Consider the following 72089-nt stretch of genomic DNA (forward strand, 5'->3'; position numbering starts at 1 on the left):
TACCAGTTCTGAAAAATTCTGTCATTGTGTTCATACCTGTTGTTTATGCATGCATCTCAATGGCAAGCATTAGTGGCAACAGAGCATTCAATCTTTGGATACTTTTAGCTCAAAGAAGCCGCAATGCTAAAACTAGTGCTTCAGAATGGTAGCTCATAGTGATGTGTCGGTTGCGAACGAAACGGCTCTTAGAGCCGGATCTTTGACGTGAACGATGCGAGTTTTTTTTTTTTCTTTTTTCTTTCTCTCACCCTCTCTTGCACTTTTTTCCGCTTCACTCCGCACAGGACTTGTGCTTTGAGCTGGGAAGAGGGGGATGGGCGATAGTTACACTCTCAGTAGCACAGGAACAGAGCGGGAGGGAAAGAGAGCCAGAGACAACAACGTCACATTAGAAAAGTATAGTAATCATCCACAACTATTTTCAGTTGCGGATGATTCAGGATTCAGAAAAGTTTATTCATGCAGGCCTATATAACAGAGAATGTGCATCTTCTTTTTGTTTTCATATTTTAATTTATATTTAATTGTGTTGTGATTTGCAGTGTTTTGTGTTGTTTCACTTTAAATTTGTTTAAAAGGAAAAAGCTGAAAATTTTAATAGTTAAAAGTTGAAATGGAAATAGTTGGTTTCTGTATTATATGATTTATTTATTATATTTTATGTGGAGTGAATAAATAAATGTATATTTGAAGTATATTTAAAGTATATTTACAGCACGTACAAACTCCGAAGCACGTACAAAACCAAACAGAAGTGCTCCAGGATGGTAGGCATAGTGTTGAGCTTTTGCTACCTTACCTAGTGGCTGCACAAGCCAGGAAGCACCAACAACCGGATTTGGTGTGAGGAAGTAACAGGTAAATGAACTTTTCTTTTTTTAATTATCTGAATATATATGAGTGCTTGTGTATAAATACGCAAACAATACACACATGCTTTCAATTGTGTAATTTAAGTGATCTAGGTAGCTCTGTTTTGGAAGTTCAGTTCATGCTAGAAATGTGTTTTGGAGTTTGTACGTGCTTTTTGGAGTTTGTACGTGCTTTGTCTCTAGGGGCCACCGTATATATTTATATATAAACATATATAAATAAATTAGTAATTCCTTTTGTGCATAATTTTGTATTGTTGTTAATAATAAATTAATTAAAGCAACAAAACAACCTGGAGAGCTGGTTGAGAGCCGAAAGAGCCAGCTCTTTTTAGTGAGCCGAGCCGAAAGAGCCGGTTCTCTAAAAAGAGCCGGAAATCCCACCACTAGTAGCTCATAAATCAGCCCACAAATCAGCAACTGATATTAACTCTTAGATCCACGAGTGACTGGACTCTACATTCTTAAGTAAGTCAAACATTGCTGTTTTTTTTTTGTTTTTGTTTTTTTTTTTTTTGTGTCCCGTTTGGATCTATAGCCATCAGAATTGTTGTCTTGAGGCCAAGAAAGATGCCAAGCGGATTTATTTTACCAAGTGGATCATCATGGCCTTGCCATATTGGTCCATTTGATTGACTTTTATTATAATTATGAATTTATTTTATTTACAGTTGCAAACGGGACAGACATAACTGTGGGATAGGACAGGGGGAAAGAATGAAAGAAAGAGGGGGAGAGAAAGAAAGAAAACCAAAGGGGAGAAGAGACGGTGAGGAGGGGGGGAAGAGAGAAAAAAAAACAAACAACAAAAAAAAAAAACTCCTGGGTCACCTGTATGGAGAAAAAAACAAACAAACAGAGGAGACAGCAAACAACAAAGAGCAACATAATAATAGAAAAAAAAAGCACCATCACAATAAACTAGCTAGTCATAGATATCAATAGTTACTAAATAATAAACGATATTGTGCAGCACGCAAGATAGACAGCGCACAGTGTGCTTTGAGGTAGCAGCCAAGAAAGCTGTAGTCCGCGTCTGTGAATACCCATGTGTACACCTGTGTGGATCAGCATGCTTGCATTCCAAAGGTTTCTCCATGTAATGATCTGCTAGGGAGTGTGGGGGGGCCACAGCCCTGTCCTTTATGGTATCAAGCAGGTATGGAGGAGATCAAAACTCCAGACATCCAGAGGCCCCCAGAACACAAGAGACCAAGGAAGACCCACAGAGGGGCAGCTGCGCCACTGTCCCAGTTAGAGCTAAGGAGAGTCCCAGATGAGGGCTCATTCAGCAGCCGCGGAGCAGAAGCCAGGGGGAGTTGCAGTGACGCGCCCGTGAGCTCCGCCGGCAGCCAGCTGTGCCTGAGTGACCGAGCCCCAGGCCGAGAGGCCGGGGGCACCCCACCTCCGAAATGGCCCGAGCGAGCCCCAATAAGCGGCCGCCAAGGAGTGAGCCGGTGTGTACCCGGACGCCCACCCCCAGATACAAAGAACCACCAACGCACCGACACCTGAGGGAGTCCGCCACCGGCAGGGGAAGTGGTGGTGGGTGGAGACATTGCTGTTTTCTTGCCTTATCTGCTCGCTGTATTCAATTGTGACAAACTACCTGTTTCGAGCTACAATCGATACACACATACTGTTGACTTTACTTTACAACTTTACGACCTTTGTTTCTAGGAAACTTATGATACCTATCGGAGCGTCATTTTTGAGCCACTTATTAAAGTTTCTGGTATTAATACAAAAACGGCAGTTTTGTAAAATGTATAAAAGGTAATTAAAAAACGTAAATGGCATGTATCAATAACATGTTTGTTTGTTTGTTTTGGGGTTTTTTTTTTGGGGGGGGGGGGGGTATAACTGCAATAAAAAATAATAACTTTACATTATGAAGATATTGAAAGAAAACAACCTCACCAGATCATTTTTGACCCACTTACACATTTAAGGGTTAAGGTGGCTGCTCGCATCTTGTAAAAAAGATAAATTGGTGTAAGGGAGATCAAAAACAAGTAATGGATATCAAACCAGCATTTATATGCATTAAAACAGATAATACTGTTAATATGTGATTGCATTACTTGCACAGGCAACTTCTTGGGTTGTTTTATAGTTTGGTGTACTTTCCCCGAAATAAAATCGATGCATTTAGTAAGCAGGTCAGTTGCATTAATCAAATCAATAGCATGCCATGATAACTGTTGATGAGCAAACACATTTCGATGTGTTTCCCGCAGCAGCTGCCATCAAACAAAACAAGCACGCCTACCAAAATCTTCAGGAAGTGAGAGATCAGCGTCTGTTTTTCTGTTAGTTGGTGTTGACACAGGATGCAGCTAACACCATTCTGCCTGATGCTGAGTGAGTACAAAATTCAACATTTAAGGATATTTTGAACAATTTGGACAATTTTTTTCTTATAATCCATCATTATCCCTGCTTACACTTTAATTTCTTAAACACTACTTTTATTCGGTCCTTAATATATTATTTTCGTTGTTTTTTTTTGTTGTTGTTTTTTTGTTTGTTTTTTTAATTTTCACCCTTTTCTCGTCTCTTTCTCTCTCCCTTCCTTCCTACAGCCTGTCTTCAGGTCAGCCCTGACAGGTCTCAGTTCTTCAGGTATGACAACATCTCTTTGAGCTGTGGCGAACAGTTGAACAACACTGGTTGGAAAGTGAAGAGGAAAACGCTCGCAGGGGGGACCAGACCCTGCTCCTCTGGCTGGGGCTATGCCTCCTCGGGTTCGACTTGCATCATCGGACAAACCTACCCACCAGACAGCGGTGTGTACTGGTGTGAGTCTGTCAGTGGGGAGCAGAGCAATGTGGTCAACATTACCATTACTGGTATGAATAACACTACGTTAAGTTCTGCTATGCAACATTTAAACTTAAAGTCACACTTATTAAGGCAGATCATTTAGAAACGAAGCAAAGAAAACCTATAAAAATGACAAATCTTGATTTTCTGCATTTTCCAAAGATCAGCCTGTGATTCTGGAGAGTCCTGCCCTTCCTGTGTCCGAGGGTGCCACTGTAACACTGCATTGTACACCTGAGACAAAGTCCTTCAACCAGTTTTTTGATTTCTATAAAGATGGCCACTGCATCAAAAGGAACTCCACAGGAGAAATCACCATTAAAAGGGTTTCTAAATCTGATGAAGGACTCTATAAATGCAGCATTTCAGGAGGTGAAGAATCACTAGGCAGCTGGCTGGCGGTTGATGGTGAGCAACAAAAATCCCATCACATACACAATGTTGAGCAATTTAAAATTTTTAAGCATTTTAAGAAAAAAGAAATTTAAAAAAATGGCTGTTAGAGGAATTATATCTAAAAACTCCAAAATTTGCATATTTGTCTGTGTTTTGTACAGCTGCAAATGATGAAGAGAGAAAAACATTCTACCCCTAAAAAAGACACAATTAAAGAAAACATGTATTTAATAAAGCATTTAAATGTATAATTTCCATGTTCATCTCTTTACAGCTTCATCTCAGGAGTTTCCTTCATCTACATCTGCAGCTGAACCGGCCGCTCCCTGCTCTTTTTCTGTCTTAAGACTAGTATTTCACCTGTTGGTGGGAACGCCTTACCTGGTGTCCACTGTTCTACTGGGGCTTATATACCGAGACAGGAGGAGAGGTAAAGTAAACCCTGCAAGTGTGTAAGAGGTATTTCTTATCAGATTGGGTTATAACAACAACAACATGTGCTATCAGCTAGTAAACTATTTTCTGGAGGCTTTTGTTTGTTGTCAGTGACAATTTCTGTCAATCAAAACTGTTGTCTGAAAATAGAATGTTACATAAAATAGATATGTCATCTATAGTTGATTATTTTGTTGTCTTCATTTTTTTTGCATATTTGGCACAGTGACATGCATCAAATCATTAAGAAAATAATAGTCCAATGTATCCAAACCTGTTCATTTTAAGAATTTCCTTAAACAGAACCTTTGTGACAAAGTGAATCAGCCTAAAGATTACAAAAAGCAACAGATCATGCCACAATCTACAGGAACACCGCAAGCGAGGTCACAAAACACCATCTAAAGAACTGCAGCCTTCACTTGGTTCAGTAAAAGTCAGAATTCATGATTCAACAATAAGAGAATGGATACGAATTGTATTCATGGGAGAGTTCTAAGTAAATCACTGCTGACCAAAAAGAAAGGCTCATCTCACAGTGTCAAAAACATCTCCATGATCCCCAAAGCTTTTGGCAAAATAATGTCTGGATTCACAAGACAAAAGTTTTTGGAAGGTTTCCTCATCTCACCTTTTCTCAGCATAAGAAGATCATCATGCCATCAGTCAAACAAGGTGGTGGTAGTGTGATAGTCTGGGACAACTTTGCTGCTCCAAGACCCGGACATCTTACCATAATTGATGGAACCATGAATTCTCCTCTCTACCAGAAGCCCCAGCCATCAGATCAAGCTATATATATATGTGTGTATGCACACAAAATTTCTCCACAGCAATGTCACAGGCTCACTGCCAAATGTTTGATTCCGCCCTTACGCCAAGTAACTATTAGCTCTGAAACATTTAAGTGTGACAAATATTAATAAAAGAAAGAAAAACATTGAAAATGGAATTTAAATCCTTTTTTTTTCACTGTACTGTACGTATAATTTGGCCACTAATTCAAATTCAATTCATAAAAGTCTTCATAAAAGTGGCTGCAGCGGTAGAGCTGGTCATCTACTGATTGGAAGGTTCGTGGTTCGATTCTTGGCTTCCCCCAAGTCTGCATGCCAAATATCCTTGAGCAAGATGCTAACCCCATGTTGCTCTCCGATGCATCCATCGAGTGTGACTGTGTATGAATGTTAGATAGGCTAACAGCTTGGAAAAAGTGATTGGGTGAATGAATTAGTTGTATAAAGCACTTTGAGTGCTCAATTAGACTAGAAAAGCATTATATAAGAACCAGTCCGTTTACGTTAATGCACAATTTTAGAATTCATAAAAGGGAGGCTTTTGGAAACTGTTTGGTTTCAGCGCTTACATCAAATAATCAAATCATCCATGCCTAACTGTGTAATGTCATCCTCCTTTTGTTGATATGATGGCAATGGATAATACTCCTTAAAATCTAATGCCGTATTTGTAGTTCACTCTACGATATATTGACTATATGTGTGTGTGTGTGGGTGTTGGTGTGTGTGAGGTTGGAAATAGAGATAAAGGAAAGTAGATATGTTCGTTTTCTTATGTCAAATATAACATTTGTATGTTCGTTTTCACATTACACATATTTTAATGGTTGCCAGAGGGCTTTAACTTTTAAATTTAAAATTTTAAAATTTTATTTCCTGTCTGGCTTTATCATTTTACAGTATTAACTGAAGGTGGACGGCCTCCACAACATAATTTTTGGTTATACAAACTAATAATCTGGTTTCAAATGGTGCTACAAAAGTGTGAATTTGAGCTTTCATAATGAGACTTTATAAATCATCGGTTGATCTCACGGTGGTCATGTCCATTTTTTTATACTGTGCTCATGACCAATAGATGTTATTGGTAGAAAAAAGTCTGTTCTTTAGGTGCCACGTTATTATAAAGCAGCCATGTTTTTTCTGGTGAACTGTGTTTTGACACCAGCTGCTGAGGTTATTGAGGTTTGCAGGTAAATTCCAAAGTTACAATGTGGTATTGCAGGTGACCTTTGACAAACAAGTTACTTCTAGAAAAATGAGGCACTCTTGATCTGATTAAAAACCTTTTACTGCTGTTTGCTGACGACTGTTAAGACAAAAGCTGCAAGAATTCATGTTGCTGTTCTGTTTGTTTTTTCTTCACAGCAGCTCAGAATGCTGCAAAGAGAATGAGCACGGATCATGTCATCATGGAAATGGTTGTTTAACCAAACAAGCTGATGAACATGTACCACGGGGTGTCCTGAACGTGGGTATTCATTTTTCACCAGCTTTCAGTTGACATTTTCCAGCATTTATCTGTGCAGGGCCAACGGGGACTGTAGTGTCATTCAAAAAAAAAAAAAGAGCTGAGGCCTGCGTAAGTGGTCTGTTTGTAACACTTCTACAAACTGAGTCTTCTAATAACTAATGTTATTGTCTTGCTGTATTCTGCCACAGTATTTCATGTTTTGCATTGTTATTGTGTGTGTGCAAGCCCATCACTATGTTGTTTACTTTGTTTATCAGGAAAACAGTAGTTACTATCTGAATATCAGGATAATGTTATAATACGACTTCATGTTCACTAACACTCGAGTATAAACCTTGGTTTTTATCTCAAAGGGGTTTTCCTGTCCTGCTGCCACTGCGTGTGCCTGCTGCGCAATCTTTTTTCATATCTCATCACTTATAGCCCATTTTGCTGAGGCGATGGTTCACCTGCTTCGATGTATGACACCCGGTCATTGGGGACTATTGATGAGTTAGGCTCAGAGAGAAAGGTTTGAATTCAGTTAACATCCACTCATTTGAATGGAATTTTTATCTGTTTGGAAAACCAAAATTGAATAACCGGAGTGCAAAACGATGCATACTTGATTTGCTTTTTTAGCATCTAGCTAAAACAAACCATGGGTTAATAACCCTAGATGGGTCACCAGAGACCTGTTGAATGTTAGGAGATTAAAAACAGAAAGAGCAAGTGTGTGTGTGTGTTTAGAGGAGACCACATGGTGGTGTCAAAGATGTGTCTTAGTTTTTATTCCCGTAATGAGATTTTTTTTAATCTAATTTTTGTTTTTGGTTTATTTTAAAACAGTGGTAAGATTTTGAATTAATATTTGATATGTTAGGTTCTTGTCAATAGTTTTTCACCTATTATGATCTTTTTGTACAGATTTAACCGATTTTTAAAAAATTGTTTTAGTTGAATTCTTAATTTCATAGCAAGAATAAATATATTTTAAAAATCTTTTGTTTTTTGTGGACTCACTATTAAGGTTTTCATGACCAGTTTCTCCGATCACATTATCAACCCTGCCGAGTGACTTTTCTTAAAATCACAGAAATCTTAGGACAGTAGGAGAGCAGAAATATGAAGAGAAACATAAGAGCAAAACTGGCCAGTTCTTTTATTGGCCACAGGTGGCTTTAGTCAAGTTTCTACTCAGTCATAAATCAGTAATAAGCAGTGAGGTGTAAAGCATGCTGTGACATTTCTGTTGACATGGAGCCCATAGTAAAAGTCCCAGACATGTCTGCTATCTGCTATTTTTGACGTGTGACGCTTTTGACCTTTTGTGACAATTTTCCTCTGTTTTCATAAGAGCAAGAATGTTTGTTGAAAAATATCAAACTGTTAGATTACAGAGGATGTGAAATGCATAATCGCTGTGTGTGAAAAGGAAGTGTAGGGGCCTTCAGTGCTCGGCGAAGTGTTTGTGGTTTTATTTTCATCAGCTTTTGTACGGCTGTCTCTTGTTGTTTTTGTCCACACTTTCATCTCCGTTCAGCATGGGGTTAAAACTTTACTCAAAATTAATAATATTTCTTTAAATTGCAAACAGGGAAATGCAATGATTACTGCTCCATCAGCTCTTTTAGCCAATATGGGTCAGCTGTGGTTAAATTGAGTGTATTCAATCTAGCGGAGTGTAATTTCTGAGAAGACACAGGACACTGTGCCAGTTTAAAAACCCACAACACAAACAGCTCAGCAGTTATATTGAAAGCATGTGCAGTTTAAAATGGCAAAAACGATTTAAAAAGTGGACCAAAAAAATCGAAACGAGTATAAGTGCTTGTTTTGACAGGTAAACTTGTTTGACCTATATTTAGTTTTCTGCTGTGTGGCTGGAAAATCCTGTGGTTTGGTTTCTGAGTAAAGCTGCTCTCTGTTGTGTTCTGTGGTGGGAACAATAGGACCTATCTCAAACACTGAACCAGAGGTTTCTGACCCTGAATAAGTACTGATGTCACTATCATAGAGTGCACTGCTGTGTAAATCATAGTGAATCGTTACAAAGTCTTCACATTACAAATCATTTAAATATTCTCCAACATTTTGTACATAAGAAGGGAAAGAGGAGGGGGAATTGACGATGAATGAAGTAAAGACAGAAAAATAGAGGTAATTTAGTTCTTTTTTTTTGTTATTTTATATAACAATATGTCTTGGTCAACACAATCACAGCTGCATTGTGCCGAATACAAATGTAAACCACGGGCAAGTCTGTCTGACTGAAACCACTTCCTGTGGAAAAATTTGGCCAGATTTGCAAAAACGCTAATATGAAACACTCTTAGGTTTCTGTTGTGTGATACACTTTTAATCTACATTCTCATATTCTTATAAAAGACTCACTAAATCGCACTCATTCTCAGAACAAATCAAATGTCAAACTTGCTCCAGCAAAGAATGTGAATTACAGCTTTGCCAGAGGTAACCAATAGAATTAGCACCATCTGCTGGTTTTCTCTTAATACAAGCAATCCAAATGATTTAATAGTACAGACATTTAATGTTAAACATAGAAATGAATAAAATACACACACAAACACACACTGGCACAGTGGGGTTTGGGTTACCACCTATAAGCAAAGTCTATCTATCTATCTATCTATCTAGAGATGTATTGGAACGTAACTGGATGCAGTGGCAAAAAGCACACTGCCAATGGATTCTAGAGCTGTTTCCATTTTAAGTTTCCAACCTTGTCAGAACAGTTTGGCTATGGCCACTTCCTGTTCCAACATGACTTGCACCAGAGCACAAACCAAGGTCCATAAATACATGGATGAGTCCTGACATCAGCCTCTTAGAAAACACCTTTGGTATGAATTAGAATTAAGTGAACCAGGCCTTCTTATCAAACATCAGTTTTTGATCTCACAAATCCACTTCTGGAATAATGATCAACAACTCTTACATTCCTAAACTTTGTGGAAAGCCTTCCCAGAAGAGTTGAAGCCCTATGTAGAATGGGATGTCACTGTAGTTTGTATGGATGTGAAGGCAGATGAGCAAACCCCTATAGTTTGTATGCACTCAAAAATAAACTAAAGTGACAAACATTCAAAAACTATTTACATTTTAAGAGAAAGATAATGGCTGTTTTGTGTTTGTCTATATGATGAGATTATGGTCATATTAGGTTTATTGTTATCACCAGCACTGATTTCCACCTCACGGGGTTAAAAGATGTGTTTGTCTGCCCTACCAGCCCTGACTTTCCTTCACCATCCAGATCACAAAACGTAAACAATAAACAATAAAGTGCTTTTAGTGCTCAGTTGTAGCAGAAAGGTGCATTATAAGAACTTTTCTTTTTTTCTTTTCAGGCTTCAAACCTCAGTGCCTTACTTCCAACCATTTTCTCTGTACATATTAAACCTGCCTCATTTGTATGTTTACATTTAAGTCTGTAAGATGTTAAAGGATGAAATACACACATCTAAAAGCTGCTCTCTGTATCTTTTATTTACAACTCTGTACATGTATGTCATGCCATCATTCCACCACCAGATAGAGCCAAAGACTAATATCAGTACACTGGAGATTGACACGATGGTGCGATTCTTCATCAGTAAACAATATGCATCTATATTATATAGTATATACATCTGTAGAAATGTGACTTATTTACTGAGAAAAAAAATGTGCAGTAACAACGTTTGTGATATCCTTTTCCCAAAATCTGATTCTCTAGATTTTATAGTCAGTTTTGTTTTTCCTTTATCTCTTTCTTCATCCATTAGACTACTTTATCTGTAAAAATAAAGAAAAATACTGTTGAACGACTGACTTTACACTGTTGTTTTTAAGCCAAAATAAAAGTTAAAGTTAAGAAACAGGAAAACTTTTGACTCACAGAACGCGTGTGGACTTCCTCTCACCACCCAGACCACAATGCCAACGATCGCTGCAACACCTACAGCCCCACACACAGCACCAGCAATTTTGCCAGCACGACTGCTGTCATCACCTGCATGTATGCAAGGCAGAAGGAGAATAGCTGAAGTAATCAAGTACATTGTATTCATTCATTTTATACCCTGGCTGCACATTTTCAACCCATTAAAAGTATTCATAGTTACCTGATGCTTTGGACTCATCTGCCACCATAGTTGATATGCTCAGTGTTTCTGTTTCGGTTACTGTTAAAAACAAACATATTGACATGGTGGGAAAATGGCCACATTCAGATTCATTCCAGTCCTGCACCACCACCAAGGAGAAAAACATGCATTATTTTGCAGCTACAACTAGTGATGGCTGAATGGCTCTGTCTTGTTGAGCACAACAAACATCTTTGTTTTGATCACTCCTAGTAGAATTACACAAAAAAATGCATTTGATAACTGAACGCCACTAATGGTAATAACAGGTTACAATAACCAGATGTCAGTGATGCAGGACTTTGACACAATATTAATGCTCTCTGTGTTTGACGCACCAGTAGTCGTGCTCGCTGGAGTAGTTGAAGGCAGAACGGTTGTTGGCATAGATGTTGTGATGACTGGTTCTGAAAACATGATAATAAACATGTAAAAATAATTGATCGTGAAAAGCAATGAAGGGAAAAACATAATGTGAGTGTGCTCACCTGTGCGATAGCTCACAATCACACATCGTAGCTCAGACTGATATTTGGCTGCACTGATGAACAATTGAAATAGTACAAAAACATCAATTTAAAATATTCCAGTCCTCGTGTATTTACTGTATGATGTGCTTTTCACTTATTATTATTAATGGATCCAAATCCCACACTGACCCTTTCTCTGCCTGGACTAAGAAGCAGACGGGATGATCTTCTCCATCTTGATTCTCAGATGGCGTCCAAGTCAGGATAAATTCTCCATGTGATTCATTGTGTTTTACAACATTGTGCGGTCCACTGAACAAAAGCTTTAAAACCCTTAAAAACACACACAAAGGAGAGATTGATGCTGAAAAGTATCAGATATAGAAATAAAAAGACAAAGATAAACCCTAAATACCAATAACCCAAAAACAACAATATAAGGTAGTACTATATTTATTCTGCCTCAAATGAAGGGAGTATTTAATTGTTTCAGTTTGTTTGTCTGTTTGTTAGAATTCTAGCATCCACAGTTTTGAAGATATAATTTTCCAATTTTGTGTGATGGTAGATACCGAAAACGGCTGATTTAATTTGGGTCAAAACTGGGTCAAGGTCACACTAAATTTGAAAATCTGTAAAAACAAACAAACAAACTTTATATTAGCCACAATTTTGTAATGTAATGTTAATTTATTTTCTTCGAACTTCACAACACTATGACCTTGACCTTCAATTTCAGCACTCAAGGTCAAAGGTCAAATTTCAAGAAACCATATCTTTTCATTTTTTTCAATTGAATGTTGCAATGACTCAATAACAGGGTGACATCATCATATTGCAATAAAAACATCATAAAGCGTTAAAGTGTTAGTACAGCCCTTCAGTTTTGGGGAAGTTAGACTCTCTGAGAGCACTTGTTGCTTGTTTAATTGATTCTTGGGATTTAACTTCGTGGGCGCTCCACCTTTGTATTAAGTGGAGGGATCTAACCACTAAACCTTTAAAAAACACACGTGTAATGGTGCAAAAATTTTATTTCTTTGTAAGGTAAACATGGTACTCAAATATGTTCTGTGTTTACTCACATGGTGTTTTTCACCTCTGCCATAATGGTAATGTTCACTGTGTCATTAGTGTACATGCGAGCCCCATTGGCTGGGGTTGGAGGTAGAAACCTGGGCAGGTAGACTCCCTCTGAGCATGATGGTGCAGGAGAGTCCACTGGAAAAAGATTTTTAGGTCATTACAATAGATAGCTAGCAAAGTAGTGTAGCAAGCAATTTAACCTTGATATGAAGTTTATCAAATTTTGGTTGCTCAATTAAGACACTGGTTTGATATGTAAGGTTCCAAAACTGACAGAAAGTCAGAGTTGATTTGCACATGTGCAGAGGAGGGATAGCGGACATATTGGGCAATAGATGTTGAATACAGAGCTGTCAGGCAGGAGAAGAAGAGAGGGACCGCAGAGAAGATTGATGGATGTGGTGAAGGAGGACATGCAGAGGGTTGGTGTGACAGAGGAGAATGCTGGTATAGGGTGAGATGCAGGAAGATGATCTGCTGTGGCATAAAGGGAGCAGCCGTGAGTGAGTTCATCTTTTCTTGCAGCACTATGGAGTATAACATCCCTGTGCTGATTTTACTTTGAATAAACAGGATCCTCAAATGGTAAAAAGCTTTGAAAAAGAAAAAAAAACCTACCCATCAGAGCAAATCTGATTGGTATTTTGCTGAGAGCCTCGCTGGGAGTGATGTTTGTCTGAAAACCATAATCACTGATGATGATAGTCTTTTTTGGGAAGTCCTCCATTTCCAGCTGTACTGCATATGAACCTTCATCTTGCCTGCTGACAGGATTAAATGACAATGTGCAAGCCTGCACAAGTTTGGTGAAGACTTGTTAAAAGTGGGCATTGTGTTTGAGTTTGAGGGGTAGAAATGTTTGTGAATTGTGGAGAGACAAACGGATGGATGGAAGAAAGACATTTTATCAGCGCTTACCATCAGCAGTCCTTCAGCTAGAAGAGCTAAGAATTAATAATTTACAACATTTCTCTGTTTCTGTGACTAGTTTTTACTGTAGTATCATGCTGTAAGTGTATGTGAAACTCACTTGTGAGATGGTCAGAACAGACGGTGGTGTACAAGGATTACACTCATCTGCGTCTATGTCTCCAAATCTGCATTTAACCTTGTCTCCATCAGGGTCAAAGGCCGACAGGGTGAAGACTCTTTGACAGTTTGAAGGGACTCTGGCACATAGGAATCACATGCAGTACAGTAAATACAAAACTCACCCAAAAATCAGCACTGTAACTTTGGTTTTTAACAACTGCAGTTTCAACAAGGCTTCCTCCAAGGAAAACAAAAATAAAATACATGTAAGGACTGTCAAGAATCACCCATTTAACCCTGTTAACATTCACCATGTCACTGGATATTCTTTAAGGGTTATAGATCGGGATAGAGCTCTGATATCTCCACATATTTTAAAAATATTGGAAAATGGAAAATCCTGTAACAGCAAAGCTGTAATGCCAAAACGTGTGAGGCACTGGTTGAAAGGTGAAAAGTGCCTTTAAAATTAGGTAGCCATAATGTTTTGCTGGTGCCCCACTGTCTGCTACTGACTTGGTTTTATGTGAAAAAAAATAATATGCAAGTCATATTTTATTTTATACTCCTTGTGCCTGTGCAGGTTCTCTTCCTCCCACAGTCCAAAGACATGCAGGTTAGGTTAAATGTCATTTATTAATTAGCCATTTGTGTGAATGTGAATGCAAACGTTTGCCTGTCTCTCTGTGTTCACTCGGTGATGGAATGACAACCTTTCCAGAGAGTCCTTGTGACCCAGCATTTTGAGTTTCTTTGTTTTGGTGATATTTTGTATTATGGTTTATGTTCCTGTTCATTAGTAGTCTTAGCTTGTTTCGAGTTTCTCATGTTCCTTGTTTAAGTCTTTGATGATTAGGCTCTCTGTTGTGTCTTTGTCCTGTAGGTCTTTCTTCGTGTCCATGTTTATCCATGTTTCCCCAGCCCGTCATGTATCCTCTCGCCCCCTCTCCTCCACTCCTCTGTCAAGCTCATGTGTCAGTCTGGTGTTCCTTTGTTTTCTGTTTTATTGTGAAAGTCTTGCATTCCTTATTCAGTGTGTTTAGTTTTGTTTTCCCAGTCTCATTGTGTATAATTCGTCTCAGCTGTGTTCCCCATGTGTTTTCTGTTGCCTCATGATTTTACTGTGTATTTAAGCCCTCTGTTTCCCTCTGTCCAGTGTTGCATTCTCCCTCATCTGTCGTGGCTGTGTGCTTCTCCGTGTGTTTCTTTGTTAGTTCAGTATTCCTGAAATTTCCCTGTTTAGTTTTGTATCATTTATTCCACTCAGCAAATAAAACTGTGTTTTTGTGTTAACGTCCTGCCTATGAGTCTGCATTTGGTCCTTTCCTGCCTTCATTACAGTAAGTTTATGACAATTAAAACAATAAAGAAGCTTACCGCAGGGCTGGCAGGATGGTGGTCTGAGGTGACTTGTTTGGCTGATTAGTGTCGAGACGAGTCCTCAGGTCCACGTTAGTCAGAGCTCTCCATTTCTTCACCTTGTTTTTGGTTTGAATCCAGTCACCGCCATCCAATCTTTGGGGTTTCAAAGAAGGTAATTTGGTTATTTTCTATACACAACTTATGCTAAGAACTTGTGCAACATATACTAATTAGTATTCATTCATACAAGAAATGATGGGGTATTGTTATCAACCTGCCGGGCGGGTGGGTGGGAACCTGATGGACACTCAATGTTGCAAAGGTGCACCTAATAATAATCTGGGATATATTTAAATTTTAATGGCTTTGATCTCAATGTCAAGGTTAAAGTACAAGTTTTCTGAAAACCTTGTCTGTGTGATAATTTTATAACGAGGTCATCTAGGCGTCTCAAATGATTGCAATTATCAACTCAAGGTCAAGGTCAGAGGTCAAAATCAATCAATTTTCTCGTAGACTCCTGGTGGAGCATAGGCCTTCTAGGTCAGAGGTCAAGTTTACTGAAAATCTTGTAAATACAAATTGATGTATGTAAATAGATCTTTGTGAAATAGCAGGCAATGAAGTATAATCAGGTTTTGATGATGTTTTAGGTGAGACAAGTCAGGTAAGACTACACTGTGAATGAAAAAGGGCTCATATATATATTAAGGTGTGATGCATGACATTTGATGCATTGTTAATTGTTGTTTTTGGTTTTTAATGTTTGTTAACTAGAATTCTTACGCTGATTGGGAAGACTAGAGAGAACATAGAAATCCCTTTTGTGTTGTGTCTGGCAGGACATCTGGCATTAAATCAAAATCAAATATGCAGTGCTACCTGTAATAGTGTGGCAGCCCATTGCAAATGCGGGAGGAGATGAAAGTAGCTCTGTTACATAATCTGATTGCCTCAAATTAGGATTAGGGGCTGGTTTGGAGTTATCATTTATGATAATTTAGACCTCAGAGGATTAAACCTTTCTTTTTTTATCTGACGTGTTACTGACCGTAGCTGAAACACAGCATTGCTGGAAACCTCCCGAGACATGACTCCTTCCCTCTGACACCACTCTTTGTCCTCCTCATCCACAATGCTCAGCTCCACACTTTCTGTACCACAGTCACCGCTGACACAGCTCCACGTGTCTTGATCGGTGCATGAGCGAAAGCTCAGCTTGTAGTGAAAGGCCACCTGTAATATTGTAACAATAACACCTGTTGTGTTATTATAAAGAGTCCATGCACTGTTCAAATAAAGTCAGTGCTTTTAGGAGCCTTTTGGAATGTCAGTGAATTTGCCTTTACTTCAATCCTCCTTAAGTAATAAGTAAAACTCTGAGCCCCTATTTCAGACTAAACTAAAGAGTCCTGGCATTAATGGTATAGGTACACCTACCGTGACAGAGCCATTATGCGTCTTGTCTTTGGGGGTAAAAGTCATCACTGTCCCAAAGAAATGGTTAGCCTGAGAACCAAAGAGCAGCAGCAATAGAAAGAGGAGCAGCATGTTTATATCCATAGTTGTGATCAGTGAAACTGCGTAGCCCTAAAATAAAGTTTAAAATAGAGTAAAATAAAGTCCTTGACCCAGTTATGTATGGCTCTGAAATGAAACAAACAACGTGTTTTTCTCCCAGTACTCCTCCTACTTTTGTCTCCTCCCTTTACAACTATAACTATGACACAGTTATGTTGTAAACTGAGAGCAGACAAACGGAGGCTGTCTGTTCAGTCAAGGCTTCATCGTACAAGCACGACTTTTCTCTTGATCCTGTTTACTTAGAGTTAACTAACTTTTTGCTCTAATCAATCTGATTGTATTGAGGAGCCCCACCTTTAAAGTTCACATCTCTTTCTCTCTCACTCTCTTGTTTTTGACAGAGTAGCAGTGGAAACATGATATGTGGCTTCTGCCATTCCTGAATGTGAGAAGGAAGCAGAAGGGTGTGCCAGCTGCTACCACAATCCAAACATTCTGGCACTGCAGGAAGCTGACTCACCAACTGTTACAAGCTTTAATTATTCCCACAATAGTGCTGTGATTATGTGCAGATTTACTCTTAAATCATGCAGTCTGATGCAGTGTGCACTACTATGTTAAACAGCAACTACACATTACTTATAGGTCCTAAAGTACTTTCTTTTTTATCTTTATGTAGGACATTCCATTTCATTTCTATACAGATAATGGCTTCTGGATTTTCAGGCCATTTTCATTTCCATAGGTCTAAAATGATGCAGTTTTGTCTCAGCCACTGCTCTGCCACAGTTAGGCTCTCCTTTGGCAGTGGTGCAACCCAGTGGGAACCTCTGGGATTGAAAAATAAAGTCATCACTAAAGTGCCAATAATGGCTCAGCAGCACATCGGACTACAATTAAATGTAGGTGACAAAGATTGAGTGTGTAGTGTTTTCCATTGTCAGGTGATTGTACAGGTGATCTGGTGGAAGAAAACCTGTCTCCAAGCACAGACTCCCATGATAAATGTCACACTTGACACCAGAAAAAAAAGGAGCCAGGAGGCATCATTTTCCCAAAGATGGTGCAAAACAAAACAAAACTAATATGACCTCAACATCCAGCTGCAGGTTCAACAGATGTCTGCAGGATCTTCAGGAAAATTGAAAAGCAGCAGGGAATTCACTTAACTTTGCTATTTACAATATAAATAGCACAGTTGTCAGAGTTGGCCTAATGTTTTTCTAATGTTTAAGTTGGGGGAAACAAGCTTTTTCCTTTTGCAAAAACAGCTGCAACATTTTAGCACCAAGGAAATGCTGGACACCAAACTGGAGCCACAGATGTCAGTGGCTATTGGAAGACCTGGCACAAGAATTTCAGCAGTGACTCACACATGCCCACATATTGTGGTTGCCATGATCTCTTTCCTATTTAAATTTCTCCAACATCTGGAAGTCATGCTTTGTCATATTTAGCTCTGGAATTTGTTAAAATGTGGGTTGGTCTTCAAAAGGCACCAGAACAGAATTGGCTTCACGTTGTATGAAAAGAGGACCGATGGAAATAACTTTAGCTCTCTAGTCATCACTTTGAAAGTCACCTACATTGAAACATAGTATGATGAGCTTAGACTACTTTACTTAGGATACTTTTTAGCCTTTTAACTGCAGACCTCTGAGGGGGGAGGGGGGAATGGAAATTGACAGACAAAACTATCCACTTGTATGTTAACTAGAAAACGTTTGCTCTTCTCCAAAGAGCTCCAAGAATAATAAATGCTGCTCTATCTGCAGAACAATCCCTCATATATTTGATACTCATGGTACAACTTGCTGGTAGCACTCCTGCATGTTTGGCTTTGATATAAATGCTAGAACCTTTAGCTGTTGGCATAGGTGTGTCTTTATTTATCATACTTACAGTGTCTCCATTGTGAGCAGACACACACAGACATGTCCATGTATGATCATGTACAAACTTGCTCTCATGTTGACAGGCAGTGAAAATAACCAGTTGCTGACAATCTTGTCTGATCGGTACATGCTGACCTCAGTACTGAGGTAGTTTTTAGTTGAAAAACCCAAATATTAACATTGTCAGTATATAATCTACCACAGATGTGTCAAACTCAGTGTCACTAAAGGCAACACTATGAAATGAGAATCAGAGAGTGAGTTAAAATGTGCACAGAAATTCCCTCTCTGGTGGAAAAAGTTTGTTGCACTGAACACTGAATAAATAAGGAAACCAATAACATAGGTTCAAAGGTCATTGTCATAAAATGCAGTCAAGGAGTTGCTAAATGAAAAGCTCCTGTTGATAACAGTTCAACAGGGACTACTGTGAGTTTTAGGATACTGACAGACATCAATGTTGCCATAACATGTAAATGTGTTAATCAGCTGAGAATCAATGACAGCTGCACAAAAGTATCCAAAGAATACATCAGTGAGCAAAATGTTTCTTGAGCTATAGGAAATGAGGCTCTTAAACCAAAGTAATCATTTCAACGTATCCATTTAATTTTTTTGAGCATATATATGACTTGACTTGTAAAGAGTCTGGACTGCCCAGAAAGTTAATGATAGACAATTTGTCAGGGAGAATTAATGATGTCAGTGAATTAAATAATTCCAAAATTATCTGTGTATTTTTTTAAAGAGATACAGAAAACAAATCCAAAAAATGACAAAGAAGTTCACACAGGAAATAGAAAGATCTTGTTAAGGCCAACATGAAATGGTTCATTTCCTCATTTCAAACATCTAATATGATCTGGTATTCTGTTCAGTTCAATTCATTTTTATTTATATAGCATCACAAGAACAGGTGCCTCAAGGTGTGTAAGGTAGAGACCCTACAATAATACAGAGAAACCCCAACAATCAGATGACCCCTTATGAGCAAGCACTTGGTGAAAGTGGAAAGAAAAACATGTTTTTAACAGGAAGAAACCTCCAGCAGATCCAGGCTCTGGGAGGGCTGCCCATTGCTGCAATCAATTAGGGGTGAGTGGAGGGAGAGCTGGTATCTTCTATCGTAAATAAAATAATTTTTTTATTGTTTATTTTTTTTAACAACTGTGAGCCAATTTGGGATTAGGATTATGGTTTAGAATGTCCAACGTAAAAATGTCCTCAGTGAAGATCGACTAATGAAAAAACCACAGTGGTGAGAAATACCCGCCCTCTTACAACACTACATTTTGTACTATGTTGGTTGAAAATTTTCATATTTTTTGAGGTTTTTAGCTCTCACGCATGACATTTTACTTTCACATGTTGTCTCTGTAGATATTTCCTTTTGCCAGTATTTAAATTTTTCTCTGATAAAACAGAGTCACCTGCATCTGGGGGAGTCTGCCTGTAGCTTTAATGAACAAGCTTGTACATTAATGCCATCATTTCACCAACAGATGGAGTCAAAGACTCAAAACAGTTCATTGACCATTTATGTGAGGCTTTGACAGTAAAATGCAGACCTGCATTATATAACATTTACATTTGTAGAAATTGGAATGGGACGCAAGAAGCGAGCAGCTGAAAGTAGCTAGAAGACCAGTGATTTCCAGATTCTACAGGTTTGTTCTCCCCATCTTCATCCAAAGCTCCAACTTTTTTCTGTAAAATTCAAAAACAAACCAAAAAGACAGGTGAACCACAGCCTTAAATAATGTGTATCATCAGAAAATCCTTTTAAAAATTCTGGAAAAGTAGCAAATGTTGTGACTCACAGAGCACAGGAGAACTTCGATTTAAAGCCCACAAGGCAATGCCAACAATGGCTGCGACGGCTCCAACACCAAATACAATGCCAACAACTTTGCCAGCACCCATGCTGTCGTCACCTGCATGTAGAAGAAGGATAAACATAAAAGCTGACAATCTTTAAGCTGCTTTTAAGCTCAAACAATATTTCCATGACAGCCATTCACTTTCAAGCTATGAAAAATAATCATATTTACCTGATCCTGTGGACTCATATAGCACCTTCTTCTGATCTTCTGTTTCATTTACTATTAAATAACAGAGAAATGTAGTGAAAGATGTGGTAAATCCAAACATCAAACATAAGATTTTACTTCAACACATCAAATATCTAAATGAAGCTCATATATTCTGTTGCAAAAAAAAGCAATATGACAGGAAGTACAATTGTTAACTGTCTTTTTGCCACTGGTTATAATAAATAACTAATAATGAGAGTTTGAACTGCCATCATGATACAGGCCTTTGGCAAAATTCATGATCTGCATCAGCTCCTCTATATTTCACGTACTGAACAGAAGAGTGGTTGTATGTTCTGGGGTGGTTGAAGGCAGAACAGTTGTTGGCAGAGGAGTGGTGATTGGTCCTGAAAATATAATAAACAAATATGTAAAAATAAACAGTTACAGTAATCAATGAAGGAAATGCACAATTTTGGAGTTTACTCACTAATTTGAATGCTCACAATCACACAGCGTAGCTCAGAGTGATACTTGGCCGTACTGAGAAAAGAAATCCAAAACATAGTAATTAAAAAAATGAAACAGTACAACATATGTCCATAAAAATGGTGGTGCAAAAATGTTTAAACCATCTGACTTTAACTCTGCCTGGACTACGAAGCAGATGGGATGGTTTTCTTCATCTTCACTGTCAGATGGTGTCCAGGTCAGGATGAATTCTCCATGTGATACAACATGTTTCACAACGCTGTGTGGTCCACTGAACAAAAGCTTCGAAACCCTTACAAAAATACACAAGATAGAGATTTGGCATATACGGGTAAATCAGAGTGCAAACATCAGAATTTATTGCAGACTGTTTCATCACCGTTCTTTTTATTGTATCTTTTTACAAAAAGAAATACATCTTAAACAATATGTTTAAAGAGGAAACGAGCAAGCAAAGACAGCTCTCTATCAATGCCTCTGCTAAATAATTTTCCCAGTCCTGCATCTGATGTTTTCAAACACATCTATTTATTTATTTTTGACCTGCAATTCAAAACATTCTACATTGCAAACAAAAATCAAATAAAAATGTCTTGCACTGTCAAGGCCATCATGTAGGACATCTATGTAGCAATGCAACATAGGTGACATTGCATGGGTAGTGTAGGGTGATCCAGATCAAGTTATATTCCAACTTGGTTACTTGCCCTTTCTTGGGTAAATTAAATGTATATTTGGTAACCTAGATGGACATCAAAATTGGCCTTCCCATGACTCACTGTGAGGTTGTAGAACCACTTGGATTTTGTCCCAGCTAATCAGCAAAGATCAGGTTATGTGGCTGATACTGACATTATTGCATGTGGCCAACCAATAATGACCTAAAGTTTGTCAGAGTTTAGTGTCCCTCCAGAATTTGGGAAATTGGGTTTTTCACCCCAACCTACTCCCACTCTTGTTGTCATAACATCAAAACTAAGAGTAGTAATTTGATTAAACTCATGTATTATATGGTTTAATAATTATTCTGCATGTTGACATTAATGTTGTTTGTTCTGGATTTCTAAAACGTTTTTATGCCACATAATGGTCACACCATATTTGAATTCATGCCCTGTTCACCTCAAACTATTACAAGTGATGGATTGGATGTTACCACTACTTCATGTATGACTTTACAGTGATCCAGTGAGAAATGTAATTTTTTCGTTTTTTGGTTTGTTTGTTTGTTTGTTTTTTAACTATAATTCTTATTAGTATTAAAATGTATTTAATAATTTAATGTCTGCAATTTATTTATCTATCTTCAGTAGATCTAGACATCAATTTTACTATTTTTCTTCAAATGTGACTAGACAGGGATGTACTTCAACATGTGCATTATATTTACTAAAAGTGTAGTGTGAATCAAGACAAATGTTCATGAATGAATTTTTTCTTAAAGTTATGTGTTTTTCATATAGTTTTTATATACACAATGTTTTGAAAAGAAATGTATATTCTAAACAAGCAAGGAATCATATATGGCAGCGTTACTGATTTTGATTTGTGCAATGAAATTGAAAAACACTGAAAAGAGTCACAAACGTTTAAAAAAAAAAGGTTCTATATTATGCTCACACACATTCTAGGAGAAAGTCTGAAACAAAAATATTCTTTACATATGCCAGTGTTTTGTGTCTTTCTCTTTAACTCACATGGTGTTGGTTGCCTCTGCCATAATGGTAATATTCAATGTTTCATTAATATAGGCCAACAGCTGAGTCCCACTGACGGGGGTTGGAGGCAGAAACTTGGGCAGGTAGGCTCCCTCTGAACAGGATGGCACAGGCGGGTCCACTGGAACAAAACAAAAAGGTGGCATATTAATTCAAGATCATGTCAGTTAGTGACTTAATTGGGCAAGCTAGGATTTCAAATGAGATATGATTTTGAAAGTTATTTCAACAACAAAAATATAGCCAAGTAGCTGTAAATGTAGCTGTAGGTGCTTCAAATGTAACAATGTTGGAACTTTGTGTGGGACATGTATTGCTGTGTTAGCTGGTTATTGTGCCCCCAAATGCAAAGCAATTGAGTCAAGAGTCATAAGTAGTACAGAAATGCAAATCCAAGACCTACACAGTAAGTATTTAATTACTCTTCTGATGTCAGATGATTGCAGAAGAATGAGATGATCCACAGATGTAGACAACTGCATCTGTAGGAGTTTTCATCCAGGACTCTGAAGGACTGTGAAATAGTTAAGAGGTTAAAAGTTAAAGACCTACCTATTAGACCAAATCTGATTGGTATTTTGCTGAGAGCATCACTGGGAGTCCTTGTTGTCTCCACATCATCACTTTGATGGAGAAAGATGGTCTGCTTGGGAAAGTCCTCCATCTCCAGCTGTATTGCATATGCACCTTCATCACTCCTACTCGCAGAATGAAAGGTCAGTTTGCAAGACTACAGAAGGAAACACAGAGAGAAACCAGTTACATGTTTATATAGCTGAATTTGTGTTTTATAAGAAGAAGCTATTTTGAAATAGTTTTTTAGGACATCTTTGAAATTGTCAGAAATTGGAAGGTGGCATGACCATGAGGCAAAACACAATAAAGTGTGTTCTAACCCACTGAGGTTTCAGCAATGACCCCAAATCTATATTTGGGGGTGTAGCCTTTGGGTGTATGAGAGTTATTACTGTATTTTATTGTGATGTAGAGTTATTCATTATTTATTAGATTAAATAATAACCTCAGAAGAATAATAACGTCTTAACTTTGTGACACTTAGCTTGAGACAGATGAAAATGCTTTTAACTTACTGGTGTGATGGTTAGAAGAGATGGTGGTGTACAAGGATTACACTCATCTGCTGCTGTGTCTCCATATCTGCATTGAACCTCGTCTCCATCAGGATCAAAGGCCAACAGGCTGAATTCTCTCTTACAGTTTGAAGGAACTCTGGCACACAGATATCACAGGTCAAATATTCTCGCCTAAAAGGTAGAACTGTCTTGTGGTTTTAATAAGTGCAAAGACAATATATTTCTCTCTAGCTCAAAAGATTTTGTATATCCAAAATCACTTTTGTTTATTAAGCTTTACTTCATTAGCTACATAGCTACCTATCTATGGCTAGGGATAGGTTTGTTACTACAAGCACTTTTATGTAATGTTTGCCTGTTTGAAACACACAAAGCTTTTAAAAGTAATGTAAGCAGTAATGTATTTTTATTAAAAAATAATGTGCATTGGTACTATTAGATTATTCTGTTATTATATGTTACCTTATATATGTAATCAAAGTAGTTGAATTAGAATACTGCTGTAGATCACATTATACCCTTTAATATAGAGTGTGTGAGCTGTATGTAGTGTAGTTCTCATTATACTTTTGAGTTAACAGAACATATTCACATATTAGTTCATTAGATAAATGTGCATCACTCTGTATCCTTGATCTGCTGGGAATGTGTTACACTGTTTTCTTGACATGCTTAATTGTTGAATCATGAAGAGAAGGTTGTAAGCAGGAGACTCTGTGTCTAAAGACAGGGGAGATAGATAGACCACATTCCATACCCCCACCTTACAGAAAGCAGAGAAACAACTGCCGAGGTCATAACTTAGGCACTGTAACAGAGAAAAAATGTGATGTTTTGGCTTTTACGACTAGCTGGGGGCCACTAGAGACTATAAAAAGCTGAGCAACCCGTCACCATTTTGAGACATGTGCCTGACCCTCTGGTAGCATCTCTCCCGTCCGGACGTTGTAATGCTCTGACTGTTGAATTGTATGGAAATAAATGATTGTTGATTAAGCATTGATACACCGAGTATTGTCCCTCCTTCAGCCCAAAGATTCAAAGAATTGGGAGATTTCAACAGTACTTAACTCCTTGCCAGTGAATGTAATTCAGCACACTACTTGTTACATTTACTTGTTTTGTTGCTCTGCAAAATGTTCTGAAATGCATTTTCACCTGATTACCATACCAAAGGCTACAGTCCCAAACAATAACACAAATCCCTACCCTAGAAGGATTTGCACGGGATCTTTTTTTCAGTTCCTAGTTATGAACATAAAACCAACAGCACAAAGGAAAGATGAAAAACCAGGACCCAGATGCCCAACGTGATTCTACTTTAGAAACATGAAAAGGTACAAACAGAGGGCGCCGCCTGACTGCTTATCACTGTCTTGGTGAACTGTTGATCAGGCTCTGCTATGCTGGGGTCAGCATACACTGAGATTTAATATCACTCTGGGTTGTTGGCTAGCTTAGCATTAGCATGCTGTCTGTACAGGTGATTGCAAAGAGCCAAATTTATGTTAGCAGTACAATAAAGTTTCTGTCCTAGTTTCCATTTTACCATCACAAACATCTTTCATGTGATAAAAGTAATGCCCAAAATCTCAACTCAAAAACTCTATGGCTGTATCATTGCACTGCTCTACCACTGTCTTCCTGCTGCACACCAACTAAAATTTGTTGACTGTAGCAGATAGAGAAAATCTTTCTTTTACTTTTTTCTTTCTATCTGGCACACAGATAACTGAAGAACCTTTGTAACACAATAACAACATAATAGTAACTAATGTAATTATTCAATTTGGTACAATAACACACTGCATTACCATGTTGCTAAAAAACAACCAACACTGGCAAAAATGTAATTAAATCCTAGCCCTAAACAGACTAATGGTGTCCTGATTATTATCATGATTCTATGTAAAGAAAAAACATCAAATTTTTCAGGAACCCATATTTCAGTTACATGTTTTAGGACACAGGTGTTGAACTCCAGCCCTCGAGGGCCGGTGTCCTGCAGGTTTTAGATGTGTCCTTGATCCAACACAGCTGATTTAAATGGCTAAATGACCTCCTCAACATGTCTTTAAGTTCTCCAGAGGCCTGGTAATGAATTAATCATTCGATTCAGGTTTGTTGACCCAGGGTGAGGTCTAAAACCTGCAGGACACCAGCCCTCGAGGCCTGGAGTTCGACACCCGTTTTAGGATATATATTACATGATAATTCATTCTTTTCATATGCCATGAAGTATTGAATTTATTTTTGATTTGCAAACAAGATATATGATGAATGTTTGATGCTTTCCTCTAATGATGGTTTGCAAATACTAAAAAAACTAGCCACAACAAAGTTAATAGCTTTACCTCAGAGCTGGCAGGATGGTGGTCTGAGGTGATTTGTTGGGTTGAGCTGTGTCAGATCGAGTCCTCAGGTCCACCTGAGTTATAGCTTTCCAGTTACCAATACCATTTTTGTTGTCAATCCAGTCACCACCAGCCAAACTACGGATTTGAATTGAAGGTTGTAAGGTCCATAGTACACACATTAATATACTAATTTGTACATGAATCCAAGTAATGTATAAGCACAAGACATTTCTAAGATATGGGAAAGACCATTTTTACAGATCAGGAGGCCCCCAAAGCCTGGAGATTTTAAACAATTAGGGATGTTTAACCTCTTAACCATAGGTGTTATTTCGATAAAATTCCTTTCACCACAGCAGAAAAAACATACACTTAAGGTTTTTTCTTCCAAAGGGGACAGTTGTTGTCAAAACTCTGTAATTCTTATTGTGAGTAACCGATGTACAGTGTACTATGTTTTTGTCAAGTGATACATACAAGTTTGACCACTGAGTGAATGCAATCAGGTCAGTGGCATTTTGTTGAATCTGCTGTTTCAGCTGACGTGTTACTGACCGTAGCTGAAACAGAGAGTTGCTGGAAACCTCCCGAGTCATGACTCCTTCCCTCTGACACCACTCTTTGTCCTCTTCATCCACGATGTTCAGCTCCACACTCTCACTACCACAGTCACCGCTGGCACAGCTCCACTTGTCTTCATCTGTGCATGAGCGAAAGCTCAACTTGTAGTCAAAGACCACCTGCGATATTGTAAAAAAAAAAATGAAAGAAAGAAAGAAAAGATGATGCTATTGTTATATAATTTTATAATATTATAACAAGATTGTTGCAACTTAAAAAATTAATAGACAGTACTGTGTTGTCCACTGGGTAGCTAATACCTTGATTATGTTGTAATAACAAATTGGAAACCACACAGCTTCATGATCACCCTCTGATCATGGAATTCATGGCACTTCACACAATAAAACCACTGCATACTAACTAGAGATGGACCGATCCGATATTACGTATCGGTATCAGTCCGATACTGACCTAAATTACTGGATCGGATATCGGAGAAAAATAAAAAATGTAATCCGATCCATTAAATATCACGAAAGCACCTCACAAAACTTGCAACACGCCGTAACTCACCTCAGAACGTTAGCACGTCGGAGCAGTATGCATCACGTGATAGAGCAGCTGTGGCATGCGGGACCTGTCGGTGGTCTGGATAGCATGTGGAGCTTCGCTAGCAACCCGGCATTTCATCTCCGACAAAGTTATCCCCGAGAGAAGTAAAGCAAGTATGTAAGTCCATCTCTGAATCTTTGTAAAGCATTCCTGTGTTAAGCTTAACAAGCAACTGCCTCTCCTGCTGCTACTTCAATCATGAAACTGCTTAATGATCAGCTGATCGGCTTTTCTGTCACGACTAGGCCGTGTCTCTTCTTTGTTTTTGGCCCACTTTGCACCAGAAAGAGGAAACCAGCGGCTGAACAACAGCAGCATGTTTAAGCTTGATAAGCTGTTGTTAGAATTTATTTAATATTACTTTCTACACCGGGATCTTTTTCTACGCAGCTGACGGCTGTAACTGTGCAGGGGTGGATCTAGCAAAGTTTAGCCAGGGGGGCCGATACGGCATTAACAGGGAAAAGGGGGCACAAAGACATACTTTTCTTTCTTATTCTCATTTAAAATGTCTGGCTGTTATTAAATAATTATCTGAATCTTACACCCAAAGTTTTAATCTGATGTAAAATGTATAGAAGTCCATTACTGTATATAGTAACTGTTAAGTCTAATATACCCTAGTAAGCTATAGTACATTTTCCTTTGGGAAGGTACCATCTGTGCAGTCTGCAGTTCTGTTGAAGAAAGATGTTGAATCTATTTAATATTTCTTGAAAAATAATTGATTTCTGTGCATTTTTTTTCACACTGCATCAAATTAAGGTTGATTACGTCGATTAAGCATCATGAGGTGGAGCGTGAGGGGTGGTTCCCTATTTTTTATTTATTTATTTTTGTTGTTGCTGGGAGTTGGAACCCTGTTAGTTAGGTTGCTTAATATTTACGCTAAGTACTCTTTAAAATACCAGAATAGGGAGGATGGTGTAGGTTTAAGTTTATTAGATTGATCAGTATTGCTGAACTATGAAATATTTTTTTTTGCATACAGGTATAACAGAATAGCTTTAGTGTAGTTGTTGTTTTAAACTTGAGTATGAACTTATACAAAATGCAGCAAGATATTTAAAAAACAGTTTTGTTGATTAAAAAACACTATATCGGATTCATATCGTATCGGCAGATATCCAAATTTATGATATCGGTATCGGTATCGGACATAAAAAAGTGGTATCGTGCCATCTCTAATACTAACACATGTGAAAAGTTACATTAGACTTACATATATTACACAACAATGATACCAGTGTATTTTTCCAATTTACAGCTTTAAGCAGACTGGACCATTTTGTGGTAAGAACAACAAAGAAGAACTGAATGCAAGATAAATCCTGGGCTTTACCTAAGCTGTCAAATTTATCCAGAGAGCAGCTGTCCCATCCTGCAATGCTTGCACAATTCCCAACAATTTCTAATAGAAAGGTTACATAAAAAATTAGAAAATATATGCAGATTCTTCTTCAGCTATCACACTGAGACGGATCTGTAAAATCTGGAATTACTTGCCCTCTTTGTATATAAGTTCGCACATTGTCAGTAGTTCACCCACAGATTTTGACACTTCCATGTGTGATTGATTTACACTCACGACATCACGTTAATTCCCCCCATTTCGTAAATCAAACAAAGCTGAGCACTTTTTCACTTTTTTTTACAAATACAAATTTTGTAAAAGAACACATTATAACAGCAATCAATATTTTTGCACTGTGCCCTTACCCTTAGAGATCCATCATCCGTGCTTTCTTTAGGGGTAAAGGTCATCACTGTCCCAAAGTAATGGGATGCCTGAGAACCAGAAAGCACCAGGAGAAGAAGAAGCAAGCCTGTGGTCATTATGTCCTCAGTTTAACTGCTGCTTTATACAGTCAGCTACTCGATACAGTACAAAAACGGACTCATCTGAAATGAAACGAGCACAACGGTTAAAAACAGGATTGTTTCACAGCTCCTCCTTCTTTATTCCCCTCCCTTTAAAACATCATTTATGTCCCACTCAGTAGAGGAGACACAGTGAGACTTCTGGTTGGGTTTTACATCATCACTCATAGATACAAGCAGAGATTTGTCTCATGATCCTATTTAATTCAAGTAAGTTGTAGCAACACTGGTTAGACGTTTTTCATGGTTTGGTCTCTAACAGCTTTATCATTACTACTTGATTTCATCAGTACTCCTGCAAAAGAGAAAAAAGTTGAAGGTAGCTCAAAACAAAACTTCACACTAGTTCACACACTAGTTCACACATCAGTGTCTGACCTCACAAATGTGCTTCTGGAAGAATCATCAGAAACTCCCATAAACGCTTTTAAACCTCGTGGGAAAGGCTTCCCAGAAGAGTTGCTGTGATAGCTGCAAAGGGTGGGCCGACATCATATTAAGCCCCATGGATTAACTATGTGATATTACTCAAGTTCATACGTGTGTGAAGGCAGATGAAAGAATACTTCTGTTAGTATAGTGTATTTTACAGTATTTTATAATAGTATTTTTTATTTTTTTTTTACTAATTTTGTCTTTGGCATTTTGTGGTATTTCACCCTTGATTGTGTATAGAGACCATTCTTACAGTTCATCTTTGGTAGTGTCCTAATTTTAAACTGAAAATGTCAAAACCTGTAATTAGAAAGAGACATGAGTCACTATAGGCAAGCATATCCAGACATGGACTTTGTCTAGTTTGGTTTTGATGTTGATCTGTCTTTGTTTATGAAACACAGAAAATACAAAACCATTAAATAATAAAAGAGATTTCAGAGAGTGGTCAAGCATAGAGACACAGATTTACAATACAATAGTCTAAACTAAATAAATAAATAAATAAAAAGGATTAGTCTATGGTTAAACAAAGGAAATGACACAGAATTACTAAAAAGCATGAAACCATAAAATTCGTCCTTGACTGTGTTGATCTTACACTGCCACACCCTTGGAGTTAAACTAGTTGAACTACTGGCTTTGAATTTGGGTAAATCCTATAAACTCAGCTTCTTTTGGGTTTCCCATCTGAGCAGTCAGTTATTAAAAAAAAAGGTTGTGAAACAGTGTTGGGAAGGTTACTTTTAAAATGTATTCCACTACAGATTACAGAATACATGGCCCAAAATGACATTTGTAACGTATTCAGAGAAGTTACACAATGTGAGTAATTTATTCTGAATTCTTTGGATTACTTGATATATTGTCATGCTTTTTACAAATATATGAATGTACTATTTTTTCTCTTTTTTCTCTATATCAGGGGCGATTCTAGGATCAGAGCTTTGGGGGTGCTGAGCACCCAGAGAGCTGCCCATCCAGCCAAGATACACTTTACTCGTCACAATGAGACGTCTTCCCTGTCTCTGTCAGTCCCTGCATCCTTAAATGTCTCCAGTTGTCCCGAGTTCCCTCTGACCGTCTCCTTGGTGCATTTAAACCCCTGTTCCTCCCTGTCCTCGTCATCTGTTGTCTTCATCTCCATTATCACTCATCATAATTTTACCATCTCTGTGCAAGTCTGCAAATTTCTTTATTAAATCATAAGATTCTTAAATTCATCAAGTCTCTCTGTGCCTGGGTCCTCGTCACAAAACATGACATCACTGTTTTGTGCATTTTAACACAATTTAATCCCCACACTTGTGAAAGAAAAGCAAAACACTTTTGTCTGTAACAAAACCATCAAATCTGATAAAGGTTATTTAAATGCTGCTAAAGAAGAAGGGATTGGAATAAAAAAATCCTAACCTTAATTACTGGGGGAGATTAATGAATGATGCTCATAGTGAGTAAAAAATAAACTGAGTGCATTTTTTGGACAGAGGATCACTTTTAATGTGTATGTATAATATAATACGGATACATAAAAAACACTCCTGAAACAGAATAAATTATTACTAATAAATTATTACAAAATATAAAAAAAAAAATATAAAAATGGAGGCAACTTTGCCTGTGGTAGAATGTATACAATGCATGAAAAAATCTTTATTGCAAATACTAATTTTTTGTTAGATTCATAAGATTTATGACTTTCATTCTTTCATAGTGGTACTTAGGAGAGCTTGACATTTTTTATCAGGTGGTACACACTGTAAAAGGTTTGAGAAACACTGATAAGGTAAGTGTATGTGTGCTTTTGGAAAACATTTAAAGCTGCAGTACAGAATCATCAAAACAAGCTTAAAACATTTTTAGAATATAAACAGAGCATCTGCTTCTCTTTACAGCTCCTCACGTATGTACTGCGGCAGTCATACAGACAACTGGATGGTCCAAATGTTGTCCTACCTATTACTGGCTGAGGTTTTAGTAGAGTTGTGGCTGAACCACATAAAAATATATAATTAATTTTAATCTCCCCAATCAATTATGTTGGAATGTTGTTAAAGAGAGTCAAAATGTTTCAAACCAGTTTGTTTAGCAGATTCTGTATAGCAGCTTTAATATAGGGAGAACACAAGTTCCTGATTGTACGAGTAAAATTTGTTGTTTTTCCTCTTTGTCAGTTTAACAGTTTCTGTTGTGCCTGTTAGTATTCCCTGTCTGTTTTCTTACCTGGTTCTTCCTGACCTTGTACTTTCTCCTCACGTTCCCCTCTTTCCTCTCTCCCTCTTTGGACTGACAATCATACACAAATAGACTGTATTCAATTAGATGAAAAATTACATTAATATGAAAAAAATACTATTAAGATCACTAATAAAAAACACATTTTCAACACTGCAGGTTACCTGGTGTAATGCTTTTCAGCTAAAAAGAAACATGGTCTGACTCCTACCTAACTATATAAAGAGTAACTGAAGGATAAATGCAGCTAATATGTCCTGTTTTAAGCCAGGCACTCACACCACCTCTCCACTGCGTCTCAGCCACCATCGCTCTGGCAGAAAGGGCGCTAGAGCCAGAGCAGGGGAGAGGCGAGCTGGAACAAACCATTTTGGGAGGGGGGAGGGGTTATCTATACTTTTGTTGTTAAAATGTTATGTCTCAACCAAGTACTGTATGCTTTTTATATTTTTAGTAGTGTGTCACACAAACAGCAAATATTGTCAAAAAAGTAAGAAATCTTTGGGGGTGCTTTGAATCATTTTGGGGGTGCTGAAGCACCCCCAAAAATGGGCTAAAGTCGCCCCTGCTCTATATAGCATTATTATCACTTAGATCTTGTACTTTCAAACTTCAGATTTGATGTTTTGGATCTGATTTCAACACTTCATCATTTTCTTTGAAAATTTGTAAAATTTGTGAAATAACGGGATAACAGAAGGTATACAGAAAGACAAAAAGAGAATAATGTAGCAGTTATCACAAGCACAAATAATGGAACAAATGACATTGATATTTTATCATGTAAAAGATTAAAAAAAAAATGTTTATAAACCGTTTGTTATGAATTAGCCTAATTTTCACATTTGTCACATTTTCACAAAGGTTGGAAGTAGTTACAATAAATGTTGCAATTCATTATTCACATTATGAATAACTGGTGTTTTGTAATGGTAAACAATGGTTTCAAGCATCTTCTTTTGTACCATATATTATCAGTTCAAAGTTCAACAAAAGCTGCATTCTTTATGGCAGAGGAAAGATACATATAAGAACACAACTATAAAACAAACAACAAGGCTCTACCTAATAGTTATTATAGTTTTTTACTTAAGAAAAACATCTTGATGCATTCTCAATCATTCAGGTAAGTAAATCTCCAAAAGTTGATTCTGTTCATCTGGACGTAGCATTTTGTGGGAGAAACTTTTCGTCACTCATCCAAGTGACTTTTTCAGTCTCAGCTGACTGCAGGTTTCCCCAATCTTATAAACAGTACCTTTGCATAATGACTGAAACCAGCCCACTGAAGGAACAATGGGCAGGGAGGTCAGTTCCTTCATCATAATTATGCAAATTCTCATGACCATTCCACAGAAGAGGGGCCTGAAAACGTAGCATTTTGATCAATTGATCAGTGGTTGTTGATCAACAATCACTGATCTTAAGTTGGCTTGTTCTTAAAAGGCACCAACACAGAGTTTACTTTACACTGGAAGAATGTCATTGCCTGCCAAGGTTAACTGTCCTGTTGAAAATTAAAACCCCAAAACCTTTTATACTTTTTTTTATACTTTGTAGTACCCTATTAGAGCACTTCGCTCTCGCTCTGCAGGCCTACTTGTTGTTCCTAGAGTATTTAAAAGTAGAATGGGAGGCAGAGCCTTCAGTTTTCAGGCCCCTCTTCTGTGGAACCAGCTTCCAGTTTGGATTCGGGAGACAGACACTATCTCTACTTTTAAGATTAGGCTTAAAACTTTCCTTTTTGCTAAAGCATATAGTTAGGGCTGGACCAGGTGACCCTGAATCCTCCCTTAGTTATGCTGCAATAGACATAGGCTGCCGGGGGATTCCCATGATGCATTGAGTTTTTCCTTTCCAGTCAACTTTCTCACTCACTATGTATTAATAGACCTCTCTGCATTGAATCATATCTGTTATTAACCTCTGTCTCTCTTCCACAGCATGTCTTTATCCTGTCTTCCTTCTCTCACCCCAACCGGTCGCAGCAGATGGCCCCGCCCCTCCCTGAGCCTGGTTCTGCCGGAGGTTTCTTCCTGTTAAAAGGGAGTTTTTCCTTCCCACTGTCGCCAAAGTGCTTGCTCATAGGGGGTCATATGATTGTTGGGTTTTTCTCTGTATCTACTGTTGTACGATCTACTGTACTATATAAAGCACCTTGAGGCGACTGTTGTTTTGATCTGGTGCTATATAAATAAAATTGAATTGAATTGAATTGAAATTTGTAGCCTTTTACCTACAGATCTCTCATAGGGGTTTAATCTCTAAATGTTTAAACTTTTTTCTAGTTTAAACATAGTTAATTAGCTTAGTCTGTCATGGATTACTCTGCCAAAAAGAGCATGAAGAATAAAATGCTGCTCTGTTTGCAGAAAAAATTGCTCATATTTTTTGTACTGGTATTAACATTTGCATGACTGTGTGTTAGACTGCAGTTTAACTGTCACAACTTTTACCTGCTAGAATAGTTGTGTCCTTGTTAACTCTCAATGTCTCCATTGTACGCTGCCATATACAAACATGTCTGTGGCACAACTGCCATCATACACAAGATCAGCATTATTACTGGACAGGTTTTAATATGGGAAACATGGTGTCAACTTACTTCCACTAAAGGCCACCTTGTGAAACGACAAACAAATCATGTGGCAAACATACAAAATTAATATACATATAAGAATATATTTCCTTGTACATTTTGATCAGTACATGTAATACCTTTCCAATTACACTGCTAAAAGATTTCTGCCATACACTCAAATTACAACCACCTGTTTCACAATCTTTGATATCATAACTTCTGGCACTACGGGGCATTAACTTAATGCCAGCTTCCATTGCCATGATTCTGGGTTTTTTGACTCTCAGTTTCTGCTTGATATTCTATGCTTGACGTGTTTTGTTTTAGTTTTTCATTTTTGATTTGGTATTCATAGTAGTTCTCAAGGTTTTCTTGTGCTCCTATGTTCCCTGTGTGTAATCTGTGCATGCTAGGTGTCCTGTGTCAGTCTTGTCTTTATGTTTACCTCGGTCATCTTGTTACCATGTTAACCTATTATAATGTTTGTTTTGTATGGAACGCCAGGACTGGCATAATGAATTAATTAAATACACCATTAAATAATTAATTAAATGTGGCAATAATTAATTAAATTAATATTTGTGACACATTTAATTAATTCATTATTGACAAATTAAATTAATTATTTAATGGTGTATTTAATTAATTCATTATGCCAGTCCTGGTGTTCCATAGCGTTATACATTATTATATGCATATAACTGTAATTTCCATCTATTATATTCACCACCATCAAGAAATCAGCAGCAAAGAGAGACCACACCATAGCACATGTTTAAAAAAGGAAAGTTTATTGATCAAAATGATTTATTAAACATAGCTAGACATATTACGTTATCACCCCCCAAAAAATGGTGGCCCAATGTCAGACAGAATTGTGAACTTATAATAAGTCATAATAAAGCAGTTCATTTTAATTTGTAGATTCAAGATGCTTTTCATATTTTTGGCCACCAGATGTCACCAAAGAGGACTGTGTTGAAAAGCTTCAAGTAATAAACCGTTTTTCAATACAGACTTCAGTGCTTCAAAAAAGGTTTATTTAGCCATCACTAATCAATGGTCCCACCCACGCAGTCATCCTGTCTGTGTCTATTGCTCAGAGCTGTGAAACAGCCTAGATGCATGGCCACCTTGGTTGTGGAAAATTTGGACACAAAATGCAGACACTACACAGGTTTACATAAACAAAACACAAACCTTTATTTGCATAAGGCAGCATGTCTAGGTGGTGAATTAAAACATGAAACTTATGAGAAGAACACTCAGGCAGACAAACTGTACAGCATGAGAAAGAACAAAGGAAAACTGAGGGCTTAAATACACAAGAGGGAATCAATAAACATGGCATAGGTGTTAGGATGCCTGGGTCGTTGACCCAGGGTTTTGAGTTTATTATATTATTATCATTTCTAGTCTTTGGTTTCTAAGAGTTCTGTCTTATGGTTTATGTCTCTCTGTATTCCTTAGTTGCTGTCTCCCCTGTCTGCTATATCCCCGTGTCCAGTCAGTGTCTGTGTCTGCCCTGGTCCCACGTCTCTGTTCCCTCTGTTGTAGTGCATGCCAGTGGGTCTGTGTCTGTAAGTTCAGTCTGTGTTATGTTTCCTGTTTTATTTTGAAGGTCCATGTCTTATGTATCTGGTTTTGCGTCCCCTGTTTCGTTAGGCCTGATTTGCCCCAGCTGTGTTTCCCTCCTGTTGCCCATTCCCTGATTGCTCCCTCTATGTATTTAAGCCCTGTGTTTCAGTTTGTCTGTGTTGTGATCTACCCTTATCTTGCTGTGTGTTCTGTCTGCGTACGGTTATTTTGTATTCTCAGTTTTGTTACCCTTTTGAGTTCACATTCCGTCTCCGAGTGTTTGCATATTGGGTCCTCCTACTACCATTCCTGCCTGGACACAGCCTTCACATAACAATAGGTCAGGGGTAGGCAACCTTTCTGATGGCGAGTGCCATTTAAAATTTCCTCAGAAGTCAGTGTGCCATATGATTGCATTAGCAATAAATTTAATAACGCTCTATATGAACAGTTACACAATATAGAGAACCACTTTATAGAATTATATTTGTTTGCAGATGTTGGCAGCTATCAGCGAATAGTTATCAGCTATTTTGAAACAAAAAAAGACACTTTTATCCATAACAAGAACTCATAACAGCAAATGAACTGTGCAACAGAAAATACAAATACTATTTATGGTCTCCTCACAAGAATGATAAGAAAAATAATGGTAAGTACGAGCAGCTGATTGGCTCTTAAATCCACATGTGAGCAAATCATCATAGCTGCTAAAAGATCATTAAAAAAATATATAAAAGTATGAATATTGCTTCAAACCCAGTGATATGTTGATTGTTATTTTGTTCTTTTTCCTCTTCCTCTTCTTCTACAGTTCGAGATCTTCAAGAGCTATACTTTTAGCATCAGCTCGAGCTGCAGGAAGAACAGAAACTTTATTTTATTATTTTTTTATGTAACCCAACATAAGCAGCACCAGACATTTTAATTATACATTTGTTGTTTTTAATTCCTGCCAAGACTGTTACCCCAGCTCAGACTCAGAAGTTGCAACACAAGTGAAACTTTCTGAAGCACTTCTGTTTCCTGTTTTAGTAGCATTGTTGTCATGACAACCACATCTGATAAACCACAACAAGAACAGCAGAGAAGCATCTGTTAGTTTCCAGATGATTGTGCTGTGATATTTTGTGCAGACAACACGAGTGTCTGCACAAAATATTCATTCAGGATGAGCATGAATGCACAAACATACCATCTCAACTTCAGGGGCAAACAATGCAAACAACTATATACATATATATACGTATATATATACACATATACATACATATACAGTGGGGCAAAAAAGTATTTAGTCAGCCACCGATTGTGCAAGTTCCCCCACCTAAAATGATGACAGAGGTCAGTAATTTGCACCAGAGGTACACTTCAACTGTGAGAGACAGAATGTGAAAAAAAAAAATCCATGAATCCACATGGTAGGATTTGTAAAGAATTTATTCGTAAATCAGGGTGGAAAATAAGTATTTGGTCAATAACAAAAATACAACTCAATACTTTGTAACATAACCTTTGTTGGCAATAACAGAGGTCAAACGTTTACTATAGGTCTTTACCAGGTTTGCACACACAGTAGCTGGTATTTTTGGCCCATTCCTCCATGCAGATCTTCTCGAGAGCAGTGATGTTTTGGGGCTGTCGCCGAGCAACACGGACTTTCAACTCCCGCCACAGATTTTCTATGGGGTTGAGGTCTGGAGACTGGCTAGGCCACTCCAGGACTTTCAAATGCTTCTTACGGAGCCACTCCTTTGTTGCCCGGGCGGTGTGTTTTGGATCATTGTCATGTTGGAAGACCCAGCCTCGTTTCATCTTCAAAGTTCTCACTGATGGAAGGAGGTTTTGGCTCAAAATCTCACGATACATGGCCCCATTCATTCTGTCCTTAACACGGATCAGTCGTCCTGTCTCCTTGGCAGAAAAACAGCCCCATAGCATGATGTTTCCACCCCCATGCTTCACAGTAGGTATGGTGTTCTTGGGATGCAACTCAGTATTCGTCTTCCTCCAAACACGACGAGTTGAGTTTATACCAAAAAGTTCTACTTTGGTTTCATCTGACCACATGACATTCTCCCAATCCTCTGCTGTATCATCCATGTGCTCTCTGGCAAACTTCAGACGGGCCTGGACATGCACTGGCTTCAGCAGCGGAACACGTCTGGCACTGCGGGATTTGATTCCCTGCCGTTGTAGTGTGTTACTGATGGTGACCTTTGTTACTTTGGTCCCAGCTCTCTGCAGGTCATTCACCAGGTCCCCCCGTGTGGTTCTGGGATCTTTGCTCACCGTTCTCATGATCATTTTGACCCCACGGGATGAGATCTTGCGTGGAGCCCCAGATCGAGGGAGATTATCAGTGGTCTTGTATGTCTTCCATTTTCTGATGATTGCTCCCACAGTTGATTTTTTCACACCAAGCTGCTTGCCTATTGTAGATTCACTCTTCCCAGTCTGGTGCAGGTCTACAATACTGTTCCTGGTGTCCTTCGAAAGCTCTTTGGTCTTGGCCATGGCGGAGTTTGGAGTCTGACTGTTTGAGGCTGTGGAAAGGTGTCTTTTATACAGATGATGAGTTCAAACAGGTGCCATTCATACAGGTAACGAGTGGGGGACAGAAAAGCTTCTTACAGAAGACGTTACAGGTCTGTGAGAGCCAGAGATTTTCCTTGTACATATATATACACACACACACATATATATATATATACATACATATATCCATAGGTCCCGCATCCTATTCATGTAGCCCCTTCCGCCGGGGTTACTTGCATAGTAGCATTCCAACAACGCCCTGTTTTCGTCTCTTGCCCACCGATGCCTTCTTGTTCCAGTAGCCCACTTTTCGTCAGGGTGCCCTGGTTCCTCAACACCTGACGCGGACCTTGTTGATCCGGGCGACGTCCGAGCCGGCATGCCTTCATATTTATCTGTCTCGCTCATGTCTGCGGTAGGCTTGCTTAGCATAGGGGGTCTAGCCTTAGGACCCTTACTGGATACAGACGCCCCAGGTAGGAATCGAACTTGCGATCCTCTGTTCCAAAGGCGTGTAGTCTAACCACTACGCTATCCAGCTGCTTGGTGGCCAGTATGGGGACCCTAAGAGCCTTCATCAGGAACTCAATGGGGATGTGGCGTACAACACTAGAGGCCAACTCCAAGCCCATAGCACAAGTCACCATCAAGTGCGGGATCTACCAAGGAGATGCTCTGTCCCCACTGCTGTTCTGCATAGGCCTGAACCCCCTCAGTGAGATCATTAACAAGACTGGCTACGGATACCGACTACGGAACGAAGCAGTTGTCAGCCACCTCCTGTACATGGATGACATCAAGCTGTATGCCAAGAGTGAACGAGACATCGATTCACTGATCCACACTACCAGGCTACACGAGAAGCTGGAGAAATACCAAGGGCTCAGAGAAGAGCTCGAGAGGATGTGGAGGGTGAAGGTAACGGTGGTCCCCGTGGTAATCGGAGCACTAGGTGCGGTGACTCCCAAGCTAGGCGAGTGGCTCCAGCAGATCCCGGGAATAACATCGGAGATCTCTGTCCAGAAGAGCACAGTCCTGGGAACAGCTAAGATACTGCGCAGGACCCTCAAGCTCCCAGGCCTCTGGTAGAGGACCCGAGCTTGAAGGATAAACCGCCCGCAGGGGCCTGCTGGGTGTTTTATATATACATACACATATATATACATATATATAAGATTGACGAGGTACAACATAAATGCTACGGCAAGGAGGAGTCAGGACGCCAGGTCAGGGGGGAGATATCATCACCCCTACCCGAGATTGGGTACATAGCCCCAAGTGCGATAGGAGAAGGATCATTGAGTGCGAGAGGAACTGACCTGAAAAATAGGATCATGGCCAAGCTTGAAACCTGGATCCCCGGTTACCCCGGTTAGCAAGATTACGTGAAGTACCTTCAGAAGGTCTGCTAGATGATGTTAATGCAGCACTACGGACGATACCTACAACCACGATTACCGACACTAACAAGCTGATCTACAATATGGCAGCAGTGATCAGTGAGATGCTTGGCTACAAGTTGAACAGCCACAAGGGGCAGTACCCTCCATGGAGAAGGAGGCTAGAGGGCAAGATCAAAGTAGCACGGAGGGAGGTTAGCCAGCTAACGGAGTTGCAGAAAGGTGCGGCAAAGAAGGTGCATAAGAAATACAGCAAACTGTCCATACCTGAGGCCTTGGAAACTGCCAAGCAAAGACTCACAGCCTTGGCCAGCCGCTTGAGGAGGTACACCAGAGAGATAGAAGGCAGGAGAATAAACCAGCTGTTCTCCACAGAACCAGCAAAGGTGTACTCTCAGTGGCAAGGGAACAATAAGAGAACAGCACCACCAAGGCTGGAGACGGAGCAATACTGGAAGAGCATATGGGAGAAGGACGCAACCCATAACGGCAATGCTCAGTGGCTAGTGGATCTGAGGGCAGACCATAGCGACCTCCCTGAACAGGGTCCAGTAACCATCACAGTGGCAGATATCCAAGAAAGGGTCTCCAGTATGAAGAGTTGGACAGCACCAGGGCCCGACATGGTTCACGCCTACTGGCTGAAGAAGCTGACTGCACTCCACGAGCGTCTGGCAGCACAAATGAACCAGCTGCTAGTTAACGAGAGACACCCGGAATGGCTAACCGAAGGTCGAACGGTCCTGATCCCCAAGGACCCCAAGAAGGGACAGGTCCCATCCAACTACCGACCAATAATCTGCCTCAGTACTACATGGAAGTTCCTGTCAGGCATCATATCGGCTAAGATGAACAGGCACATGGGTCAATACATGAGTGGGGCACAGAAAGGGATTGGCAAGAATACCAGAGGCGCAAAACACCAGCTACTGGTAGACAGAACAGTCAGCCGAGACTGCAAGACCAGACTGACCAACTTGTGCACTGCCTGGATTGATTACAAGAAGGCCTATGACTCAATGCCCCACAGCTGGATACTGGAATGCTTAGAATTGTACAAGATCAACAGGACCCTAAGAGCCTTCATCAGGAACTCATTGGGGATGTGGCGTACAACACTAGAGGCCAACTGGAGCAGTTGTCAGCCACCTCCTGTACATGGATGACATCAAGCTGTATGCCAAGAGTGAACGAGACATCGATTCACTGATCCACACTACCAGGCTATACAGCAATGACATTGGAATGTCGTTCGGACTGGAGAAGTGTAGTCGAATGGTAACAAAGAGAGGGAAGGTAGTCAGAACTGAGGGGATTGAACTACCAGAAGGCAACATTGCAGACATAGAGGACAGTTACAAGTACCTGGGGATCCCGCAGGCGAATGGGAACCATGAAGAGGCCGCTAGAAAAGCTGCAACCACCAAGTACCTGCAGAGGGTCAGGCAAGTCCTGAGGAGTCAGCTGAATGGTAAGAACAAGATCCGGGCCATCAACACGTACGCCCTGCCCATGATCAGGTACCCTGCTGGGATAATAGGCTGGCCAAAGGAGGAGATAGAAGCCACTGACATAAAGACAAGAAAGCTCCTTACCATGCATGGAGGGTTTCACCCCAAGTCCAGCACCCTGAGGCTGTATGCTAAGCCGAAGGAAGGGGGCCGGGGATTGGTGAGTGTCAGCACCACAGTCCAGGATGAGACAACGAACATCCAAGAATACATTGGGAAGATGGCCCCAACTGACCGAGTGCTCAGTGAATACCTCAGGCAGCAGAAACCCAAGAAAGAGGAGGGAGACGAGGAACCATCATGGAAGGACAGGCCCCTGCACGGTATGTACCACCGGCAGATAGAGGAGGTGGCTGATATCCAGAAATCCTACCAGTGGCTGGACAAAGCTGGACTGAAAGACAGCACAGAGGCACTAATCATGGCAGCACAAGAACAAGCTCTGAGTACAAGATCCATAGAGGCTGGGGTCTATCACACCAGGCAAGACCCCAGGTGCAGGCTGTGTAAAGATGCCCCAGAGACAATCCAGCACATAACAGCAGGGTGCAAGATGCTAGCAGGCAAGGCATACATGGAACGCCATAACCAAGTGGCCGGCATAGTGTACAGGAACATCTGTGCCGAGTATAACCTGGAAGTCCCAAGGTCAAAATGGGAGATGCCCCCAAGGGTGGTGGAGAATGACCGAGCTAAGATCCTGTGGGACTTCCAGATACAGACAGACAAAATGGTGGTGGCTAACCAACCGGACATAGTGGTGGTAGACAAACAGAAGAAGACGGCCGTAGTGATCGATGTAGCGGTTCCGAATGACAGCAATATCAGGAAGAAGGAACACGAGAAGCTGGAGAAATACCAAGGGCTCAGAGAAGAGCTCGAGAGGATGTGGAGGGTGAAGGTAACAGTGGTACCCGTGGTAATCGGAGCACTAGGTGCGGTGACTCCCAAGCTAGGCGAGTGGCTCCAGCAGATCCCGGGAATAACATCGGAGATCTCTGTCCAGAAGAGCACAGTCCTGGGAACAGCTAAGATACTGCGCAGGACCCTCAAGCTCCCAGGCCTCTGGTAGAGGACCCGAGCTTGAAGGATAAACCGCCCGCAGGGGCGTGCTGGGTGTTTTTTTTATATATATATATATATATATATATATATATATATATATATATATATATATATATATATATATATATATATATTTATTATAGGATAATAGGACTAACTCCAGTTAGTGGACGTCCATCACGCTCATGGATTCCAGTCCCCAGGGGGATGAAAAGCCAGCCAGCAGCAGAGTGTGGATGAACTCTCCTGAGGCAGCATGGTCTCAGAGAGCCAGGCCCTGCGCATCTGAGCATGGACGTAGAAAACAAATTGCCTTCCATGGAACTTTTCATAGCACGCTTACCAGCAAGAACCCACTGCCTGAACAACCAGTACACCTGCTCTTATCTATCTCATTCTGGTCTCGTGGTCTGAGGGCACTGCTGATATAAAACACCCAGCACGCCCCTGCGGGCGGTTTATCCTTCAAGCTCGGGTCCTCTACCAGAGGCCTGGGAGCTTGAGGGTCCTGCGCAGTATCTTAGCTGTTCCCAGGACTGCGCTCTTCTGGACAGAGATCTCCGATGTTGTTCCCGGGATCTGCTGGAGCCACTCGCCTAGCTTGGGAGTCACCGCACCTAGTGCTCCGATTACCACGGGGACCACCGTTACCTTCACCCTCCACATCCTCTCGAGCTCTTCTCTGAGCCCTTGGTATTTCTCAAGCTTCTCGTGTTCCTTCTTCCTGATATTGCTGTCATTCGGAACCGCTACATCGATCACTACGGCCATCTTCTTCTGTTTGTCTACCACCACTATGTCCGGTTGGTTAGCCACCACCATTTTGTCCGTCTGTATCTGGAAGTCCCACAGGATCTTAGCTCGGTCATTCTCCACCACCCTTGGGGGCATCTCCCATTTTGACCTCGGGACTTCCAGGTTATACTCGGCACAGATGTTCCTGTACACTATGCCGGCCACTTGGTTATGGCGTTCCATGTATGCCTTGCCTGCTAGCATCTTGCACCCTGCTGTTATGTGCTGGATTGTCTCTGGGGCATCTTTACACAGCCTGCACCTGGGGTCTTGCCTGGTGTGATAGACCCCAGCCTCTATGGATCTTGTGCTCAGAGCTTGTTCTTGTGCTGCCATGATTAGTGCCTCTGTGCTGTCTTTCAGTCCAGCTTTGTCCAGCCACTGGTAGGATTTCTGGATATCAGCCACCTCCTCTATCTGCCGGTGGTACATACCGTGCAGGGGCCTGTCCTTCCATGATATATATATATATATATATATATATATATATATATATATATATATATATATATATATATATATATATATATATATATATATATATATATATTTTTTTTTTTTTTTTTTTTTAGGGGTGCAACGATACACAAAATTCACGGTTCGGTTCGGTTCGATACTTTGGTGTCACGGTTCGATATTTTTTCGATACAACAAAAAATGTTCATGCCTTTTTAATTTGTCATTTATTAAATCGCTAGCCCCGGGACGTCGGGCTAGCGATTTTGCGAGCCCTGTATCTGATTGAGGAATCCCTCATCTTTGGAAAAGAGAGTTTATTACAGAGAAATGGCTCTTTCCAAAATAAAAGCTATACTATACGCTTCTTCTGGGCTATATTCTCAGCAGCATATTAAACATATCAGGTCCCCATAAGGAGGATCATGTGCTAACGGCTGTCTAAATGACTCGGGTAAAGTTTGTAGCATGCATGCTTGTTGTTTTTGTCTGCTTCCACTTGTCTTTGCACTAGGATGATGTCGGCGTAAATGTGCAGTCATATTCGTTGTTTTCCCACTAGTGCTGTCAGCGTATATCTCGTTGAAATAACGTTAACGCCACAACACGGCAAATCTCTGTTAATGACCTACCGCGGATCACCCCGTGTATGGGGCTGGACGGCCAACACGTTAACGACCTAACTGCGCTAACACACTAGCTCCCACCCATGTAATTGAGCATTGCATGGCACATCCAACATACTGTTTTACTTTAGTCCATGATGCGCTTACCTTCAGGGTCATACTTCACATGAAAACCAAAATAGTTCCAAACGCCAGATCTGAATGACGATGGGGGAGGTTAAATTTGCCATGTTGCAAGGAGAGCTTAGCTTCTGTCTCGCTAGCTTGCCCTGCGCTCAGTGAATCTGCGTTCGACTACTCCGCCTAGGCTGCACTGTCGAGCGCAGATCCACTGAGCGCTCAACACAGACAGCATCGTCAGAAGGAAAGTTGATCAAATAAATTAAAAATGTTGTATTGTTCAATACATATGCGTACCAAACCGAAAGCACTGTATCGAACGGTTCAATATCGATACGAGTATCGTTGCACCCCTAATATGCATATATATATATATATATATTAGGGGTGCAACGATACACAAAATTCACGGTTCGGTTCGGTTCGATACTTTGGTGTCACGGTTCGATATTTTTTCGATACAAAAAAATGTTCATGCATTTTTAATTTGTCATTTATTAAAATTATAAATATATATTTTAACTCAAAAGTACAGTTTTTAAATTTAACCCTAACCCTTGTGCGTGTTTTTTATTTTGACAGCGAATGCGCACCTGCGGACCACTTATGTGCAGCCCTGGTTATTTAGCTCATCATATCGCAGCCACAGAAATTCTTTTGTCCATGAAACCATAAAGCTGCACTTTCTTTTTGCCTTATAGTCTGATTTGTCATAACTTCTCCGTTTTGTGGTAAGCTTTTCTTTGGCTGTCACTTCTTCACCCTGACCTGTCTTATTTGGCTCAGCAGAACTGAAATGCTTTTACACGCTCACTCACATAAGCTCAGCGATTCTCTGCGCGATCAACCTCTCACATGTGTAAGCTGCGGGAGATTTCACTTGTCATGTTTGCATAGTAAGCTAACGATTAATAAGACGATGTCAGAGGAATTGGTGCACAAATTATCATCACTCACAGATCAGTGCTGTCGCTCTCTATACACAGTTCGCACGATTGCAAAGTGAAAGCAAAAAAACAAGCGCAAATTCAAACGCGACTTCAATATGTCACATATTGACAGTGGCTCACCGATGCCAATGACATAATTACCCAGCTACATTTCTGAAAGAATGCAAAAGCATTGACATATATTTTTCCTACAATAGCCCGACGGGCAGGGAAGAGAAAGATTTTGGTAGCCCGACTGAAAAAAATCGCTAGCTCCAGGACGTCGGGCTAGCGATATTGCAAGCCCTGTATCTGATTGAGGAATCACTCATCTTTGGAAAAGAGAGTTTATTACAGAGAAATGGCTCTTTCCAAAATAAAAGCTATACTATACGCTTCTTCTGGGCTATATTCTCAGCAGCATAAGGAGAATCATGTGCTAACAGCTGTCTAAATGACTCGGCTAAAGTTAGTAGCATGCTTGCTTTTTTTTGTCTGCTTCCACTTGTCTTTGCACTAGGATGATGTCGGCGTAAATGTGCAGTCATATTCGTTGTGTTCCCACTAGTGCTTTCAGGTTAATCTCGTTGAAATGACCTTAACGCCACAACACGGCAAATCTCCGTTAACGAGCTACCGCCGATCGCTCCGTGCATGGGGCTAGACGGCCAACACGTTAACGAGCTAACTGCGCTAACACACTAGTTCACACCAATGTAATTGAGCATTGCATGGCACATCCAACATACTGTTTTACTTTAGTCCATGACTCGCTTACCTTCAGGGTCATACGTCACATGAAAACCAAAATAATTCCAAACGCCACATCTGAATGAAGTTCAATTTGCCTGTTGCAAGTAGAGCTTAACTTCTGTCTCGCTAGCTTGCCCTGCGCTCTTCCTTCTGACTATGCTGTCTGTGTTGAGCGCTCAGTGAATCTGCGCTCGACAGTGCAGCCTAGGCGGAGTAGTCGAACACAGATTCACTGAGCGCTCAACACAGACAGCATCGTCAGAAGGAAAATTGATAAAATAAATTACAAATGTTGTATTGTTCGATACATATGCGTACCGAACCGAAAGCACTGTATCGAACGGTTCAATATCGATACGAATATCGTTGCACCCCTAATATATATATATACATATACACATACATATATATATATATATATATGTATATATATATATATATATATATATATATATATATATATATATATATATATATATATCCAGAAGACAGACATATATATATGTCCAGAAGAGCGCAGTCCTAGGAACAGTTAAGATAGACCCTCAAGCTCCCAGGCCTCCGGCAGAGGACCCGAGCTTGAAGGATTGACCGCCCAAAGGGGCGAGTGGGGAATTTATATATATATAGATATATACATATATCTATATATATATGTATATATACGTATATGGTAGCATGATAACATTGTTCCATCAAAATTACTCATGGAATAGCTGGGCGAGCTACAGTGCCTTGCTAAATAAAACAGAAAATGCAGGCTATGTTTTGTGGGGTTTTTTTTCAAATAACCCAACATGTTATTTTTGTCTCTGGTTTCCTATAACCCTGTGGCAAATACTATCACAGTTCTAAAGAAAGCCACATCCCACACAGTCAGGTGTTGAAGAACAATAATCTTAAATATGAGTGCACGTACACACACACACACACACACACACACACACACACACACACACACACACAAACAGACCCACACCCATTGGGTGTATTCTTATCCCTGTACACTTTTCAGCACGTACCTTTGTGACTCTCAATGACCAGTGCACTAGTTTGTGAATTAAGACCAACTCAATATCACATTATTAAACACATATACCTGACAACATAATGTAGTGGTTTTCGCATTTCTCTGATCTTGAGAGATACAGATTGCTTTGGTTTGCATCAGGAAAAGCTGCTAGTATAAAAACTCTGCCAAATCTAACATAACTGACTACACTCAAAAAATAATAATATTCTTCACGCTCAATAAACATGAAGCAATAACTTTGACTAAAATACAACTGAAATGCATAAAATCAAGGTTCATTGTTCAAATAACTATTCATTAGGGGAAATATGCTTATAAACATAATATGAATGTGTACCAATAAAGCAAATTTCATTGGACAAATTTCCATTAAATTTCATACTTTATATTGTACTTATTTAAGTCAATCAGTTAATACCATTTTGGACATGAAGATTTTTTGAATGTGTGGTGACACCTTGTCAAAAGGGAGCAGCCAAAATAGCTTTTATATAAAAACTCTTTTGATAATGTTACCTTTAAGAAAAAATATTATGAATATCCACTCTGCATTCAATACAGAGATTTACAGAAATAAATCAAAAGCCGATATTTTGGTCTGTTTTCTTTGTTTTCCCAATAACTCTCTGCCTTGGTCATATGATCAATATTGAATCAAAATGTTTCATTATCATGAGATGTTTCACAGGTACTCTTACCTTGAGCCCACTTTCGGTATGTGTATATACATAACATGAATACAACAGTATACAGGAAAAACAGCAGGACTGTGCACACCAGCTTGGGCAGAGACATCAGAGGTGGAGGGACAGAGCCACTCACAGGCTGAACTCTGGCTGTGAGGAAGAAAATAACTAGTAAACATGAAACATATTTTTTTATATCTGACTATAACACATAATGGCTGTTAGTTGGATGTTTAAATAAGACAGTAGGAAAAGAAGCATAAACACAGGTCAGAAGTAGGCCATGTGTCATTGAGCTATTCATTTTTTAACCAAAGAAAACAAGATGGTTTCTGATGATTTTTTGAATAATGAAATTAGCTTTTTATAATACTTTTGGGTCTAAGATGTGACAAAATTTATGTCACTCATGACCCTGCAGACTCTAAACAGAATGAAGACTGTAGATTAACAGTTCAATTTTACAGAATGACAAATGTTTTAACATATTAAAGCTAAACATATTTCACATAAATTTGTGCTGAACATCACTGTCACCTCTCACAGCCAGAAAACTCTTTGGTGACTCTCCTTTTGTGGGGTGTTGACACTTGTAGAAGCCTTCGTCATACTTGGACACATTGAGAATCATCTTTCCTTTTGGTTCTTCTCCGAAATATATATTGTTCTTGTAGAATATAGCATTGAAATCGGATGTAGAAGTTTTATCATTTCTTTCCTTGTAAGAACAGCGAAGTGTCACATTGTCTCCCTCGGAAACAAGAATTGCGGGGCTCTCTAAGATCACAGCTCCAGCTGAAATATAAAAAGGTTAAACTTATTTCATTCATTAAATTTGAGAATAACTTCAGTACTCTTTAAAACATGTCTGATTACTCTTTTGACCTCTAAAGAGCTGTGGGCAGACATTTGGCACTTGATACATGGTGACTCCAGGTGCTTCTTTTGCTTGATCTCAACTGCAAGTGAAAGAAGCAGTTTTTTTCTTTTACTGCCACTTCTTCATGTCTGTGGGCTTTGGCCGCAGCAGAGGTTGTTATGAATCATGCTATTTGTTTGTACTTTGTTATTGCTGTCTGTTGTCAACTCATCCATCCAATTCATCCGGGGAAACAACAAGAGGTTCTCAGGCCAGCCAAAAGATATAATCTCTCCATATCTTTGAGTTTACTGAAATTGGATTTCAATACACTTTTTTTCTGCATTTTGAAGATGGTTTATGCACAAGTCCTTTTAAATGTTGTAACTTGACGTTCAGAAATGTTCCCAATATTGTTTCCTTTCACAGTTTTGAGAAAATTAATGTTAGGTTGATTTTGATAATAGTTGCCATTATTAGACTTAAAGTTGTAAACTTTGTCCTAAAACTGCATGTTTAGATTTTTTTCTGTTCCTCCTCTACATCTAGGTGGGGGATGCAATCGAAAAGGGTTTAACTGCAGACACATTCCATGTGAGATTCTGGTTTCCCTATCTGGTAAGGGATGTTCACTCCTGGCCATTTAGGAGTTCGCCTATACTTGTATATGGTGAAACATTAAAGTCAAGCCATATACGGGAGTGGGAAGATGACCCTTTGGATAACTAGGAAATGTGGTTGGACAGTTTTAAGCATATATTGTGTGGCAGGAAGTCACATATACACACACACACACACACACACACACACACACACACACACACACACACACACACACACACACCCCCACTCGGTGCCTTAGCTTTTATGCCACACTATATGGGTTTTACATTGTGTAACCAGTTTAAACCAGTTTGACTGTGTTTGTTTTCTGCATTTTGAATATATGTTACCAAAAAGAGCCAATAAAAGAGCCTGTAAGGGAAGTCAGTTTGAAGTCGGCTGAACATCTTGCCGGACTTCCCTTGCCAGCAAGTGAGAACCGTACAGTGTCTTTCTTTTGTTCACAATGATGAACCTCTGTGCCAGCGAGGTCTGAAATTAGACTTAACAATGAATCGGAGAGTGAGAGAGTACACTCATGTCTTTATACTTGTCAAAGACTAAGATTTGTCATAATTCTGGCCACCAGCTGCATACAGCATGTTTTTTTTTTTTTAATGAATGGCTTAAAAAGAGTAAAAAGGAGAAGTCCAGTATGTATCTCTAAAATAAAGTCCAGTATGAGATAAAGCACAAGCATATTTGATAGCATACCAGCCACTGTGATGTTGACAGTGTTGCTGCGCTTCCCCTGCTCAGACTCACACCAGTATAATCCACTGTCTGATGGGTAAACATCTGAAAGGATGCAGGACTCATCAGGGTCTCCAAATCCACCCTTGCATGGCTGCAGCGTCTCAGAAGAAGTGTTTCGCCTCACTGTCCAGTTGCTGGAATTCCCTGAAGCTACACAGCTTAGATGGATGTTCTCATATCGAAAGAACTGACATTTGTTTGGATAGATGTTCAGTGTGGCTGCTGTGGTTTAAAACAGGAAAATAAAACAAATGACTTTTTTTAAAAGTAATTTTGTATTTAATTACAATGACAAACAGTGTACGTCCAGATGCATGCTTAATCATCCAGATAAGTAAATCTCCAAAAGTTGATTCTGTTCATCTGGACATAGCGTTTTGTGGGAGAAACATTTCTTCACTCATCCAAGTGACTTCTTCAGTTTCAGCTGACTGAAACCAGCCCACTGAAGGAACAATGGGCTGGGAGGTCAGTTCCTTAATCTGAAATATGCAAAATCTCATGGCCATTGATCAACAACCACTGATCAATGGCCATTTTCAGTGGGAGAAACATTTCATCACTCATCCAAGTGACTTCAATCTCAGCTGACTGCAGGTTTCCCCAATCTTACAAACAGTACATTTGCATAATGACTGAAACTAGCACCACTGAAGGAGCAACTGGCTGGGAGGTCAGTTCCTTCATTATAGTTATGCAAATTCTCATGACCATTGATCAACAACCACTGATCAAAGACCACAGATGAAAGATCACTGATCAATGGCCATGAGTACCATTCACAGAGAGTTGGGGAATGGCTGCAATCACAGCATTGTAAGATGGTGACAGATGTACCCTTAGGCCCCCTCCTCGATTCAGAGATGGTCTTTCCCTTTTCACGTAAATGGCCTCCTTGACTCTGCACTCAAACCAGCGTTCCTCCCTGTCCAGCATGTATACATCCTCATCCTTGAAAGAGTGTCCACTGGCCTGTAGGTGTAAATAGACTGCAGAGTCCTGGCCTGACGAGGTAGCTCTTCTGTGTTGTGCCATCCGCTTCACCAGAGGTTGTTTGGTTTCTCCGATGTATAAATCCTGGCAATCCTCCTGGCACTTAACAGCGTACACTATGTTACTCTGTTTGTGTCGGGGGACCCGATCCTTGGGGACCAGTTTTTCGCGTGTTTTGGGGTTTAAAAGCCACAGAGACCCGGTGTTTAGAAAAAATGTGTCTCAACTGCTCCGATACTCCTGACACATATAGGATCACTACAGGTTTTCGCTTGGGCAGCGGTTGTCCTTCTCTCCTGGATCAGCTGGAGCTTTCTTTTGGCGACTTCCCAGCTTTGACAAAAGTCCAGCTAGGATAATCACATTTACTCAGGGCCTTCTTGATGTGATGTTCTTCTGCCTCCCCGGCCGCTGTGTCTGTGGGGATGGTAATCGCTCTGTGTTGTAGCATCCTGATGACACCCAGTTTGTGCTCCAGTGGATGATGAGAGTCAAACCTTAAATACTGATCTGTATGTGTAGGTTTACAGTACACATCAGCTTTTAGATGTCCCCCATTACTAATGGAAATCTCACAGTCTAAGACAGCTAACCTGCCACTTTTCATATCCTCCCTAGTGAATTTGATGTGTTTGTCCACCGAGTTAATGTGGACTAAGGTTGGGGAAACCTGCAGTCAGCTGAGACTGAAAATGTCACTTGGATGAGTGACGAAACGTTTCTCCCACAAAATGCTACGTCCAGAGGAACAGAATCAACTTTTGGAGACAAACAGTGAACGTAACCCTTGTGTTGTCCTCGGGCCAAAGATCCGTAGGTGAATGGCAAACAAATATATGGGAATCCCAAGGACAACACAAGGGATTTTAATATACAAAGTAATAGGAACTGGTCAGATCTACTGCTCTTTCCATACTGATTTTCAAAGAAAGGTAAAACAACAGGAGAGAGCTCAGTGAAAAGCTAGGAAAAACATATCACTTCTTTGTATGTTTTCAATATATGTTACTATAGCTTGAGTCAATTAGTGTTATTAGTTAGCTTTAGTGATCCTAACTGGCTGTAAAATCCATTCTACACTCCTTCTGTAGTAGCTAATAGAAGAAAGATTAGAAAATGTCCTGGGTCGGTGACCCAGTGTTTTGAGTTCCTTGTGTCTCTGAATTTTTGTATTATGATCTTAGTTCTCTTTGTTTGCCCAGTTTATTCTTAGTCTAGTGTCTTAGTTCGGCTTTCTTGTATTCTCTTTAGTTTTCTGAGTATTTAGTAGCCGCCCTCTGTCTCTCCTTGTTATTGTTCTGTGTTTCTTAGTTGCTCTGTCTCCCCTAGTCAAGTCTGCGTCTATGTTACATTTCCTGTTTTACTTTGAAGGTCTGTGTCCTACGTGAATGTATTGAGTTTCACTTCCCTTGTTATGTCTGATTTCTCCCAGCTCCCCTTCTGTGTCTCATTCCCCTCGTTATTTCCAAGTGTTTCTCTGTATCAGTGTCACGATCTCCCTCATGCTGTGTGTGTGTGTGTGTGTGTGTGTGTGTGTGTGTGTGTGTGTGTGTGTGTGTGTGAGAGAGAGAGAGAGAGAGAGAGAGAGAGAGAGAGAGAGAGAGTGATGTTATGTTAGAGTCTTCCCAGTTTAGAGTTTTGTGTTCAGCAACAGGACTGACTGTGTTCAGTACTGTTTCGGGTGAGTTTGCGTTTGGGTCCAATTCCTGCCTGCACACAGCCGAAACATGACAGAAAAGGCTGTCAATAGGTTATCTATCACCAAGAATAGTCAATTTACAAAGTAATTTCAATTCTTCAACTTCAATCTTGCTACAGCATAACATAATTGATTTGCTTTTTATTAGAGCTTAAGAAATAAATAATAATATAATAATAATAACAACTCAGTAAATTATAGTATGAACTAAAAAAATCTGTGACTTGTTATTTGCATGAACCATATTACTTTTTATTTACTTTTTTATATCCTCTATCCTGGTATATCTTCATTGTCCATTACTCTAACTTGTCTTTGACTCAATTTGTTAACTTTGTGCAAAAGTAAACTCAAATGACACACCAAGACCCATTTTATGTCAGCACACACAGAACCCGAAGCAGAAAGTCTAAGTTAACAAAGATGCCACACCCATCACTCTAACTGGCGTTTTAGATTTCCTTTAACTAAGTGATGCAAAGAAAGCCTGGCTATAACAAACTGACTGATTTGAAGTTTTGGAGTGGAGTTTAATTTCCTGGTTACCTTGTGTTGAACAGCTTTCTACTGCCTTGTCTTCTCAAATTAAAAAAATATATATATATTTCCGGTGAGCATAATCACAGCTTTAGAAATGATACTAGCAAACATCTTGTTAGCTAAAAATGAAATTCTTCATACCAGTTAACTAACTTTTGTCAAAATTTAATTTCTAGCAATTGTAGATTTTTTAATTTCAGAAATATTATAAATTTGTTGCCCTTTGAATTTAAGGACAGAAAAACTACAGATAACCATAAACAATCACGATAACTAGCATAACTACCAATAAAGAGCCCACCCAATCATAATTTATTATGGAACACTAAACAATACAAAAAATAAAGTAAAGAAATTAGTAAAAACAATGTTTCTTACACAGTATTAGGTAGACTGAGGTGATTTCCATGCTGCTGTTGTCTCTGTTCTGCTCATTTACTGTCACAGTCTAGCCACATGCAGAAAGGATGTTGTGGTAATTGGGTGAAAGAAAAAAAAAGCACGGTGACCTTGTTTTTACTTTGCTGAAAAATAGGTTAGGGTGTGTGTTATCTGGCTTCATGGACAGATAGAGCTGAGCGTCATCTGCATAGCAGTAAAAATTTATGTTATGTCTTCTAATGATGCTGCCTAAGGGAAGCATGTATAATATAAATAGAATTGGTCCTAGCACTGAACCCTGTGGAACTCCATAATTAACCTCAGTGTGTGAAGAGGACTCTCCATTTATATGAACAAATTGGAGTCTATTAGATAGATATGATACAAACCACTGCAATGCAGTACCTGTAATACCTACAGCATGTTCTAATCGCTCTAATAGGATATTATGGTCAACAATATTGAATGCTGCACTAAGGTCTAGCAGGACAAGCACAGAGATGAGTCCACTGTCAGAGGCCATAAGAAGATCATTTGTAACCTTCACTAAAGCTGTTTCTGTGCTGTGATGAGCTCTGAAACCTGACTGAAACTCTTCAAATAAACCATTCCTCTGCAGATGATATGTTGATATGAAAGGAAGGTTGGAGATTGGCCTATAATTAGCTAAGACTGCTGGGTCTAGAGATGGCTTTTTGAGTAAAGGTTTAACTACAGCTAGCTTGAAGGCCTGTGGTACATAGCCGATCATTAGAGATAGGTTGATCATATTTAAGATCGAAGAATTAATTAATGGCAGGACTTCTTTGAGCAGTTTTGTAGGAATGGGGTCTAAAAGACACGTTGATGGTTTGGAGGAAGTAATTATTGAAGTTAACTCAGAAAGATCAATTGGAGAAAAAGAGTCTAACTTAACATCAATGGTACTAAGAGTAGCTGTAGATAATATTACATCTGTGGGATGATTATTGGTAATTTTTTCTCTAATGATAAAAATTTTATTTGTGAAGAAGTTCATGAAGTCATTACTAGTTAACGTTAAAGGGATGGTTGGCTCAAAAGAGCTCTGACTTTTTGTCAGCCTGGCTACAGTGCTGAAGAGAAACCTGGGGTTGTTCTTATTTTCTTCAATCAGTGACGAATAGTAAGATGTTCTAGCTTTGTGGAGGGCTTTCTTATAAAGCAACAAACTATTTCTCCAGGCTAAATGATGATCCTCTAAATTTGTGACACACCATTTCCTCTCCAGATTACGAGTCATCTGCTTTAGGGTACGTGTTTGAGAATTATACCACGGAGTCAGGTACTTCTGATTAGAGGCCTTAGTTTTCACAGGAGCTACAGTATCCAGAGTCGTATGTAGTGAGCAGGTGAAATTATTAACAAGATAATCGACCTCTGTTGGGGTAGCGTTCAGATAGCTGCTCTGCTCTGTGTTGGTACAGGGCATTGAAGATGATAACAGTGGGTGGATTATATTCTTAAACTTAGTTACAGCGCTTTCAGAAAGACATCTACTTTGATAAAGTCTACTCTCCACCGCTGTGTAATCAATTATTGTAAATGTAAATGTTATCAGGAAATGATCAGACAGGAGAGGGTTTTCAGGAAACACTGTTAAATGTTCAGTTTCTATGCCATATGTTAAAACAAGATCTAGAGTGTGATTAAAGTGGTGGGTGGGTTCTTTTGCATTTTGAGAGAAGCCAATTGAGTCTAATAACAGATTAAATGCCATGTTGAGGCTGTCATTTTTAGCATCTACATGGATGTTAAAATCCATCCATCCACCCATTCGCTTCCGTTTATCCTTTTCAGGGTTGCAGGGGGCGCTGGAGCCCATCCCAGCTGTCATAGGGCGAGAGGCGGGGTACACCCTGGACAGGTCGCCAGTCTGTCACAGGGCGGATGTTAAAATTACCCACAATAATTATTTTATCTGAGCTGAGAACTAAATCAGATAAAAAGTCTGAGAAATCAGAGAGAAACTCTGTGTAAGGCCCAGGTGGACGATAGATGATAACAAGTAAGACTGGTTTCTGAGTTTTACAGCTGGGGTGGACAATGTTAAGCATCAGACTTTCAAATGAATTAAAAGTCTGTCTTGGTCTTTCATTAATTAATAGGCTGGTGTGAAAAATTGCTGCCACACCGCCCCCTCGGCCTGTGCTTCGAGATTTCTGGTAGTTAGAATGACTTGGGGGTGTTGATTCATTTAAACTAACATAATCATCCTGCTGCAACCAGGTTTCTGGAAGGCAGAGTAAATCGATTTGTTGATCAATTATTAAGTCATGTACTAACAGAGACTTGGAGGAGAGAGACCTAATATTTAATAATCCACATTTCACTGTTTTACTCTTTGGTTCAGATGTGGATACTGTATTGTTCTTTCTTTGTAATTGTTTATGTTTAAGTTGTTTATTGCTGGTTTTTAGTTTGTTTTTTGTCTGTTTGGGAGCTGACACAGTCTCTATGGAGATGGGTTTTTGGGGGGTATACTGCTAGACAACTGCTACTATATACCTGCTGTCTAAGTGTCACAGTCCTGCGTCAGTGACCCAGTGTTTTCTGTTTTGTATTATTATTAATCCTTGATTTCATTATGTGTCATGGCTAGTATATTGCATCTTGTTTCTGTATTTCTAGCTCCCTAATTTCTTTAGTATCTCCTGATTTCCAGTTTTAGGCTTTTAGGTTTTATATGCCTTCCCTGTGTTCAATATTATGCTTTTTTCATGTCTCTGTGTCAGGCCCGCATTGCTGTGTTATGTTTTTTTTTTCTTTTTTTCTTTTTTTTCTGCTTTACTTTGGCAGTCTGTGTCCTTTAGTTTTGCTTCCCCTTGGTCTCGTAATGTTTGATTACTCCCAGCTGTGCTCTCCTCCTGTGTCTCATTCCCTTGTTATCCCTCCTTGGTGTGTGTCGAGATTTCCCTCATGTTACAATGTGTCTGTCAATCAGCCCAGTTTATTTGTATTTTTTTCAGTTAGTTAACTTTGCCTGGTATCAGCAATAAAGCTGTTTTTTTGGAGTTTATGTTTTGTGTCCTGGAGTATGTGTTTGGGTCCTTTTCCTGCTTGCACACAGCCATGACACTATGTATGTTGTTTTTGTCATTATTATACTCAACATGCACACCTTAAACAATTTTCTTGTAAAATATGGAAAGTAGTAAAAAGTTTTGGTTTTGAGAGGCCGGGATCTTTCTGTGGGGAGTTTGCATGTTCTCCCCGTGTTTGTGTGGGTTCCCTCCGGGTACTCCGGCTTCCTCCCATCATCCAAAGACAAGCAGCTTGTGGGGATAGGTTAATTGGATAATCCAAATTGCCACTAGGTGTGAATGTGAGTGCGAATGGTTGTCTGTCCCTGTGTGTTGGCCCTGCGACAGACTGGCGACCTGTCCAGGGTGTTCCCCGCCTCTCGCCCTATGACAGCTGGGATAGGCTCCAGCACCCCCCGCGTCCCTGAAAAGGATAAGCGGAAGCAGATGGATGGATGGATGGATAGTTTTTGTTTATGTACAAACTAATTACAAGTACAAACAATAACTTTTCTAAAATGTAAGTTGTTAGTTTAAACAAGTGTTGGTTTACAATATTGGTAAGTATTTATAGTTAAATGGCACGTATGGCATGGCATGTATCATCTAGACAGTTATTTGAATATATTAATGTTCGTTTCATACATGTAATTTCAGCAAGAAGGTGGACAGTGGCTGCATACTGACTCTTCTTCAGTTTCTTGTATTTTTTGCTAACCACTTCAAGATTTACACCAGGAGGAGAGACTGGAGAGAGATAGTAGGAGGACCTTTTCCCTAGAGGGAGTAAGCAAAGCATTAAATCACTGCTGACTTTGTTTCATATACAAATGATACCTACTTCATTTAATGGGCTTGAGTAGATCAATAACAACTGAATAAAAAAACTGTACTTAAATTACTTAAATCAAAACACTTACATGACTCTTTATATATTATTTTTCTTTTTTTACTCATAACCTCTCCATCATCATCTTCCCCTTATCTGATGTTTGGTCTCAGTGGCAGCAGAATAAGCAGAGAATTCCAGATGTCCTTCTCTTCAGTCATTCTAATTCCAAGACCGTCCCAGGCCAAGTGACATAGGTAGTCTCACCAGTGTGTTTTGGGTCTGTCCTGCGATGTCTTTCCAGTTGGGCATGCCCAGAAAACCTCAAAAGGGATGCTAACCATATCCCCAAAACCACCTCAAGTTGTTCCTTTCAACGCATGGCAGCAGCAACTCTATTCCAAAATCCTTCTGCTTTCTGAGCTCTTCCTCTCTAAGGTTGATCTCAGCGTAACAAACAGTACACAATGCCTGCTAGTGCATTAATGTTAAAGGACAACTGAATATCATATTTTTCAGATTGGAACCCGGATGCAGGACCCAGAATTAAACTCAACTGCACTATAACTAATAAGACATAGGAAGCAAAACTGAACATGATGCACATGACACAAGGGATTCCCAGAGACCGGGGGCACCTCACCCATTTCGGAGGTGGGGTGCCCCCGGCCTCTCGGCCTGGGGCTCGGTCACTCAGGCACAGCTGGCTGCCAGCGGAGCTCACGGGCGCGTCACTGCAACTCCCCCTGGCTTCTGCTCGGTGGCTGCTGAGTGAGCCCTCATCTGGGACTCTCCTCAGCTCTTACTGGGACAGTGGTGCGGCTGCCCCTCTGTTGGTCTTCCTTGGTCTCTTGTGCTCTGGGGGCCTCTGGATGTCTGGAGTTTTGATCTCCTCCATACCTGCTTGATACCATAAAGGACAGGGCTGTGGCTCCCCACACTCCCTAGCAGATCATTACATGGAGAAACCTTTGGAATGCAAGCATGCTGATCCACACAGGTATGCACACAGGTGTACACACGGGTGTTCACAGACGCGGACTACAGCTTTCTTGGCTGCTGCCTCAAAGCACATTGTGCGCTGTCTATCTTGCGTGCTGCACAATATCGTTTATTATTTAGTAACTATTGATATCTACTGCTAGCTAGTTTATTGTGATGGTGCTGGGTTTTTTTTTTATTATGTTGCTCTTTGTTGTTTGCTTTCTCTTCTGTTTTTTTTCTCCATACAGGTGACCCAGGTGTTTTGTTTTTTTTTTTTTTTTGTTTTTTTTTCTCTCTTCCCCCCCTTCTCACCGTCTCTTTTCCCCTTTGGTTTTCTTTCTCTCCCTCTCTTTCTTTCATTCTTTCTCCCTGTCCTATCCCCCAGTCATGTCTGTCCCGTTTGTAGCAACTGAAAATAAAATAAATTCATAATTATAATAAAGGTCAATCAAATGGACCAATATGGCAAGGCCATGATGATCCACTTGGTAAAATAAATCCGCTTGGCATCTTTCTTGGCCTTAAGACAACAATTCTGATGGCTATAGATCCAAACGGGACACAAAAAAAAAAAAAAAAAAAAAAAGAATGAAAAAGGATGTTTACTCTAGATGGCATCACCTTGGTTTCCAGTAACACTGTGAGGATTCTTGGAGTCATTTTTGACCAAAATATGTCCTTCAATGTGCATACTGCTTTCTTCCATTTGCACAATATCTCCAAAATTAGAAACATCAGAGTGATGCTTTAAAACAAGTTCATGGTTGGACTACTGCAATTCGTTATTTTCAGGATGTCCCCCCCCCCCCCAAAAAAAAAAAAAAAAAAACTCCCTGAAAAGTCTTCAGTTAACCCAAAATGCTGCAGCAAGAGTCCTGACGGGGAGTAGAAAGCGAGAGCATATTTCAGAATCAGAATCAGAATACTTTATTGATCCCTGGGGGAAATTATTTTTTATTACAGTGCTCCATTTTAAACCAACATTAAGACAAGACAGACAATACACTAACTAAGAATAGTACAATATATACATATATATACATACATACATACATAAGTCACTCATAGATAAATAGTTGGAAAAGAAACATGTGTAGTTGTAGCAGCAAACAGTGTGTTAAGTGGATGCGTTGTACAGGGAGATGGCCACAGGCAGGAATGATTTCCTGTGTCGTTCAGTGGTGCTTTTCGGTAATCTCAGTCTCTCACTGAACGTGCTCCTGTGACTGACCAGCATGTCATGGAGTGGGTGGGAGGTGTTATCCAACATTGTCTTTATCTTGGACAGCATCCGCCTCTCCGACACCACCTTGAGGGAGTCCAGCTCCATCCCCACAACATTGCTGGCCTTACGGATTAGTTTATTAAGTCTGTTGGCATCTGCGACCCTCAGCCTGCTCCCCCAGCATGCAACAGCATAGAGGATCGCACTGGCCACAACAGACTCATAGAAAATCCTCAGCATTTTCTGGCAGATGTTGAAGGACCTCAGTCGCCTCAAAAAATAGAGACGACTCTGGCCCTTCCTGTAAAGTGCTGTGGTGTTTTTAGCCCAGTCCAGTTTATTGTCAATGTGTACTCCAAGGTATTTATAGTCCTCCACAATGTCAACACTGACCCCCTGAATTGAAACAGGGGTCAAGTGTTTCCTGGTCTTCCTGAAGTCCACGATCAGTTCCTTGGTCTTTGCCACGTTGAGCTGCAGATGATTCTGCTCACACCACATGACAAAGGAGTCGACCACAGCCCGGTACTCTGTCTCATCATCCCTGCTGATGCATCCAACCACCGCAGAGTCATCAGAAAACTTCTGAAGATGGCATGTCTCTGTGCAGTGGCTGAAGTCTGTGGTGTAGAGGGTGAAGAGGAAGGGGGAGAGGACAGTCCCCTGTGGTGCCCCTGTGTTGCTGATCACCTTGTCAGACACACACTGTGGGAGACGTACATATTGTGGTCTTCCTGTCAGGTAATCAACAATCCAGGACACCAGAGAAGCATCCACCTGCATCGCTGCTAACTTATCACCCAGGAGGGTCGGCCTGATGGTGTTGAAAGCACTGGAAAAGTCAAAAAACATGACCCTCACAGTGCTCGCCGGCTGGTCCAGATGGGTGTAGACACGATTGAGCAGGTAGATGATGGCGTCCTCAGTTCCGAGACGAGGCTGATAAGTGAACTGAAGGGGATCCAGGTGTGGTCTTACTATGGGTCGCAGCTGGTCCAGGATGAGCCTTTCCAGGGTCTTCATGATGTGGGAGGTCAATGCCACGGGCCTGTAATCCTGGGGGCCACTGGGACGTGGCGTCTTTGGTACAGGGACGAGGCATGATGTCTTCCACATCACCGGGACCCTCTGCAGACTCAGACTCAGCATAAACAGTTTATGAAAGACTCCACACAGCTGGGGGGCACAGGTCTTGAGGACAAGGGGACTCACTCCGTCTGGTCCAGCAGACTTGCCTGAGTGAAGTCTCCTCATTTGCATCTCAACCTGGTATTGAGTGAAGGTGATGGGTGGGGGAGGGGTGTCAGGAATCTCACAGGAGGCAACAGCGCCATGTGAAGAGAGAGGCTGGCACAGTGGTGTGGTTCTGGATTCCAGGCTGACTACAGGTGAGGTTGTGGGGGTGGGAGCAGACACTGTGGTGTCGAATCTATTGAAAAACAGATTCAACTCATTGGCTCTATTCTCACCTCCCTCAGTTCCCCTGCTGTTGGTTGGCCTGAATCCAGTGATGGTCTTCATGCCCCTCCACACCTCTCTCATGCTGTTCTGCTGGAGTTTCCACTCCAGCTTCCTCCTGTAATTGTCCTTAGCCTCTCTGATCTTGTCCTTTAGTAACACCTGGATCTTCCTCACCTCCTCTTTGTTGCCCCCTCTGAAAGCCCTCTTCTTGTTGTTGAGGAGGGCTTTGATGTCCTTAGTCACCCACGGCTTGTTATGTGGGTAACAATGAACAGTCTGAGCTGGAACAATGGAGTCGGTGCAGAAAGTTATGTAGTCTGTGATACACTCAGTAAGCCCATTGATGTCCTCGGCGTGAGGCTCACAGAGTGTTTCCCAGTCAGTCACCTCGAAACAGCCCTGTAGTTCTGCTAAGGCCTCCTCTGACCACCTCCTGACTAGGGTTGCAAAATTCCCGGAATTTTCAAAGATGGAATCTTTCCATGGGAATTAACGGGAATTAACGGGAATTTATGGGAATAAACGGGAATTAACGGGAATTTATGGGAATAAAGTGGGAATTTTCAAAATTGAAGGTTGGCTCTTCTTAGGGAACTTAAATATAGTTGAGGAAAGTATATTTTAGCATAATATTGACAAAAACAAACAAATGCAATTCAAATACACTTGAATATCCATGCCATTCCTTAATCACATGTACAGAGCACAAGCTTGCTGCATGGCTATTGAGACCACCTACTGGCACTGTGCATGCCTCCATCACATGTACACATGGACCACACTTTTGAGCCTGAAGGACAAAGAGTATTAAAGGCACACATTTGAGCCTGTGGACTTAACAAGTGAGGTAAGTTTTGATGATATTATGGGAAAATATATTCATTAAATGTTTAAATTGTGAATATCACATAAAATGTATTAATCTGGTAGATAGCAATCTGATAAGATGCTAAATAAAATGCTAGCATCTGATAAGATGCTAAATAAAATGCTAGCATCTGATAAGATACTAAATAAAATGCTAGCATCTGTTAGATGCTAAATAAAATGCTAGCATCTGTTAGATGCTAAATAAAATGCTAGCATCTGTTAGATGCTAAATAAGCCATAGCTAGTATAACATAAAGAAGATGCTAGCTTCCTCATTTGGTTGTTTTGTTTTGAAGATCATTCCAGTTGTTTAGCTAGCCTTACTATTTATATCTGTTTATTATCATATTGCAATTGTATTATTACGATCTCTTGCATTGCATTAGCATTTTTACAAGCTCTTGTTTTATTTTACAGAAAAATGCCACGTGCGCTATCTGATGTGTGGAGACATTTTACACCAGCTAATGTACAAGGGAAATCTGTATATATGTGTAAGTATTGTGATAAGACGTACGTGAAGAATGCCACAAAAATGCAGCAGCACATTGCAAAGTGCAAAAAAATTCCTCAAGGCCCAACACATGCAGCAGCCAGGAATTCCACTCAAGGGGAAAATGAATCTGTTTCAGCTGTATCAGAGTCAGATACCCACTCATCAGCTCCTGGTCCCTCTGGCATCAGAGGATTCTTTGATTTTATGGATGACACTAGCCAAAAAAACGCAGATGAGTGTTTCGCTCGTGCAATCTATGCAACTGGCTCACCCCTGATGCTGACATCCAATGTGTACTGGAAGAGATTTTTGAATGTTCTCCGACCAGCATACATTCCCCCAACCAGACATGCATTGTCTACTCATCTACTGGATGAAGAGTTCAGTCGAGTTCAAGCAAAGGTGAAACAGACCATTGACCAAGCTGACTGTACTTCAGTCATCTCTGATGGATGGTCCAATATCAGGGGACAAGGAATTATTAACTACATAATCACCACTCCTCAGCCTGTGTTCTACAAGAGTGTAGACACAAAGGAAAACAGACACACAGGCCAATACATTGCAGATGAGCTAAAAGTGATCATCAATGACCTTGGACCAGATAAGGTTTTTGCACTGGTCACTGACAATGCAGCCAACATGAAGGTTGCCTGGGCACATGTGGAGGAGACCTACCCTCATATAACTACTATTGGCTGTGCAGCCCATACACTAAACCTTCTCCTAAAAGACATAATGGCACTAAAAACAATGGACACTCTGAATAAGAGAGTGAAGCAAGTTCTGAAATATGTTAAAGGCAAACAAGTAACTTCCGCTACATTTCTGTCAAAGCAAAAGGAAAAGAACAAGAGTACTACACTGAAGCTTCCCAGCATAACGCGATGGGGTGGTGTTGTTATCATGTTTGACAGCCTTCTGGAGGGAAAGGAGTCTCTGCAAGAGATGGCCATATCCCAGTCTGTAGGCATCGACAGTGACATCAAGAAGGTCATCTTGGATGATGTGTTCTGGGAAAGAGTATCTAGCAGTCAGAAAATCCTCAAACCTATTGCAGCAGCAATAGCGAAGATAGAGGGGGATGGTGTCATCTTGTCAGATGTCCAGTGCCTTTTTGCAGAACTCAAAGAAGAAATCCAGACAATTCTGCCCACTTCCCTACTACTGAAAGCAGAGGAAACGGCTGTGGTCAAGTCATTGGAACAGCGGAGGGAGTTCTGCATGAAGCCAGTGCATGCAGCAGCATACATGCTGGACCCCAAATATGACAAGGGCATACTTTCCGGGGAAGAGATCAACGGTGCCTATGCGGTCATTACAGCCATGTCTGACCACCTGGGTCTCGATAAAGGCAAAGTTCTAGGCAGTTTGGCAAAGTATCGAACAAAGCAAGGCCTTTGGAAAGGGGATGGAATATGGCAGTCATGCCAGCACATATCTGCAGCCACCTGGTGGAAGGGACTATGTGAATCTGAGGCCCTTGCACCTGTAGCCTCCATCCTCCTCCAAATCCCACCATCATCAGCCGCCTCCGAGCGCAACTGGTCACTGTTTGGGAACACCCACACAAAGGTTCGCAACAGGCTCACAAATGTGAGAGTGGAAAAGCTGGTCGGCATTCGGGCAAACCTACGGCTCTTTGAGCCTGACACAGAGCCATCCTCAACAAAGCTGGAAAGTGACACTGAAGAGGAAGACTCAGAGTTGGATGCTGAGGAAGTGGACATGTTGTTGGATGATGATGAGGTCCAGGAAGAGTCTATTGACTGAGCAAAAATGAGCAAAGAGAATTGCTTGAAGGAAGATTTGAATGTTTAATGGGACGTTTTGGAGGATAAGTGGCATTTTTCATTTAACCTTTTGAATGGGACTTTGTGGAGATTTTTGGACAGGGGGCATTTTTGAATGAGCGGGGTTAGGGGATGGTAATATTGAACTCAACATTTCTGTTTTTATTCATCCATGAAACAAGTTATTGAAACGTGTTCTATTCTACTGTACTTACAAATAAATCTGTTTAAATATCTGTTGAAAACATTTTGCATGGAGGTTTTCTTATGATTTCTGTTTATATTTATGCTTGGAAATAATATATTCCCAGTTAGTTCTCCTAAATTCCCATTAATTTCCATAATTCCCATTATTTCCATGGACAGTTTCCAATATGGAATATTTCCAAAATTCCCAAGCTTAACTTACCATGGAAATTTACCGGAAACTTTTCGGAAATTTACCGGAAATTTTCCGCCCCTTTGCAACCCTACTCCTGACAGTCCTGGTGGTCACAGGTTCCCTCCTCACAATTGGCACATAGCGGGGGGTGAGGTGAATCAGGTTATGATCTGACCTACCAAGTGGGGGGAGGGAGGAGGAGCTGTATGCATCCTTGACGTTAGCATACAGTAAGTCTAAAGTTTTCTCTCCCCTGGTGGGACAGTCCACATATTGTTTGAATGTTGGTAGTGTATTGTCCAGTGATACATGGTTGAAGTCACCCGAGATCACAATAAAGGCACTCGGGTGCTGAGTCTGTAGCCGAGCTATGGCAGAGTGGATAGTGTCACATGCAGCTGTGGGGTTAGCAGAGGGGGGTACATAAACAGCCACCAAGATGACGTGAGAGAATTCCCTGGGTAAATAATACGGCCTGAGTCCAACAGCACACAGTTCAGTGTCCGGGCAGCAAATCCTTTCTTTGATTGTTATGTTGGCAGGGTTACACCACCGGTTGTTAACTAAAACAGCAAGCCCACCTCCTTTCCGCTTACCGCTAGCGATGCTGTCCCTGTCCGCCCGAACAGTGTGGAAGCCTTCCACGGAAGCATTCTCATCGGGAATGTCCTGGTGCATCCATGATTCGGTGAAACACATCAGGCTACACTCTCGGTATTCCCTCTGACTCCGTACCAGTGCTGAGAGCTCGTCGATTTTAATTGCCAACGATCGCACATTACCCATCACGATAGACGGCAGACACGGTTTAAACCTCCTCCTCGCTTCGAGCCTCCGCTGTCTCACCGTCACCTTTTTTCTTCTCTTCTGTCCTTGACCTCTGCATCCCCGATGTGTTTTCCTCCAAATTTCAGCTGGTACTTCTGCGGGCCTGGCCAGCGAACCGGCCGGCATCAGGGCGATCAGCTGATCTCTGGAGTAAACAGTCCGTGCGTGTAGGAGATGTGCCGCGGTCCCGTTCCTTGATAAAAGTAACAGTTCCACGGCCACCAGAAGAACAAAAACTCTCTCAATCCACATGATTGAGTAAGAGAGAAAACGGAGGAAAATACAAGTCAGGAAAAAAAAGAATACGTAGAAAAAAAAAAGCTAAACTAAGAGAAAAGCAGGAGCGACTGTAACAGGCTGCACGCTGGTTGGCGCATGCGCACTAAGACCTATTTCTCCTATATTTCTCCTATATTTCTCCTATATTGACTTCCCTTCATTGGCACCCTGTTAAATCCAGAATTCAAAATCCTGCTCCTCACATACAAGGTTCTAAATAATCAGGCCTCATCTTATCTTAATGACCTTGTAGTACCATATCACCCTATTAGAGCACTTTGCTCTAAGACTGCAAACTCACTTCTGGTTCCTAGAGTATTTAAAAGTAGAATGGGAGGCAGAACCTATGGTTTGAGTTTGGGCACCCCTGATAATTTTCATGATTTTCTTCATAAATCATTGGATGTTTGGATCAGCAATTTCATTTAAATATATCATATAGCAGGCGAACACAGTGATATTTCAGAAGTGAAATGAAGTTTATAGGATTTACAGAAAGTGTGCAATAGTTACTTACAGTGGGGCAAAAAAGTATTTAGTCAGCCACCGATTGTGCAAGTTCCCCCACTTAAAATGATGACAGAGGTCAGTAATTTGCACCAGAGGTACACTTCAACTGTGAGAGACAGAATGTGAAAAAAAAATCCATGAATTCACATGGTAGGATTTGTAAAGAATTTATTCATAAATTAGGGTGGAAAATAAGTATTTGGTCACCTCAAACAAGGAAAATCTCTGGCTCTCACAGACCTGTAACGTCTTCTGTAAGAAGCTTTTCCGTCCCCCACTCGTTACCTGTATGAATGGCACCTGTTTGAACTCATCATCTGTATAAAAGACACCTTTCCACAGCCTCAAACAGTCAGACTCCAAACGCCGCCATGGTCAAGACCAAAGAGCTTTCGAAGGACACCAGGAACAGTATTGTAGACCTGCACCAGACTGGGAAGAGTGAATCTACAATAGGCAAGCAGCTTGGTGTGAAAAAATCAACTGTGGGAGCAATCATCAGAAAATGGAAGACATACAAGACCACTGATAATCTCCCTCGATCTGGGGCTCCACGCAAGATCTCATCCCGTGGGGTCAAAATGATCATGAGAACGGTGAGCAAAGATCCCAGAACCACACGGGGGGACCTGGTGAATGACCTGCAGAGAGCTGGGACCAAAGTAACAAAGGTCACCATCAGTAACACACTACAACGGCAGGGAATCAAATCCCGCAGTGCCAGACGTGTTCCGCTGCTGAAGCCAGTGCATGTCCAGGCCCGTCTGAAGTTTGCCAGAGAGCACATGGATGATACAGCAGAGGATTGGGAGAATGTCATGTGGTCAGATGAAACCAAAGTAGAACTTTTTGGTATAAACTCAACTCGTCGTGTTTGGAGGAAGAAGAATACTGAGTTGCATCCCAAGAACACCATACCTACTGTGAAGCATGGGGGTGGAAACATCATGCTATGGGGCTGTTTTTCTGCCAAGGGGACAGGACGACTGATCCGTGTTAAGGACAGAATGAATGGGGCCATGTATTGTGAGATTTTGAGCCAAAACCTCCTTCCATCAGTGAGAACTTTGAAGATGAAACGAGGCTGGGTCTTCCAACATGACAATGATCCAAAACACACCGCCCGGGCAACAAAGGAGTGGCTCCGTAAGAAGCATTTGAAAGTCCTGGAGTGGCCTAGCCAGTCTCCAGACCTCAACCCCATAGAAAATCTGTGGCGGGAGTTGAAAGTCCGTGTTGCTCGGCGACAGCCCCAAAACATCACTGCTCTCGAGAAGATCTGCATGGAGGAATGGGCCAAAATACCAGCTAATGTGTGTGCAAACCTGGTAAAGATCTATAGTAAACGTTTGACCTCTGTTATTGCCAACAAAGGTTATGTTACAAAGTATTGAGTTGTATTTTTGTTATTGACCAAATACTTATTTTCCACCCTGATTTACGAATAAATTCTTTACAAATCCTACCATGTGGATTCATGGATTTTTTTTTTTCACATTCTGTCTCTCACAGTTGAAGTGTACCTCTGGTGCAAATTATTGACCTCTGTCATCATTTTAGGTGGGGGAACTTGCACAATCGGTGGCTGACTAAATACTTTTTTGCCCCACTGTAAATGAAATTAGGCAACCTTCCTGTGTGGAGTGTGTCAACCCTGATAGACAAGGCTGCCTGGGATCCTGAGGTGCAAGTCTCGGATAACAGTACAGACCAGCAATGTTTGTTCCCCTCTGAGAAAGAAAAAAAAAAGGCTGCAAAAGTATAGGGAGGAATGGGAAGAGGAAAACACCTGGCTGGAAAAAGTGAACGATAACACCTATAAAGCGCACAGCACTGTGTGCCGGCGCACTTTTTCCATAGGACCTGCAGTTCAAAAAAAGCGCCCCTCCGACAGCCAAACCCATCTGTTCTCTGATTGGATTGTTACATTTGTGATTGACATGACATTGACCAATCAGATGAAAGGAAGAAAAATAGGGTCAAAATTCATACTTGTAACTTGCAGTTTTTTTTTTTGGCTAAGTCCACACACAAATCTTTTTACACATACACAAATTCTTTTTACAAATACAAAACTGATTTACAAGTACAAAATATTTATGACCACATTTTGAGCCCATACTTTCATGTGGAATTCCAATAAAAGGGATTCATGTTAGTGTAATGTGAAAAAATGTGGAAAAGTTCAAGGGGGCCCGAATACTTTTGAAAGCGACTGTATGAGCTGCTTCCTGGATATGCAGCAGTTCTACCACAGGAAGTGGTACTGTAGGCCAGCTGTAGGGTTTGTCACACATCTTGCATCTCTATGCTGAAAACTTTGACTCATTTCACAGAAGACCTGTTTTCATATTCTGATGTGGTTCCTTGAATTGTTTTCTGTGAAAATGCACAGTGAATTCTGCATGCGTATCAACATGAAATACGGATGTTAAATTAGCCTTTTTTATGTAATGCTCGCTCTAAACAGAAGAACTGATGATAAAACTTTATCTCCTAACAGAGAATAATATCCCCGTGACCACCCCTGATCCAGATCCTGATCCTACTCCTCCGATCGCCCTGCTCAAACTTTCGAGCACCATCCTGCTGTTCATCCTCTACACCTGTATACTCATACTGGCTGTATACACCTACAGGAAGTGGGCTCAAGGTAGGAAAACTTCAAAAAATCCTGATTATATTGGGTTATGTCCATTTTCCTAAAAGAGGACATAGGTGCTGAAGCAATGTCAAAAATGAATTATCATATATAATGAGTAAACTTTACAAAAACTAAAATTTCACTCTGGACATTAAGTTCACAATGTCAGACTTTTAACCCATTAGCCCTTGTGCACATGGTGCCACCTTAGTTGCAGGCTTACTTGCAGATGTTGCGCCTCTCTTACTGATCTTTAACATGCACTTTTTTGGAAGGCCTTTATTGCAATAAGACAGTGGAGAGAAGACATGAAAGCTGGGAGCAGAACCCAGAGTAAAAGCTCAGGTTTCTGTATTAGCTTTATGACATATGCATCACCTGCTGAACCCAGTGAGCTAAACCACTGCTGTAAATGTGCGTTCAAGCTGGATTTTATTACTTTAGTCATCAGGCACAAAAGTTGCTTAAAGATGGAATCTGACTGCATGAGGTTGCAGACCTGGCTGATGTCTGAAGCAACCATTTGAAAGGACTTTCGATTTTATTGTTTCCAAACACTACTTGACGTAATGTTTTCAGTGGGAGAAACATTTGGTCACTCATCCCAGAGGCTTCCTCAGTCTCAGCTGACTGCAGGTCAGTATTGCATAAACAATATTGCATAAACTAATAAATGTATATTATAATCTACACAAATTAAATATGGACAAATATAAATACATGTGCCATCACTAAAGGTTACAAAACTGACAGCTAAAGAACTTTTCAGTGGATTTGAATTATTAGCTTTTATTTTTCTTAAACTTGATTACATTATTTGAATAATATCCTTTTTCCTGAATTCAGCTCTGTGATCAGAAATGCTTCCTGGTGAAAAATAGTCTCACTGATGTCCTCATCAGCATTGTGTCTGTCTGTCTCCACCTTGTGGACATTTTGACATTTGTTGCTTGTTTCAATGCAATTTGAACACTTTATATAAAGTAATTAAAATACTTATAATCTTGGTCTAGAAAGTTCCTTTCATAAAAGATGACCCAGTGTCCCCTCTGGTTAGTAAGATTAAATAATCAAGCACTGAAGCCTTTTTGAATAGTTTAAGTCAGACAGCTCTTATTTTGGCTGACAGAAACTTTGGGGACATTCACTGAGTAACCTTTAAAACCATTAAAAGCAAAAATGGCCATCAGAGCACACTTCCTGAATTCAAGAATTAAAAAGGAAACACGAATGTTGATATAAAGAAGGAAGAGCCAAAATGTTTTATTCTCCCACACACTGTGGACTCTCATCCACTGTTTGGATTTTGTTAAAGGTAAATCAATATGTTTCTTATACAGATAGAATAGAATAGAATAGAATTCAACTTTATTGTCATTGTACATGTCACAGGTACAGGGCAATGAAATGCAGTTTGCATCCATCCAGAAGTGCTTTAGCCATGATATAGATATATTACAATATATATTAGCAATAATATAGATATGTGAGTATATTACAGAAATGGGTCTATTACAGTATGTAATATGTACACGGTATGAAGTATGTTATGAATATTCTATAATTATAAGTATGTACAGGCTATGTACAGGATATAAATATGAAAACTATACAGAAATATGAAATATACAGTTATACAGAAATGGGAACTATGCAGGTTATAAACAGTTGTAGAATTAAAAATTATCGTATGTACAGAATGATTATTTACACAGAGCTATACAGTAGTGCAGTTAAGATAAGTGAGACGTGGATAATTTCTACAGAGGCTATATAAAGTGCTGGTGGTTGTGAGTGGTGGTTCAGTCCAGGTTATTATTGTGTGTTTGAGGGTACAGTTGTCCATTGTGGGTGTGTGTATTATTCAGTCCATGAGTTTAACGTGGGTCAGATGTCAGGAGGCAGAGTTCAGGAGTCTGACAGCTGTGGGGAAGAAGCTGTTCCGGTACCTGGTGGTCTTAGTCCGGAGGCTCCTGTAGCGCCTCCCAGAGGGCAGGAGGGTGAAGAGTCCATGTGATGGGTGACTGGGGTCTTTGATGATTTTCCCAGCCCTTTTCAGACACCGCTTCCTGTAGATGTCTTTTATGGCAGGAAGTGGTGCTCCGGTGATGCGCTGGGCAGTTTTCACAACCCTCTTCAATGCCTTCCGGTCTGAGGCAGAGCAGTTCCCGTACCAGACTGTTATGGGGCTTTGGAGCGTGATGTCACGGGCGTGGGCGTGGAAAGGATTTTGGCCCAATCCGCCATTTTGGGGTTCTAAATAAAGCGCAAGCGAAAAAGGAGCGAAGGCACACACAACAGCCATGGTTCGTATTTGCTGTGTGGTCGGCTGCAATGTTCGATCGCATGACCGGCAAGAGAATAAGCTTGAAAAGGGTTTGTCTTTTCATTCTTTCCCAATCCTGACCAACAGTTGGTCAGGATGCTCTCGATGGTGCAGCGATAGAAGTTCACCAGGATGTCTGAGGACAAGTGGTTCTTCTTGGAGCAGTTGGTTGTCCAGATGAGATCCTCGGAGATGTGGACTCCCAGGATGTCACTTTTAGTAACTTTTTACACACGAGTTTATGGTTTGTGAGTCAGCCTTTTTCAGTGCAGCATGAACATTAATAATCCTCTTATCATCTGTCTGTGTAACTGCATAGACTTCTGAGTGTTTTGACACTCTGTGGTACTTTTTGGAAGGATGTTCACTTGTTCGCATCACGTTTTACAGCAAAGTTTCGGTAGCAGAACAGCTGACAGATAGTTTCCTTGTTACAATCGATGAGGTGTCAACAGAGCTGTTTGTCAGGCAACATTGGATGAGTAATGGTTTACAGTGAGGATAAGATTACTTAATATTGCGAATTTTCTGTTGAAATTAGAAAAATAAAAACAATAAACCAGATGTAGTCAGAGCTGAAAACTAACCTGAAAACTGTTTTATTTCTGCCTTGACAGTAGAGATTTTTATTGAGATATTTTAATAATTTTGCAGCACAGCGCACCGCTCTCTCTACTGATACGAATGATTGGAGCTCACCCAGCAATCCCCGTTTCAGTCATCTACATAGCAATCAGTGAATGACATATTTATAGATTATTGTAATTATAATATTTATTTAATTACACTTTTGATTTCA

General features: G+C 40.2%; 4 protein-coding genes across 4 annotated transcripts; 1 reads left to right on the forward strand and 3 right to left on the reverse strand.

The window, feature by feature from the left end:
• The first annotated feature begins 3202 nt into the window (after positions 1–3202).
• On the forward strand, positions 3203–6759 carry LOC146635548 (high affinity immunoglobulin gamma Fc receptor I-like). The gene is made up of 5 exons (XM_085347417.1): positions 3203–3239; positions 3461–3727; positions 3864–4109; positions 4372–4527; positions 6698–6759. The coding sequence occupies exons 1-5, from the start codon at positions 3209–3211 to the stop codon at positions 6757–6759; spliced, it is 762 nt and encodes a 253-aa protein (XP_085203543.1). The 5' UTR covers positions 3203–3208.
• A 3756-nt stretch (positions 6760–10515) lies between these two features.
• Positions 10516–16457, reverse strand: LOC146635549 (uncharacterized). Its single transcript, XM_085347292.1, has 12 exons — positions 16321–16457; positions 15932–16116; positions 14896–15033; positions 13517–13655; positions 13105–13279; positions 12486–12621; positions 11590–11733; positions 11419–11471; positions 11269–11337; positions 10910–10969; positions 10684–10797; positions 10516–10580 (listed from the first exon to the last, which is right to left on the reverse strand). The coding sequence occupies exons 1-12, from the start codon at positions 16441–16443 to the stop codon at positions 10567–10569; spliced, it is 1350 nt and encodes a 449-aa protein (XP_085203418.1). The 5' UTR covers positions 16444–16457; the 3' UTR covers positions 10516–10566.
• Positions 16458–19220: 2763 nt separating this feature from the next.
• Positions 19221–29005, reverse strand: LOC146635550 (uncharacterized). The gene is made up of 12 exons (XM_085350176.1): positions 28889–29005; positions 26549–26733; positions 25991–26128; positions 23634–23772; positions 23095–23272; positions 22522–22663; positions 20973–21116; positions 20823–20875; positions 20665–20739; positions 20351–20401; positions 20120–20233; positions 19221–19243 (listed from the first exon to the last, which is right to left on the reverse strand). Exons 1-12 carry the CDS (start codon positions 29003–29005, stop codon positions 19221–19223), a joined length of 1359 nt encoding a protein of 452 aa, XP_085206302.1.
• Positions 29006–47759: 18754 nt separating this feature from the next.
• Positions 47760–53650, reverse strand: LOC146635551 (low affinity immunoglobulin gamma Fc region receptor III-A-like). Its single transcript, XM_085350177.1, has 4 exons — positions 53620–53650; positions 49968–50231; positions 48329–48586; positions 47760–47941 (listed from the first exon to the last, which is right to left on the reverse strand). Exons 1-4 carry the CDS (start codon positions 53648–53650, stop codon positions 47760–47762), a joined length of 735 nt encoding a protein of 244 aa, XP_085206303.1.
• Between the last annotated feature and the right edge of the window lie 18439 nt (positions 53651–72089).

Source organism: Diplotaxodon limnothrissa, linkage group LG3 (genome assembly GCF_057381915.1).
Source record: "Diplotaxodon limnothrissa isolate DT_005_m linkage group LG3, D_limnothrissa_male_GT1.1, whole genome shotgun sequence".
NCBI classification, from domain to species: domain Eukaryota; kingdom Metazoa; phylum Chordata; class Actinopteri; order Cichliformes; family Cichlidae; genus Diplotaxodon; species Diplotaxodon limnothrissa.

Coding starts and splice junctions, on each gene's coding strand:
- LOC146635548 (XM_085347417.1), top strand. CDS start 3,209: ATGCAGCTAACACCATTCTGCCTGATGCTGA. Junction 3,240..3,460: donor ACCATTCTGCCTGATGCTGA/GTGAGTACAAAA, acceptor TCCTTCCTACAG/CCTGTCTTCAGGTCAGCCCT. Junction 3,728..3,863: donor GGTCAACATTACCATTACTG/GTATGAATAACA, acceptor CATTTTCCAAAG/ATCAGCCTGTGATTCTGGAG.
- LOC146635549 (XM_085347292.1), bottom strand. CDS start 16,443: ATGGATATAAACATGCTGCTCCTCTTTCTATTGCTGCTGCTCTTTGGT. Junction 13,280..13,516: donor CTGTTCTGACCATCTCACAA/GTGAGTTTCACA, acceptor AAACTTGTGCAG/GCTTGCACATTGTCATTTAA. Junction 11,472..11,589: donor TTAGTCCAGGCAGAGAAAGG/GTCAGTGTGGGA, acceptor ATTGTTCATCAG/TGCAGCCAAATATCAGTCTG.
- LOC146635550 (XM_085350176.1), bottom strand. CDS start 29,005: ATGACCACAGGCTTGCTTCTTCTTCTCCTGGTGCTTTCTGGTTCTCAG. Junction 20,740..20,822: donor GATTGTGAGCATTCAAATTA/GTGAGTAAACTC, acceptor TTATATTTTCAG/GACCAATCACCACTCCTCTG. Junction 19,244..20,119: donor TCGAAGTTCTCCTGTGCTCT/GTGAGTCACAAC, acceptor GTATTATTGTAG/GGTCTCTACCTTACACACCT.
- LOC146635551 (XM_085350177.1), bottom strand. CDS start 53,650: ATGGAAATCACCTCAGTCTACCTAATACTGT. Junction 50,232..53,619: donor CTCAGTCTACCTAATACTGT/GTAAGAAACATT, acceptor TTTAAACCACAG/CAGCCACACTGAACATCTAT. Junction 47,942..48,328: donor GAGTTTTCTGGCTGTGAGAG/GTGACAGTGATG, acceptor TCTTCCTCACAG/CCAGAGTTCAGCCTGTGAGT.